This window comes from Miscanthus floridulus, chromosome 5, assembly GCF_019320115.1.
Source record: "Miscanthus floridulus cultivar M001 chromosome 5, ASM1932011v1, whole genome shotgun sequence".
NCBI classification, from domain to species: domain Eukaryota; kingdom Viridiplantae; phylum Streptophyta; class Magnoliopsida; order Poales; family Poaceae; genus Miscanthus; species Miscanthus floridulus.
The window spans coordinates 99,003,906-99,075,994 of record NC_089584.1 but is presented as its reverse complement, the minus strand read 5'-3'; the positions used below and the strand labels follow the sequence as shown (position 1 = coordinate 99,075,994).

At 44.5% G+C, this 72,089-nt stretch overlaps 2 protein-coding genes and 3 pseudogenes across 2 annotated transcripts in view; 2 read left to right on the top strand and 3 right to left on the bottom strand.

Annotated features, from left to right (window-relative positions):
* The window catches only part of LOC136450307 (zinc finger protein BRUTUS-like), a 12,540-nt gene extending 6,347 nt beyond the window's left edge, over nucleotides 1–6,193 (top strand). The window contains 8 exon segments of the mRNA XM_066450704.1: nucleotides 1–705; nucleotides 1,293–1,464; nucleotides 1,535–1,756; nucleotides 2,154–2,291; nucleotides 3,933–4,167; nucleotides 4,267–4,326; nucleotides 5,202–5,273; nucleotides 5,355–6,193. The exon segment at nucleotides 1–705 is cut by the window's left edge and continues 531 nt beyond it. Of these exon segments, the coding sequence (XP_066306801.1) occupies nucleotides 1–705; nucleotides 1,293–1,464; nucleotides 1,535–1,756; nucleotides 2,154–2,291; nucleotides 3,933–4,167; nucleotides 4,267–4,326; nucleotides 5,202–5,273; nucleotides 5,355–5,486 (1,736 nt within the window). The 3' untranslated portion in view covers nucleotides 5,487–6,193.
* Nucleotides 6,194–14,990: 8,797 nt separating this feature from the next.
* Nucleotides 14,991–16,424, bottom strand: LOC136452742 (uncharacterized). Its single transcript, XM_066453339.1, has 2 exons — nucleotides 15,413–16,424; nucleotides 14,991–15,197 (listed from the first exon to the last, which is right to left on the bottom strand). The coding sequence occupies exons 1-2, from the start codon at nucleotides 16,085–16,087 to the stop codon at nucleotides 15,132–15,134; spliced, it is 741 nt and encodes a 246-aa protein (XP_066309436.1). The 5' UTR covers nucleotides 16,088–16,424; the 3' UTR covers nucleotides 14,991–15,131.
* A 12,331-nt stretch (nucleotides 16,425–28,755) lies between these two features.
* On the bottom strand, nucleotides 28,756–32,926 carry LOC136454993 (protein ANTAGONIST OF LIKE HETEROCHROMATIN PROTEIN 1-like; annotated as a pseudogene).
* Nucleotides 32,927–36,269: 3,343 nt separating this feature from the next.
* Nucleotides 36,270–38,605, bottom strand: LOC136454992 (protein FAR1-RELATED SEQUENCE 5-like; annotated as a pseudogene).
* A 5,793-nt stretch (nucleotides 38,606–44,398) lies between these two features.
* On the top strand, nucleotides 44,399–45,958 carry LOC136454991 (uncharacterized; annotated as a pseudogene).
* The last annotated feature ends 26,131 nt before the right edge of the window (nucleotides 45,959–72,089 follow it).

Below are 72,089 nucleotides of genomic sequence, written 5' to 3'. Positions count from 1 at the left end.
GCAAGGATTTAGAGTACTTAGATGTTGAATCTGGAAAGCTCATTGATGGCGACGAGTCTTGCCTTCGCCAATTCATTGGAAGGTTCCGTTTGTTATGGGGTCTTTACAGGGCTCACAGCAATGCTGAGGATGAAATTGTGTTCCCAGCATTGGAATCCAGAGAAACATTGCACAATGTGAGCCATTCATATACTCTTGACCACAAGCAGGAAGAACAATTATTCGAAGATATCTCTAATGTTCTCTTTCAGCTTTCACAACTATATGATAGCCAGGGCCATGCCCAGACTGAAGTTAATGAAGTAGAGCAAAGCTGTTTCCATTCATCAAATGACGTTGATTTTGCTAGAAAGTATAATGAGCTTGCCACAAAACTTCAGGGCATGTGCAAGTCTATCCGGGTCGCCTTGACTAATCATGTCCATAGAGAAGAACTTGAATTGTGGCCGTTGTTTGACAAACATTTTTCTGTGGAGGAGCAAGATAAACTTGTAGGTCGTATAATTGGTTCAACAGGTGCTGAGGTTCTCCAATCTATGTTACCCTGGGTTACATCAGCTCTCACTCAAGAGGAGCAGAACAAAATGCTTGATACGTGGAAGCAAGCCACAAAAAACACAATGTTTGGGGAATGGCTAAACGAGTGGTGGAAGGGAGCTGGAACAACATCTGATTCTTCAGCAGAGGCATCCTCTGCTCCAGAAGGTCTGTGCAGCTCCTTTTCTTTTTTGCCTTGTCCTCAATGTCTTAAGAACTCTTCTATTTGCATTCCCTCTTCTATATAATGTTTGTTAGAACAACCAGGTGAATGTATAAATTTCATATACATATACTTCCTCCAATGATGAATATAAGTCTATCTAGGTTTGTCATAACTCATAAGTCAATCTTTCTAACTTCGATTAGCAATTTCAATAAAAAAATCTTAAATGAAAAAAATTATATATTATGTAAGTAATGTCCATCTATATCTAATTTTTAAATATTGATGGTCTCAGTTTTAAAACAAGTTTTGACTTAGGACAAACCTAGATGTACTTGTATTTACAATCGAAGGAAGTATTATACATTGTCTAGATGTTTAATTTATTGGATAAAATCTTTCGTCAATTGTTTAGCTCTGTACGTCTTATATGTCATAGGAACAATGTTTGGCTAGATCAGCTAAAGCAACAAATTCATAAAATGTGTTTTATGCTTATTTAGTTTAAAAGTAATTCTATGCTTGGTTCTTCTCTTCTCCACTGACAAACATCTTTCATTATGACTGAGCTTTCCTTTGCCCTTTGTAGATAGTCATTTACAAGATAAGCTTGATCAAAATGACCAGATGTTCAAGCCTGGCTGGAAGGACATATTTCGAATGAACCAGAGTGAACTTGAGGCTGAGGTGCGAAAGGTTTCACGAGATCCTACACTTGACCCAAGGCGGAAGGCCTATCTAATTCAAAATCTCATGACAAGGTTTGACATTTGAATGTTTCTATGAGTTGCTTGTTACAAATATGAATATTCATAATCTTGTGTTTTTCAGCCGCTGGATAGCTGCTCAGCAAAAGTTACCGGAACCAAATTCTGAAGAATGTAGTGATGATGCCAGTATACCTGGATGTGCTCCTTCATATCGAGACCAGGAGAAACAAATTTATGGTTGTGAACACTACAAACGGAACTGCAAACTTATTGCTGCATGCTGCAACAAGCTGTTCACATGCAGATTCTGCCATGACAAAGTTAGTGACCATACGATGGAAAGGTAAGTTCCATGGCCTAAGTCAATTGTTTTTAACTTGTTGATGCCAGATGTACTGTGCTTTGGGATTCTTTTCCTTTGAACCTCGATTCAGGCTCCAAATTAATAAAAAAAGAATGAAAGACCTGTAGGAAATAGAGAGCTTTGCTGTTAAAATGTTCTCCCTGGTTTGCCGCTCTTCATTATATATGGTTGCAACTTCCTGTTCATGCGTGGTTGTAGTGTGGGCTTGCAATTCAGTCCAACCTTGAATGTATTATCTTTAGTTCTCAAGTAAACCTCTTAAAACTGTTCAAAACAAAATTTGTTACTGTCCTTGAGTCAGTGTGCATTTTCTCTGCTATACCTTTGCAACACATTTCAGAAAGTATAATGTGCCAACTCTACTTGAAATCTCAAGGAAAACAACACAGGAGATGATGTGCATGGTATGTCTAAAGATTCAACCTGTTGGTCCGTTCTGCCAAACCCCATCTTGCAACAGACTATCGATGGCAGAGTACTACTGTAACATCTGCAAATTTTTCGATGATGAAAGGTAATATACCTTGACATGACTGAAACTTTAAACTTTGTCTGATAGTGTATTTTAGGCATGTTGAGGTATTGAACATTTGAACTACAATGTTCTACTTATTTATTAACAAAAAGTTGCAACAGTATTTTTTTCTTATTGTTTTACATGTAATAGTTATGTATTTGTTGAAGTGATTTATGGACAGAACAAGGTTTCCCTTACCATATATTTGCATTCAAATCTGGAATAACAACAACTCAACAAGATGCCAGAGCTCGAACCTACTCCCTCCATCCCAAATTCTAAGTCGTTCTAGCTTTTCTAGGTACATAGCTTTTACTATGTACCTAGACATAATTTATATCTAGGTGCGTAGCAAGAACTATGTACCTAGAAAAGCCAGAACGACTTACAATTTGGAAGGGAGAGAGTATCAAGTTTGTCATTGCCATTTTATTTTGGTGATTGGAGATCTGGAAATGTAGTATTTTAACCTAGTAACAATCTATGCTGCATGATATGTAGTATTTTAACCTAGTATAACAAGTGAAAACATCCATAGTATGGTAATTGGAGCGCTGGAAACTTATTTTATCATTATTTATCTATGCTGCATGGTAGCGTATAGTATTTCAACTTAGTAACAAGGGAACAGCAAATCCCTAGTGTGAATGGCATCTGACAAAGTCACTTTTAATATCAACATAAGTGGTAATATAGCATATATCATTATATATACATATGCATTCAAGAACAATCTAAAGGGCGTACCCAGTGCAGAGAGCTCCCGCTCTGTGCGGGATCTGGGGAAGGGTGTCAGTGGCAAGCCTTACCCTCGCCTGTGCAATGCGAGGAGACCGCGACTCGAACCCGGGACCTTCCGGTCACAGGCGGTAAGACTCTACCGCTTGCACCAGGCCCGCCCTTCATTCAAGAACAATCTAACCTGAATTAATCTTTAGTAAAGTTTTAGTGGTAGGGCCAAATTTAGTAAAAACCACTTCAGTTCATCTAAGGAAGTAACAAAAGAAAGATCCCTAGTGAGGTGATAGTCTGTGAAGTGTCCTATACTCTGCCTACATTTCAAAATTTTCAGGGTTAAATTGTTAGTTTATGAGAAAGGGGAGCGAGGAAGTGAGGCATGGATTTCTAGTTACTCTTATTGTTGCCATTTTCTTTCTGTTATAGGTCTTGAGAAAAAATCTCTGTTGGCCTAGTAGTCTCAAGCCTATCTTTGTGGTGTTCTTGAGAAATTTTTGTTTTGGTTTGTTTGGTACCCGAACCAAGGTGTGTTGCAGTCTTGCAGATTGCACGTAGCTACTGGCTTGCAGTATAGTTCTCTGGTTGAATAATTTTTGTTTAGATTTGTTAGGTTCATACAGTTAAGGCAAATGAAAATTCTCTTTGAATCATAGAAAACTACCCTGTTGGCTTTTAAAATATTTAGATGTTATTTTCTTTTTCTACTTTCTCCAATTTGGGTTTATAATTGATAGTCCAATGCTCCAATGCCATCAAGTGATCAAACGCGTTGAAACCTGTTAGCTTTCCTAGTAGTCTTATCTTCCATCTCATAGGTTTGTTATCAGTTCATGTTTTGAAATAAACATTTGGATTTGGAAATAAGCAATATGGCTCGTCTAACATTGGGATGTTCTCCAGGACTGTGTACCACTGTCCGTTTTGTAATTTGTGTCGTCTTGGAAAAGGTCTTGGTGTTGATTTCTTCCATTGCATGAAATGCAACTGTTGTCTTGGAATGAAATTAACTGAGCACAAATGTCGGGAAAAAGGACTAGAGACAAATTGTCCAATATGCTGCGACTTCCTGTTTACATCAAGTGCCGCAGTCAGAGCCCTCCATTGTGGCCACTTCATGCATTCAGCTTGCTTTCAGGTATGCTCCTTTTGTTGCACCATCACCAGATCCAAATTTGTGGTTTATTCTCTGGTTGTCAGTAATGATTTTTAACGAGTTAATTAATTGTCAATCCAGGCATACACTTGTAGCCACTACACTTGTCCTATCTGCTGCAAATCCTTGGGAGATATGGCGGTAAGCATAACTCTATGATGTTGTGGCTATCTTGTGTTTCCCCTTAGTTAAGTATATTGTTATTTGTGTTCCATGATTGACTTGTTCTGTTTTTTACTTTTTGTGCATTATTTGGTGGTTCATTTTGTTAAATGTTTAGTTCCTTTTAGTGGAAAGAAAGTATCTGGCAGAATTTCAGTGTTTCAATATTAGTAGCATATTAGCTCTACCTTTTATTTGTTGATAATACAATGCCCTCTTTCTCATTTATGTTGTGTGGTTATTTTAGTATTTTCTACAAATCCTCCTATTTCCATACTCTTGAGGTGATATTCCTTGTCCTCTCACTGTTGTGCTCATCACAAGGCTGCCAAGGAAGGTGTTTATTCGTGTGATAAACTGTTGAACTTTTTGCTCTTGAATGTCACTTTCACTGACTGAATATTCTCATTAGTTTAGCAGCACCCTGTTCCATATCCAGAAGATCCAGTGTTATAAATTAAAAATAAACACATAATTTGTTGACATTATATGGGAAACCAAGATGAAATCGCCGGTTCCTTTTTGACTTGTGTGCAGCAAACCTGCCAATCGTCTTGCTTCAGTGCCTGAGTAGCATCAGTTATCGGAAGTGAAATGTAGATGCGTTTCTTAGTCTTTTCTGAACTTAGGAATTTGCTGCGAGTTTGTGACTATATGCTGTACTATATGCTGCGGTAGGAATAAATAATGGACGTCTTGTTGCACGACTTCTAAAATCTTCTCAAGCAATCTCTTCATATACCTTAAAATATCCAGACAATAATGATTGCTAACCGAGCTGATTGTCAAAATTTTATGACATTTTGATGATCATACTGAATTATGGTTCATAATTCAAATTTTCCTATTTGCAGGTGTATTTTGGCATGCTTGATGCCTTGTTGGCTGCTGAAGAGCTTCCAGAGGAATACCGTGATCGGTGTCAGGTAGCCCAGTTCTTTTGTTCTCGATTTTCATTGTTTCCACCGCTCGAGTATTTACTAATTTTTATTGCATCGCTCGTCCAGGTTATACTTTGCAATGACTGTGAGAGGAAAGGCAGATGTCGATTTCATTGGCTATACCACAAATGCGGCTCCTGTGGGTCCTACAATACCCGAGTCATCAAGACTGACACAGTAGATTGCTCTACAAGCTAGTTAGGGGGCGTTTGATTCGAGCCACTAAATTTTAGTAGTTATTAAACGGTTTAGTCACTTTTAGTAACTTTAGAGTTACTAGAGCTGACTAAAGCTCTTTTAGTAGCTTTTAGTCATAGTGTTTGGTTAAAAAGTTACTAAAATGACTAAAAACTACTAAATTTAGTAGCTACTAGACGAACCAAATAGACCCTTAGACGTCTCTGACCCATATGGGCATCTAAACCCAAAATAGGTGGCAGGAGATCTAAAATCAATCTCCAACAGAGTATATACGGGAGACCTATTTTAGGTTGTTTGAGAGGCACAATTCAAATATGAGTATCATCTTTCCTGAAAATCCATTTGCAGAAAGGATTTTCTTTTGGGTCCTGTTGTTGGAGAGGATGTCGAATGGGTATTGAACCTTTTAACTGTAGTGCTACCCAAACGTTGAATGGGTTTTGTATTTTGGGTGGTGTTGTTGGAGATAGTCTTAGAGGGAACGTTCGTGCTTATTAGTACTTTTTTTTTTTATCTCTTTTGTAAATATCGTCTAGCCAGAAGGAAAAAAGAGATGTCGTGTAGCATAGTTACCATAATTTCATTCGTAGACATTTCAGTTTTGTAAGTGTAGCAGTTTACAATTTACTAGGTCTAGTACTTTATACTGTAAAAATGTACGGTTCTGCTTTTTTTTTAAAAAAAACATATTCAGAGAAAATTGGCTCGTTAGAAAAATTACTCCTCGCGAACATGTTGTACAACTTTCGTGGCCACTTATAACTTTTATATAGCAAGGGGGAATCGCTAATACTAAATTACTAATTTATAAAATTTAATTCCAATTTAAACTGACAACGAAAAGGTGGCATGGAGACAAAATTCGATGTGAAAAAAGAACACTATCGAAGAAAAAACAATCCCGACCGACCTGGCGCCGACGTCAGCGCTTATTATGTCCCCCTTGTTATGATTCGCACTTCGCAGCGCCAGCGCTCACCTGCTCGGCTGTTCCGCTTCACGCTTGAAACGCCACCGGCCCGCTCACCGCTCTACCCGTTCACCGATTCCCTCCGGTGCCCGTTGGTCACGCCGCCCTTCCAGGCTTCCACTCGTGCCGCGCCGCGCCGCCCTGCCCTCTGCGCTCGCTCACGGGGAGCCGGAGCAGCTCCCCTCCTCACCAGCGCCTTGTCGCCCTCTGCCCCACACCTTGTCTACCTCTCTGCACATCCTCAGCAGCCTCCACGCTGCCCCTCTGCGCCGTCGAGCTGGAGCCAAAGCTAACAAAGAAGGCTTGTCAAACGGTGTGTGTGTGTGTGTTTTCCGTGTGGGGAGCGAGAAGAGCTGGAGCTCAAGGAAGTGGGGGCTGGAGCCGTTAGGAGCGACTGGGGTGCGTTTGTTTGCCTGGACCAGTCGGGCCACTGCGTCTGTGGGCTGTAACCCTGGATATTTGTTTGCCTCGACCCCCTTCCCAGCCCGGCCCGCACGGCCATCAAAGCATGCCCTGGGCCTGGCCTCGGGGAAACGAAATTTTTTTCGTTCCTCTGGAGCCAGGCTCGTCTGGGCGCGTTGCTGGCCGCGGTGGGGGTTCGCCTCACCTTCCTTGTCTTCACCAGACCGCACGCCCACGCCATCCTCCTCACCTCCGCCCACCTCTACTCCCGGTGCGGCAGCGAGCCCGCCCTAGCACGGCCCCGGCGCGGCGAGCCCGCCCCGCTCCGGCCCTGCCCCGGCACCCGCCGCCGCGAGCAGTCCCGAGCAGGTGCAGGTCGTCGATGGGATCCACCTGGTGGCGTTCGTGGCGGCGAGGGGCTTCCTGCAGGTGTTCCAGGTGTCGGCGCCGCTGCTGTGGACTTCGCGTAACCTTACATGTTGAGTCAGGCAAACAAACACTATCTCACCCTTAGCCAGCCCCTGTCGAGTCCAGGCAAACAAACAACCCCAATCACACCATCTGAGGCTGTCTCCACCTGGCTAGGCTGGGCTGGTACCCACGGGCCAAATAAACACGCCAGCCCTTCCAAACTGGCTTTTAGCAGATCATGTGGAAGTTACCGCTGGTCTCTGTTACGGCGTTATCCTTATCACGTCGGCTGTGCCAACTGCCAACGAGGCTTAGTGTCTTATGTGAGATGTCACGACCTCTCAGGGCAGAGGCAGTACCTGATCAGCTGAATATTCTGATTACCTGGCTACTGCTCGAGAGTGGAGACTCGCCAGCACAACTAGGAGTAGTGTTCTCTGGCACCAAAGATTTTACACAGCAAAGCGTCACCGACAATTAGTACAGTATTAAACCTGGGCTCAGTTGAGAGGAATTCTGTCTCCGTTTCCTTCCCATCTGTGATCTGTTGATCGATCGGGAGAAGCCTCACAGTTTTTCGATGACAGGTTAAGTTGACTCAGCAATAAACTGGAGTACGCACAAGCTTGTAGGAACACGTAACTAAACTTTGACCCGACTGTGACCAGAATATCTACAGGCCTCGGCTAGCTTCGTTCCATAGCTAGCCTGTTCGGTTGGCTGGTCCGTTTCGTTGCTGGTTCGTGAAGAAGTACTGCTGGCTGATTTGTATGAGAGAAAAATATTGTTCTGGCTGGAAATTTACGATCGTTTACGACAAGCCACAGCCAAACGAACAGGCTGCTGACTTGACAAGTTGGCGGCGAGCGCCGCTTGCCCTGTCAGGCCGGCCTCGACGATGTCGGGTACTGATTAGTGGAACAACACATAAGTTAATTATAAAACTAATTACAAAAGCAGTAGCTAATACGGGAGAAAAATCTATTAAACCTAACTAATTCATCATTAGCACAAGTTTATTGTAGCATCATATTGTCAAATCATGTACTAATTAAGTTTAATAGATTCGTCTCGTAAATTAATCGTAATCTGTGTAATTAGTTTTGTAACTAGTGTATATTTAATACTCTAAATTAGTTTTGTACACGGGAAGGGTGGGCCTGGTGCAAGCGGTAGAGTCTTACCGCCTGTGACCGGAAGGTCCCGGGTTCGAGTCGCGGTCTCCTCGCATTGCACAGGCGAGGATAAGGCTTGCAACTAACACCCTTCCCCAAACCCCGCACAGAGCGGGAGCTCTCTGCACTGGGTATGCCTAGTTTTGTACACGGCTGCCGCTAGAAAGTAGTACTAGTACGCTATTCGGTCGTGCCATGCTGCTAGAAAAAGGCAAAGAGCGTCGGATTTTAGCTTGGCTGTGACTCGATCAGGGTTTCGTTCACCCAATCTCTGACACATCCGATAAACGTTCTCTTTGCTTGAGCTATACAATGTTTTTCTTTCACAACATTTCAGCATAAGCATCAGCATAGACTAAATTTCAATATAAGTGAACAGGGTGAAAAATGGAACGATACAAAGAAAATGCCAAAACATAAATGGCATTTTGATCCCTCGCTAAGTAGGCTTCGAGCGGCTAGCCGGAGAAACTCGTTACCGCAATATCAGCGTCAGGCTCGCCGTTGTCACCGGCCGGCCGCCGCCGTCAAGAAACACCACCAGTTGTTGTTTTTTTCAGGCCAATTTGCACGGTGCCGGCGGTGCTGTGGGCCTGTGGTCCCTGCTCGCGCGCACAGTATCGCTGAAGATCGGTAGGGGTAGTTTCGTACACTCGCAGTATCGTTGTTTGGCACTGGCTGGCTCTGGCTGTTTTGTTTTCGTCAGTCATCGGCGTACGGGAGAGGCCGCGTCGGAACATGCATATGACGCGGTGCAGACTGCAGACCGCGACCGGGAAAGCGTCAAGCAGACTGCAGACATCAGGCACTGCCGTCGCCTCGCCAGTAGTATGTCCAAGAAAATGATTGTAGCCAGCCTTTGGTACTGCCCGGCTGCTCCCAAGTGTGCTCTCCATCTAGGCATCGACCATCAGCCGGTTCCGGTTTGTTTCTTTTTCATTTTTGAAATATATAAGCTTGGAACTCGGGAAAAAAAAGAAATAAAAGTATAATACATGCTACCGGAGCAACGAATACTTCATTCACACTCACACTAGCAGAAAGGTCCTGATTGAAGCCGTGGCTTCATTCAGTCGGCTAATGATCTAATAATAACATCTGATCGCGTACTCGCGTGCTCAGGTGGTCCTGCACGCAGCACTCACGCCGCTTGTGCGTGATCCACAAGAGAAAAGCGCGAGCAGTCGGCCACCTCTGCAGGCCGCATGGCAACAACGGCGGGTAAGCCACGCCGAAAAGTATGATTCACTTATTTATTACAAGAAAAAAAATATTGTTTATTCGCTGAAAAAATACAACTTATAAGACAAGCGAACATGGCCAACATATCTATAGGATAGTTTCTAGGGTCACTCTGGCACTGCTCACAGGTCAGTACTCGGTACTACTAATAGCGTTTTCTAGCAATCGCATTCGCACATCCGGAGATAGTTGCGGTGGCTTAAACTTACACAACAAATCAGCGGACATTACTTTGCAGCCTGTCTTTTCAACGAAGCGAAAAGGGCAGCTACGCGACTCCACAGTCCACATGGGTCGCCCTGTCCCGCGCCAAATGGAGAGCGTCACACAGTCAGATGCGATCCTACACGTACCATGTCACTACACTTGCCTTCTTGTGTCCACCAAAAGGCACCGCGTGATTGAGCCCACCCGAATCGTATCGCACGTTCCAATTCCAAGCAGAATAGCTGATACGTGTTGGATAATCGAAGAGAGAAGAACAGCCGGGCTCTCAATGCACCGTTTGTTTGAGCTTTTGACCTTAGCTTTGAGACCATTCAAGAGTCAAAAGGCTCCCACGAACTAAAAGACCAAAAGCTCACTTCGAAGACCTTCTAACTTTTGACTTTTGTGAGTTTTTTTTTACTTTTGGAATGTCCGAAAGATCCTAGGAAGCCCAAACAAACGGGCTCTAAATTCGTTGCTCAACTCAATCTAAAGTTGGGGTTCATAAACATTTGGTATTTGTTGTGGTAAGCTACAATAGTGTACAAAAGCTGTAGCTGAATCAATAAAAAATAAAATAATGCCAACTCTATGTGTCAATTGTGAAGGACAATAGAGCAAAAGAGAGAGAAATTATTTCTTTACGAGCTATGGCCAAGCCATAAGCTTATGCTGCACCTTAGGGTATCTTTTCTTAAGGGCGTTCTCAACGGGGAATGAGAAATCGTCAGCGACGACAACTCCAGAAAGAATAAAAAAAAAGAGCGTCAAGCTGCAGAGGTGTGGGTACCTGGTACCGTGAGAAAGAGCTTCGTTGGAACACGTGCGAGACTGGCTACTAGTCCCTCGCTAGCGCACTGCCCTCTCCTCCTCCCGTCCAATAAGATTGCATCTAGACTATCGATTTTACTACGGTTGGGACAGTGGCGGAACCAGGGGCAGGCAGGGGCCGTGCCCCCCCCCCCCCCCCCCCCCCCCAAGCACACTAGATTCCATATAACACCTATATGAATATTTAAATTTATAGCACAAAAAATATCAATTTTCACTCATTTTGTATTAAAATATTATGACTTTGGTTATAAACAGTGTAAAAGCTTTTAAAAAGTTGTTAAAACATATAATTATGTATATTTTACCACACTAAAAAAATGTGATCATATTTGTCTAGCGCTCCTTAACCAAAATCGTTAGTTCCACCTCTGGTTGGGGACGCCCTAAGGTGCATCTCCACAATACTTGTAGCCTAGAAAAATATTGCATTTATTGCTTAAGGCTATCTTTTTTAGCACATTGTAGGTGCCCTAATCTCTTAGAGCTAGAACTTGGGCTATCTTATTTTAAGAAGATTGCGTGTAAACATGGTGTGGTATACAAATTCTTATTTCAGCCATGGTACAGTGTTTTCTCTCACAACAAATCAGCGAACAGTACTTTTTAGCCTGGTTTTTCAGCGAAACGAACCGGGCCATAAGCATGACTTGCATCTTGAGCTGTACTTGACCTTCACCACACGAAAATAGCGCATCTATCTATTAATGCTTGCCTTCTATATGGTCTAATATAGCAGTAGTCATTATGAAAACACGACATTGTCTTCTATGAGTGGATATGTAGTCATTTTTCAGTTCTGAAAGGACAAATACTAGTAAACTGCCAATTCTTATCCTTGGCATTCAATCAGATATTGCCAATGATATTGCTTGGGCTGACACGACAGTGATGTTGCAGCCGGTTTTACAAAGTAAAACCAAGTACTAATACCTGTACGTCCAGGAAGTCCATACACACAAGTATTCCAAAGTGTAGATTATCAGAATAAACACACTTTATTAGGGCAATTATTCATTACATTAAGCACACATGCTCTCCCTGTCATGGAATATAGCTCATACAAGCATTCAAAATTTGTACTTAAATATAAGGGATTCTCGAGGATAGAAAACAACTTGCACTAAATAGTAGCATAAATTTGGTAGGTATTGTTACTTTCCATTTATCAACTCATCACCATTAATCATGTTGATTGTAGTGACTAATTAGGAAATAAAGCGAGGATGTATGTGTCTTTTTTTGTTCTATCTTAATCTGTCCTAAAATATCTAGAATGCACTATATCATAGAGAGGGAGTAGTTTTGTGGAAAAAGCATAACATAAACAAAAGGGACTAGGCCTTCTCTAGCCACATGGACTCCAGTTGGGTTGGGGAAACCACCTGCCTAGAAAGTCCTGGAACTATTCATTGAACTCACTGAAGCTAGCATTTGATACCCATCTGGAATTTTGTTGAATTTAAACCTATAAGCGAACCATACTTAAGTACAACAAAGGTGTTTATAAAGGCTCAAAGGTTTAACTTGGTGTACTGTGATTAACAATTTTAGTTGGTCATATTTTATTTTCATCTAAGTCACTACTTTAGTGATATATTAATCAAGATTAAGATCATGCCCAAAACCATCCAAGAACCACTAATCTAAAATGATCTATGTCGCTTGTGTGCACGATTGATAAATTAGATTAAAGAACTTTGCAGGGTATGTAGAATTGTCATGATTCCTATGTGCGATAGGTTTCACTACGTAAACTTTCGTTGGACGCTCTTACAAGTCGTTGCCACTAAGATTTCACTATGTGTGTTTTAAAAATCTTATAATAATTAACATGATTCCCTTAATTATAAGAGATGAAACTGAATTTCTTCCTTTTATCTAATGGCCTATTTGGAAAGTAACATTCTGAGCAATTTTTGAAGTTGAAATGGAAACCCATGTAAGATTTTTGGATAAAAATACGAAAAGGGATTCCTCTGCTCTTACTCCCGACTCTCGAGCCCTAATTGGTTTGTCTTCCTCCTCAACTTCTATTCCTCACTTCTCTAGCAACCATGGTCGATTGGTTCCTATGTTGTCCCGTTCTTCACCCCCATAGATTCACACGTACGTCCTAGGCCTGGTAAGTTTTGGGGCCTGACCGACTAGGTGTTGCAAAAGCTAGTGAGCCGGGCCAAGCTGATGTCGATGGTGGATAGACGGATCGGGGCGGGGTAGTTAGGACGCCGTGCTCCAGCCAGAGACACCATCGACGCTTTTGTCCATATGCTACGAGAGTGTTGTTTTTAGAGATTCCATATTTTAATCCTCCAAAGAACATTCGAAAGTCACTAGAAGAAAATTCTTGTACACTCAAACAAGAAATTGAATCGAATCAAATCTTGAGTAATTCAATTTTTATTTAAGGACCCAACGGCCCCGTTCGGCTGGTAGAATTTTGACTGAAACTAACTGGAAAATACTGTTCTGACTGAATTGTTGTCAGAGAAAAACACTGTTCCGGCTGAAAAAGAAGCCGAATAAGCCGAATATAGGGTAAGCCGAACGGAGCCAACAAATGGGACCTAAGACCGTCTCCAACAACCGTTACCTAAAATACAATACACATTCCACGTTTAGATAGCGCTACAGGCAAAATATATTAAATACTTATTTTTTGTCTTCTCCAACAACAAGACCTAAAAGAGAACACTTTCTGCAAATAGGTCTTCAGAAGAGAGGATACTCAGATTTAGGTTATACATCTCCTGACACTCAAAATATATCTTCTATATAGGTATTTTATTATAAAGTATAGATATTCTGTTGAAGACTAAAGAGTCTCCGTCGAAGATAGCCTAAAAGAAAACGTTTGAGCCTGCTCCTCTGCTCCACCACCCTGGCCCAGCTACCGCAAAACGCACGAGAGGCTCTCCCATATACAGGTGGGCCTCGGGCTCTAAATCTGGCCCCACGAGTGTTGGCGGCGGAGCTGGTGGCTTGCCTGTCGTTCTAGCAGTAAAGTACAGGCTCCTAGTATGGCTGACGGGCGGGACCGGGCGTCCGGCCCCGCCCCGCCCCGACAACGCCGTGCCGTCGGTTTACGCGCGCCGTAACTTGGGTCGCCTTTTAGTCGCGTCGCGTATAAGCTCGGGTTACAGAAGATCCGGCGGCGAGCGCACGGAACGGTAAAACCAAACCCGACTCCAGTAGGATCTGCTGCCTGCCCCGGGTTGGCAGTTGGCACATCTCGTTTCGTTCAACTGCAGCCGAGGTGAGGAACGTCACGTGGAGATCATGCGGGCTCGTGCTTCCACGGCGGCTGTACCCGTGCGTGCGTGGTAGTACTCTATCCGTTCGGGGAAGAATGAAATTCTAGCGTGTAGTGTCAGTTCTACTGTAGATTTGATCAATTATAGATAAAAAATATCAATATTTATAATATCAAATAAATATTATTAGATTAATTATAAAATATGTTTTTATAATAAATTATTTTGTAGTTATAAATGTGAATATTATTCAATAAAAATTTAATCAAACACAAAATATTTCTGACGGCACGCAACACGTAATTATATTGTTTTGTGGACAGGACACAGGAGTACCATACATAGCAGTTCCTACGCCATCAACGTATGCCGCGTTGCATGAATTTGAGTCCCAGGCGGTACCTGGTACTAGTACTTGATCTTGGAATCTTAAACAGACTAGTCTAGTAGTATATGAGACTGTCAAGGAAGGGGATTTCAGAGGTAGGAGTACGCTGATCTGTGCTTTCTAGTATCCATGGGCCATGGCCGAGCCGAGGGGATCTACAGTTGAGACGCGGAGTGATCACCGCCCAACCGCCTAGCTCCCCCTATGAAAAACACGCCAAAACCACACCGAGCCACGCCGATAAACCACGGGGTTCGGGCACTCCTGCAGTAGCCTGAAACACCGCTGCACATACGTATGTCAAGCAAGGTCCCGCGAAAAGCTTAGCACAATTCATTCTGCGCTGCCCTGTCCTGCGTCCTGCCCTGCGGCGATCGTGAGACCGTGCAACTTGAGACAGAGTTGCGGGAGGCTGCGAGTGATAAGGATCTCGGAGTGGGTTACAAACATGCAACCGCACTGGCTACTACTACTGTCCACCAGAAGTCCAGAGAGCGAGAGATGGATCGATGGACGAGGACGACACACTGCTTAGATCTTTTAAGGAAAAAAAAAAGTGTTACAAGCGATGGGACACGGCGAGCGGATGCGCCTGCGGACGCAAGCACCAATAATCAAATCGACTAGACCTACTTACAGACAGATTATGCTTAATGTTTTTGGCGACTCTTCTCATGACAAGGGTGGAAGAATGGTGACTAGCTGGCCGTCCGGCCGGCCGGACGCGGGAGCAGGTGGCGGCCGGGCTGCAGCTGCTGCTTGCTACTCGTCGGGGACCTTGTAGGCGTCGGCGGTGATCTCGGTCAGCCACAGCCCGGGGAACAGCGACTGCACGGGACAATAAGCCAGAGTGAGATTAGCTGGATCGATCGGTGGCAGTGTTGTGTTCTTCCGAACAAGAATTGGTTGTTTATTCGATAACGAGAGTATATAGAATAATGATATCTGTGCTCGCTAAGCAGAGGCTAAGCGTATCGAGCGGACAATAATATGAAGTGATTATAGGGAGGAGCACGAGGGGCAGTATGGGGAATTGGCCTTACATCGAGCTGCCGCTGCACGACGCGAGGACGCTTCCGGGGACGCCGCCGCGGCCGGGCGCCGGTCAGCGCGTACACGTCCTCCTCCACCTCCTCCGCCGTCAGCGCCACCGCGAACGGCGCGCGCTCTCGGCGGGGCACGGAGCGCCGCGCCTTCTCCGCCCCGCCGACCTCCCCCCACGCGGGCGACGACGCGTCGAGTGCGGCTGCCGCTGCCGCCCCGCGTGCCGTTGGTCGGCGGCACTTGCGGTCACGCAGGTTCCACGGCCTGGCGGCCGTGGCCTCCTCCTCCTGCTGAGACGGCGCTGCCGGCTCGGGTCCTGGTTCCGGCGGCCGGGGCTGCTGCGGCTTAGGCGGCGACAGAGACGGGGGCGGGGGCGGCAGATGGAGGCGGTCGGCGGCGTCGCGGAGGTGGCCCATGAGCTTGGCGCGGAGACCTTTTATCCGGCCGTCACACGGCAGCTCCTCCTTCACGGTGCCGGCGTCGGCGCCGACACGTCGGTGCGACGACGAAGAGGAGCGGCGCCGATCGCGCGCGGCGTCTCCCCCGGTTACTGCCGGGCCCGGTAGGGAAGAAGGCACGCGGTGGGCGCGAGGCGGCGGCGGGGGCGCCCACGGCTTGAGGTGGTGCGACGCCGCGGGCGGCGGCTTCGCCCTCGGATCCGCGGTCGCCGCCATGGTCCTCGCGCGCGGCCGTCCGCGCACTGCGGCGAGGCGACGCCACGCAACGGGAGAAGCAGAGGCAGCGGGCGCCAGGCGCCTGGCGCAGGAGGGCTGGCTGCAGCGGGCGGCTCGCCGGCGGGGAACGTCGAGGCGGCGCGGCGGTGGAGGAAAGCGAGGAGGGAGGGCCGAGGCAGAAAGAGACGGTGGTGTGGTCGTCTGCGTCGCAGCGTTTTAGTTACGGGGGCAAGCCAGGCAAACGGAGACGGCAGCCAGGCATCGCGAGGGCGTGACGGGTGGGGCGTGCGGAGGCCGGAGGGGGCAGTTCGGGTAATTCCGCGGGGCAGGAGCAGGACACGCGCGTTGGCGGCCGGTGGGTGACTCGACTTGTGTAAAAGGGCATGAGACCCGAGCTCCCCTTGTCTGCCCCCGTTACGTTTCCACCGGCCGGCCGGAGCTGCCCGGTAGGACGCGAGCCGATCACGCGGGGCCCGCCGGCAGCGAGCGAGTGCGTGCGTCCGCGTGCCGGAGCAACAATAACAACAAACCGGCCGGTGGTGGGTTCGTTTGGAATTCTCAGGTGGCGGCGGGCCCGGGATGTCAGCCTTGGAGCACGTGGGCTGGGGGGGTTCCCTGGACCAGGTCCTTCCGTTCCGGCGGAGCGGTGCGGGTGCGGCTGGTGCGCTAGCCGCGCGCCGTGCGGCACACTGCCGGCTCTCACGGGGCCCCGCACCGCACGGTGCGACAGGCGACGCGAGAACCGAGAGGAGTTGCCTTGCCTGTGGCTGGCCTACACCAGGCTACTGGCTACGGCTGCAAGGCTTGTGCGGTGCGCGAAAAACGTAGCCACCTCGTGCAGGTTCAGCTCTCTCCGCGACTCAACTTGAGCTGACGGCTGACACGAATGTTTGTATGGGCGCATGTGGCGATTACTGCCAGAGCACCAGTTGCTACAGCCCCGAGCTAGTAGCAACTAGCAAGGGTAATTGGGTAAACACAAACCTGTAACGATGGCATGGCGGCTCAACTTTATTCCCGTGAGGCCTCGTTCGTTAACTGTGAATTCAATACCGGAGCAGATTTCTTCCGGTCCAGTAACTATTACCTGCCTGTTACTCATTCCCTGCCCTGTAACTATTACCTGCCTGTAAGTATTCTCTGCTTCGATCATCTGCTATTCGGTTTGTCAGGGATCCAAAACAGGTATTGCTTGGGGCACTAGCAAATACCTGTTTTGGATACGTGCCTGTTTTGGAGTGCTACAAATACATCTTATGAAATACATTGCAAACACATTGCAGCAAAAACAAGCTCTCGTAGATTGCAGCAAAATAAAATAAATAAATCTCTCATGTTTTGGAGTTCTTTATTCGCAAGTCTCTCATCATGCTCTCGTACATGTAGAGATAATAGGCAGCAAAGAGTGCCATAGATAATGTGCAATCACAGATAAAGGACATGCTAGCTACTGCCAAAATTGACAAAAGGTGCACCAAAAGGCTGGCATGATCCACTCATGAAATTACAATCTTTTCTCACACAAACCATCACAAGTGCACAAATCCAAAGCATAATTTAAACCAGTAAATAACTCGTCTAAGCCTACTCAAGTGTCCAGGCACTTTGTCCAATCGAATGTTTCTTGATCATCATCGCCTCCTCCCTGAAAATGACAGCAAGTTTTTTTACAAATTACTGAATAATTGAACGAAAATGACTCGCAATGTAGTCAATCAAAGCATAATTAAATCATTGTGTCAGTTTAAAAGCTTTGATTAGTTATGAAACTAACCAGTGCCTTCACAGGCTCTATCCCTGTCTTATCAAACTGAAAGGACAAATGGTTTCTCTGCCTTTCTTATCAAACTGATCCACAAGAATGATGCAACCAAATTTTGCCACAAGTTCAGTCCAGCGCCGGCAACCATGTTTACTTCTGTGGAGTTCATTAACCATGCCGGTGATGATTCTTTTCTATGATCTAAAACTGGCTGCAATTATCTTAACTACTAACATGGCAAAAACTTTGCTAACTTCCTAACATATAGAAATGGAAGTGACTGCATCCTCTATGAATCAGCAGCCGCTATTAGATTGAAATTGTAAGACTAAAAGGGAGAGAGAAAAAACAAGCCCTAATATGCACAAATAAGAAACATCACTTGTTCCGGTTTGTGATATATAAATATTTTTGGCCATTACTGTGGTTATAAAAAAATCCAACTTAACCATGTGGTTCAAATGTCCCTTGATACAAACAACAACACAGTAACATATACATTCATAGCAAGGGATAGCCATTATTATTAACTTATGATGCACATTATGTATAATAATAATAACATTACTAAAGTCATGAGACACATTTCAATTACCTAACTAGGAATAGTGGAAACATAATCAGAATGGTGAAAATAGACAAATAGTGACAAACTGACAATTCAAATAAAACTATTTCATTTGCTAAATGACATGAGTAGATCTCAGCTTTCAACCTTACTGTAAAAGGACAACAATTTTCAAGCTAAATGAAAGGAGCATATCTCAGCTTTCAACCTGACTAGAAATGCATCTCTACAGTCCAAATCCTCTTACTAGCAACTCAACTATCAAAATGTTCTCATCTCTAAGGGTTGCACAGAACTAGAAAATATTTCTTCTTTCAGTTTTGCAGTGACTAAAGGACTATTGTAGTTAAATAGAAGGAAAACATCAAGTTTTCAACAATTAAGTAGTCTGACCTGTTAGACCATCGCACTTTTGAGCCAAACCAAAGTTGCTTCTCGATCAGTTCACACCCACTTAGGAAGGCCTCTCTATTTTCTTTGCTCATGATGAAAACTGCAAATGCTTTTGCCTTCTCTTCCTTTGTCACTTCCATTGTGCTCAGAACGGATATACACCTTTTGATAGAGAAGTCATTACCTTCAGCAACCTCCTTTTCTTTGGCTAGATCTGCAGACTCATCTTGTACTTGCTTAGTCCTGATGTCTAGGTATCTCTCCATCATTTCTTCAATCCTTTCACCCTTCTTAGGCCTCTTTTCTTCCTTTTCATGTTTTTTGCTTGATGTAGTAGTATTAGTTCTTCGCTGCCCGCTTCTTTCAACTGTTACGACCTCATTTTCTTTATCTCGTGATAGAGAATCCCGCTGTCCACTTCTTTCAACAGCTACATGCTCACTGGTTTGCATCTCAGTGATTGAATCATCTTCATCTAGTACCTCATGAACCTCAATGCTGTCCAAGTCTTCTACTTCATGAATTTGTTGAAGTGGTTCTTCTTCTTGTGGTGGCCCAAGGGAAGTGAGATTATAAGTATCTTTAGCCAAATGACCTACATGATAACTTTTAGGTTAGTTCATCAAGCTATATTTTTGAATTCGGGCAATCTTATCATGTACTGCAAGATGTCTCATGGCAGAACTAAGTGTGCAGCAATGCATAACTTTTAGGTTAGTTCATCAATGTTAAAGACTAAACATATGCCTCATGGCAGAACAAAGCAATACTCATCTTGAGAAAATAGCTGGCGATGTCCGAGTACCGAGGAGTCTTCGGCGCCGCTGGCGACGTCCGAGCACCGAGGAGTCCCCAGCGTAGCTGGCGATGTCCGCAAGGTGAAGTGGGGTGAAGTGTGCCCACTTAGTCCTCGAGCACGAAGAATTCGAGGGCCGAGGAGTAACTAACGTAGCTGGCGATGAACAGTCTGGTCAACTGGTTGGCGGTGAAGTGAACATTGAGTAGAAGCAACCGACGAACAGTCCGATCAACTGGTCGGCGACGAAGTCTATGGACCTAGTGGTTCGACCAGTTGATTGGTGGAGAAGCCGAGCACCAGGTGGTCCGATGATCCTGCAATACAAATATATAGAATGGGTAGTACATGATGTACAAATATATGAACTCCGGAGAAAAATCAGCAATGACGATGAAATAGCGTAAGTAGCTTGGCGATTAGTTGGTGTGAAGATGTATTTAATATAAACCACCCAAACAGTTAGTGTGTAGCTGAGTCTCTAGCCCTAGCTAGCCTGTTAACCATAACGCGGAGCGCGGAGCCCATGCACGTGTAGGAGGAACAGGCGTCGCTAAGGAGCCGCTGCCGACCACCCATAACGTAGAGGGCAGATGCTCGTGCACGTGTAGGGAGGAGCCGGAGATAGGGCCGTCTCTAGAGGCGTCCGAGCATCAACATGACTGTTCGGGGGTTCGAAAAATCGTTTGGAGAGCAAACATGGAGAAAATAGCTCGGAGAAACATTATGGCGATTAACGAAGATTGGAGAATATTTAGAAAAATATTAAAACGTGACTTAGCTTTAGATAGAACGTCTGGTTGCGTGGCGTATGGCACTATCTGATCGGCGAGAGGATGGATGTCTTTAACCTGGTCGGCGAATCTGCCCCTCAGGGCATGTTGGTAAGCGGCGACGGCGTTGGTGAACCCGAAGGGTAGGGCCATAACCCCTGGAGTTTCCTGAGCAGCCTCCGATAGATCTGGATTAGAGGGTGGTCGGTGCTGAACCAGAGTGTCCAGAGCTGATTCGGCGATGGAGAGGCAATCAACGAGCTTCAGACCAACCTGATCAATGGATGCGAACAGATCATCGTTGTTGATCCGCCTCCTCTGGTAGCGTGGAAGCGGGCGGCGAGTTGTTGATGAAGGCAACCTCAGAGGTGGTTCCAAGATCAGATCTGTAGTCGTAGGTGTTGGGGTGATCGGCGCAGAATCGATCTGCACCGGCTCGAGGAGCTCTCCGACTCCATCAGCGTTGATGATCCACGAGATCGATCCGACCGTGAAGATCTAGCCAGGCTACGGGAGGGATGAAGAGCCTGTGGAAAAAGCCATCTTGTTCGACAAGGAAACAACACGCAAGCCCCAACCTGGCACGCCAACTATCAACAAAAGATGTTCGGCAGTCCACCGAGGGGTATCACATGATGGTAGATTTGTCATAGAGGTGAGTGAGATTAGGAGCGAGATGGTAATACAAGCACCAAGACACAAGATTTAGACATGTTTGACCGTCAGTATGACGTAATACCTACATCCTGTGTTCTGATGTATTGCTTTGAGATGTCGAGTAGGGGACCCCTGCCTCTCCTTATATACTCTGGAGGGGTAGGGTTACAGGAAATGTATCATATTTGGTACTATACAATAGCTTGCGATGGACGCCGTGCACGCTTTGATCTTGTGGGCTGGGCCACCTCTAATGGTGCGGCCCATGTCTTGTCTTATGGATACCAGGGGCCATACCCCCACATGTTCCATCATTAGAAAATATAAACTGTAACTAGCATATTGTTGCTTAGTCATCGGCACTATAAAAATACTTGATCAAAGACTACTAGACAAGTCAAGTGAATCACAGGATAATATAGAGCAGCAAGATAGAAACAAACAAATACAAAAGTGAGAAGCAGAAAGAATATATTGATTGGCAATGTTTGCAACTATAGAAATTGAACCTACCATCATAAAGCTCTTCCAAAAGCTACCCTTCTTTGTCTTGAATCTGACTCTTTGTGTAGTTGACATACTTGTTCCTCAGATGGAACTCCTTCACCATCTTATTCCACCCTTCAGAGTTCCAACCGTTGTCACCTCTGTAGCCACTATCTTTATACTCATGGAGAATGTCTACCAGGGACTTTTCAAGGGCCGGATTCTAGTCCGCTATTTGCTTTACTACTACATAAACAATGTTCAGACATCAGGTTACCAGTTTATTATTGACATGCTTATAGGCTACCAACAATCAGCAAATAGAATGATAGTTTACAAGTTACATGTTTACTAAAACTTCTATAATAGCAGATGTTGGAATAAACTATGCAGCAGAGAATTACTTCAAGAAACTTCTTTTTAGTAGCAAACAACAGCAGAGAAATAACAGCAATAATAGCAGAGAATTAAACACCATACCTTTCGGAGAACCTCCAGTCTTCTTTGCCTTCCTGCACTTAGGAGAAGCCTTCTTTTTAATAGCACTTGTTGTAGCCAGGAACTTATACATCTTTGGCGACCCCATTGCAATCATGTTCAACTTTGGGGAGCCTTTTCCAACCATCGCTGTCAAATATGATACAAGCCTATTCACTTATCACAAGCTTATTCAATTATTACAAGCCAAGCTTATTACAAGCTTATTCATGACAAAAGCTCATTATATCCAAGCTTAAAGACTAAAAAGAAGTCTCTTCTTAATTACAATCCAAGCTTATTACAAGCTTATTAACTTATTAGAACCTATTCAAAGACTAATTTAAATGTTTGAAGGGGACCGTGATGCCTAAGAGGGGGGGTGAATTAGGCAACTTAAAATTCTAACTCCTAAACTATGGCATCTTTTTCTAACCTTAGCAAAACCTATGTAAAAGATAAACTATCTAAATGTGTAACTACGGTTTTGCTAGTGTGTTGCTATCTCTACCGCAAAAGGAGTAAAGCAATCAATGTAAATGCGGAAGGTAAAGAGCAAGGTAGAGATATGCAAACTCCCATCGACTACTCTAGTATTTTTACCGAGGTATCAAGAAGCGCGCAAGCTTCCCCCTAGTCCTCGTTGGAGCCCCTCACAAGGAATCCCTCGCAAGGGCCAAGCTCCCGATCGGGTAACTCCATGGATAGCCTCGGGCCTTCCCCACGCGCAAGTGGGTCTCCGACGTGCCTTCCGGCAAGCCTCTCCCGGATGCTCCCCGCCATCTTCACTATCAAGCTTCCGGCCGAAACGTCGCGGGCCTTGTTCCCTCCGGTACACGATGGCGGCCACACCACAAACACGGTTGGTGTGATCTTGTAAGACTACAAGCCCCTCCGATGTGCAACAATAGTGCGCACAAGCACCAAGTGGTAAGAGGTATGCAAACCTCACTAAACACTAGGCCTAAACCTAGAGCAAGCGCATAAGCGGTGGTCTAATCAACCTAAGCACTTCGCAAAGCACCTACGCTAATCACCTAAAAAAACACTAAGCACTATGCAAGTGGAGATCACTAAAATGGTGTACCAACACCCTTGGTATGTTTCCTCAGCTCCACTCTCATCATTTGCCCGGTTGGGGGTTGTATTTATAAGCCCCACTGAGAAAGTAGCCGTTGGGGACGAAGTCCCGCTTTTCTGCTACTGACCGGATGCTGGAGTCGTCCCGATCGGACGCGTCCAGTCGTCTCGACCGTTGGAGCCGCGAACAACTAATCGGACGCTGCTAGCGTCTGGTCACTTGCCACCAGACGCGTCCGGTCGCAATTTCATAGCTCAGGAACCTCTCTGTACTTGATCGGACGCTGCTGTCCTATGTCCGGTCGGTTTGCCGCCAGCGTTCGGTCACTTGCTGAGTGTGTTGTCGGACTGATGAATAGTGCCATCGGTGCGTCTGGTCAATTCACTTGTTCAGTGTCCGGTCGCTGCTGCTGATGCCGAGCCACTGATCGGAGCGTCCGGTCACTTTTCTCCAGCGTCCGGTCACTTCTGTGAGCTCGTTTCTTCATGATCTTACGTATGGCTTGGTTCCTATCTTTGTGCTTGGACTTTGCTTGATATCTTGGGTCTTCTCTTGTGCTTCTAAGGTCTTGCTTGTAGTGTTGATCCTCGGATCATCACATCGCCTTCGTCCAAGTCACGTCTTGCATCCTATTGAACTACAAAACAATCACTTGCAAATTCATTAGTCCAATTTAGTTGTGTTGGTCATCAAACACCAAAATCTAAAGTAAATGGGCCAAGGGTCCATTTTCCTTACAATCTCTCCCTTTTTGGTGATTGATGACAACACGACCAAAGCAAGCAAATAATAAAAATTTGAAATTTAAAAACTACCTACTTGCTAGGATGCATTGCAAGGGGCAAGATTATGTGATGCTAAAAGATACTACTTGTAAGTCTACATAAAAACTCATCTTGCCCTTGCAAATATCCTCATGTGGTATTATGGATTTAAGTCTTGCTTCCTACAAATTTTCCACATTACATAGGCTAATCCATAATCCACTATCCTCCATTTCTCGGACCATTACTACAAATTAATGCTTGCTTTTGGTCCTCTAAATTCTCCCCCTTTGGAATCAAACACCAAAAAGTAAGACATTAGTAGCACAAGGGAGGGTCAAACTTTGTGATCCTTTGTGTATAGAGTGAAATAGATCATGAAATTTGACTCTCACATTATATAGACTAAGCTCCCCCTAAATGTATGCATACATATGATAGAAGGCAAAGCATATGCATAATTAGCAAAGTATTGCACAAGGGAATTTAATCTATATAATGCACGGAGAAAGCATATAAATATCAAAATGAAATCAACATGATGATATTGGTTTTAGAAATACCACATGTAGAGACCAAATTGATTTCTACCACTTGCAATCGGTGGTGGATATTTGAAGTATGATGCTTAACTCCGGGGACTCCATTTTCCTTGCAATGAGACTACTACACACATGATAAGCTTGAAAATATATTAGTCTCTAGGCATCCAACTTGGAGAGTAACCTCCCCCTAAATTTGTGCACACAAGTATGGAATACTTGTAGGACACATGCACATTGATTTTAGAATAAAAAATACCACTTGAAAGATGACATCTCATGAGTGTGAGAACCATTTTCGAAGATGATATTCGGGAGAAGTTATCTATAATTTGGGCTTTGGCACATATTAGATAAACAAATGTAAGACAAGCTATGTGTCGTGCTTCTAAGCAATTTTAAACTATGTAGGTTTGCTTCAAGGATTAAGAATAAAACCGAGCAAGCCTACCATATGATGTACCTAGTGTATGCATGACAAAATATATAAGAATGCAATTGCAAACCTAGGCATGAAGAGTAACTAGATGCTAAAAGATACCAATTGTAGGAAAATTTAAATATAATACCAATTGAAGTAAATTGAATCTAGTTACCTAACATGTGAAGGGGAATTTGGGTCCATAGTATTCACTAACCCACTTGGCAATAATTTTGTCCATCATGATGCACCCCATGAAATGCACCCATACGTTTGCCAAGTCTCCAAATTCCCCGATGTCCATTGGACTTCTCACTTCCCTTTCAAGATACAAACCTTCTTGGTGCTCTTCATGTTGGAGATGATTTCCTTTGGCAGCCAAAAGCGTTTGACCCCATTGTTGGCTTGCTTGTTCACCTTGATAGCCACCACCTTGTCATTTTTCTTCTTCTTTAGCAAGTATGGTGTGGAGGCCTTCTTGTCCACCTTGTTGGTGTAGGTGTTGGAGAGCTTGCTTGTTTGCTTCTTCTCTTTCTTCTTTGCTCCCCTCCCATTCTTCACCTTGCACTCATAGGACTTGTGACCTTCCTTGTGTCACATGTAGCAAACCATGGTTTGTCCTTCATCAAGCTTCACTCCCTTGATGGTGTTATCTTGATGAAGTTGGGTTTGCTTCGCCTTGCCTTTCACTTGAGTCAAGTCCATGGTGAGGCGAGCTACTTCTTGCTTGACTTGCTCATTCTCCTTTGCAACCTCTTGTGTGCATGTATCTACAACAACTTTCTCAACACAAACTTGGTTGCATAAAGGTGAGTCTAAACATAAATCATTACAAGAAGTAGAGGCATCCTTTTTAGACATGTTAATGATAGAACTTTTCCTTTTAGATGCCTTGGTGGAGGTTGTGCTAACGGCTTCAAGATTAGCAACTTTATTAGTTAGCTCATCACAATGTTTGCACATGGTTTCTATTTTAGCAAGCAAACTTTTATAAGCATCTTGTGAGCTAGCTAACTTTTCTTTTAATTTTTCATTTTTTTTACAAGTTGCTCATCGTTGATTGTGCATGCATTTGTTGTTGCACTAGCCTCAAGTCACTCAATTTTAGTAGATAGTTCAACATTGAGATTTGCAACATTCTCATATTGTTCAAGCAATGTTTTGTAGGCTACCTGTGAACTGTCTAGCTTTTCTTTTATTTTTACGAGCTTCTTTTGTTGACTAGTGCAAACTTTAGCATAATTAAGATTTTGTTGCATAATTTCTTCATAAGAAGGCATTTCATTATCACTATCACTCTCAGTAGAGGATGAGCTTTCGTTACCTCGTGCCATAAGGCACACACGTGAAGAGCTTGATGATGAGTGCTTGCGCCCTCGCCTCTTGTGATGGTGTTTTTCTTCACTTGAAGAATCATCCCATGACCTTATTGATGTGAGGGCTTGGTTCTTGCACGTTTTCTTCTTTGTCTTGGGTGTGGGCTTGTTTGGGCAAACTTCCACAAAGTGCCCCAACTCGCCGCATCCATAGCATTCTCTTTTTTTTTGCTTATTTCTTTGATTGGTGAAGATGATATCTTGAATTTGGATAGGCACACCCTTGACATTAAGCCTTTGGATCATCTTCTCTACCTTGTTGATAAGTTTGATTGATTCTTCATCAAGGTCGAAGGTGGAGGAGGAAGATTGATCATCATCACTTGAATCTTCATCATCATCATCATCCTCATCTTCTTCTTCTTCTTCACTTGAGGAGCTTGAGCTTGAGCTTGTCTCAACTTGCTTACCCTTCATCTTCTTTTTCTTGCCATATGCAAGAGCTTTGCCTTTGCTTGATGAAGAGGCTTCTTCTTGACCCATCTTGCGTGACATTTCAAATGCCACTATTTTGCCAATGACTATGGCCGGGGTCATGGTGCTCAAGTCCTCCATGTTGTGAAGGATGGTGATGATGCTTGCATATTTCTTTTGTGATAGCATGGAGATGATCTTCCTCATGATGTCTGCATCATCTAGCTTTGTTAATCCTATAGAATGGAGCTCATTGATAATTAGATTCAAACAAGAATACATATCATGAACAAGCCCATCATCATTCATTTCGAAGGAATCATAGTTTTGTTTAGCTAGACAATATTTTTGCTCACAGACATTACTTGTGCCATCATGGAGCTCTTGAAGTTTTAACCAAACTTCATTTGCCGTATTTAAGGTGAATACTTGGTTAAACACATCCATGCTAAAAGATTCAAACAAACAATTTTTCGCTCTAGCATTAAAATGAATTTCTTTTTCATCACTCTTCGTGGGTTTATCGGGATTCTTAATGGGTTTCATCCCGTCACGAGTGACTCTCCAAACTCCCGAGTCAACCGCCTCAAGGTAGTAAGCCATTCGAGCTCTATAATAGGGGAAGTTAGTGCCATCAAAGTACGGAGGCCTAGAGGTATCCATCCCAACCACTCTAGATAGCGTCGGCTCAACGGCGGTTAGGCCAAATGTCCAAATTGAGCCAACCGGCTCTGATACCAATTGAAGGGAGGGACCATGACGCCTAAGAGGGGGGGGGGGGTGAATTAGGGAACTTAAAATTCTAACTCCTAAACTATGGCCTCTTTTTCTAACCTTAGCAAAACCTATGTAAAAGATAAACTATCCAAATGTGCAACTACGGTTTTGCTAGTGTGTTGCTATCTCTACCGCAGAAGGAGTAAAGCAATCAATGTAAATGCGGAAGCTAAAGAGCAAGGTAGAGATATGCAAACTCCCGTCGATGACTTCGGTTTTTTTACCGAGGTATTGAGAAGCGCGCAAGCTTCCCCCTAGTCCTCGTTGGAGCCTCTCACAAGGAATCCCTCGCAAGGGCCAAGCTCCTGGTCGGGTAACTCCATGGATAGCCTCGAGCCTTCCCCATGCGTAAGTGGGTCTCCGACGTGCCTTCCGGCAAGCCTCTCCCGGATGCTCCCCGATGTCTTCACTATCAAGCTTCCGGCCGAAATGCCACGGGCCTTGTTCCCTCCAGTACACGGTGGCGGCCACACCACAAATGCGGTTGGTGTGATCTCGCAAGACTACAAGCCCCTCCGATGTACAACAATGGTGCACGTAAGCACCAAGTGGTAAGAGGTATGCAAACCTCACTAAACACTAGGCCTAAACCTAGAGTAAGCGCATAAGCGGTGGTCTAATCAACCTAAACACTTCGCAAAGCACCTACGCTAATCACCTAATAAAACACTAAGCACTATGCAAGTGGAGATCACTAAAATGGTGTACCAACACCCTTGGTATGTTTTCTCAGCTCCACTCTCATCATTTGGCTGGTTGGGGGTTGTATTTATAAGCCCCACTGAGAAAGTAGCCGTTGGGGATGAAGTCCCGCTTTTCTGCTACTGACCGGATGCTGGAGTCGTCCCAATCGGACGCGTCTGGTCGTCCCGATCGTTGGAGCCGCGAACAACTAATCGGACGCTGCCAGCGTCCGGTCATAATTTTGCCGCTCTAGAACCTCTCTGTACTTGATCGGATGCTGTTGTCCTACGTCTGGTCGGTTTACCGCCAGCGTCCGGTCACTTGCTGAGTGTGTTGTCGAACTAATGAACAGTGCCATCAGTGCGTCCGGCCGATTCACTTGTTCAGCGTCCGGTCGCTGCTGCTGATGCCAAGCCACTGATCGGAGCGTCCGGTCACTTTTCTCCAGCGTCCGGTCACTTCTGTGAGCTCGTTTCTTCGTGATCTTGCGTACGGCTTGGTTTCTATCTTCGTGCTTGGACTTTGCTTGATATCTTGGGTCTTCTCTTGTGCTCCTAAGGTCTTGCTTGTAGTGTTGATCCTTGGATCATCACATCGCCTTCGTCCAAGTCACGTCTTGCACCCTATTGAACTACAAAATAATCACTTGCAAATTTATTAGTCCAATTTGGTTGTGTTGGTCATCAAACACCAAAATCTAAAGTAAATGTACCAAGGGTTCATTTTCCTTACAATGTTGCTGAACCCGCATTTCTTGGGTGATGGTGTCTCTTAAAGCGTTGCCTTGTACTGAACCACATTTAGGTCATTCATTTGATCACCACTTGGCACAACAATAAAGGTACTTGGAGGGATATTATCTGGCTGATGATCTAACCATTCCTCATCTCCATGAAGTAATTGGATTAGATTATGGAAGATGGTAGCAGCTATAGGTATTTTTACTTGATTTTCCAACATGTGGAACATGTCAACTTTCAGAATGGGGAAGCGCTTCTTAAGCACCCCAAAGCCCTTTCCACATGGTTCCTCAGTAGTGCATGGCGGTGGTTGAAGAGCTCCTTTGGGTTCTGTGGCCTTCGATGTCCAGCCCCAAATTCTTTCAAATGGTATCGAACTCCTCGATATGGAGCAAGGAAAGATGGAGTATTCGCATACCCTCCATCAACCAGATAGAATTTGCCTGGAGGTACTTGGAAGCCCTTGCTCATAGTTGATCGTAGCACTCTGGAATCTGTAGCTGATCCCTCCCATCCACTAGAAATGAAAGTGATGTTGAGATCGAAATCACATGCCACCATCACATTAATGCTTAGTGTGCCCTTCCTATTTCTAAAAGGAGAAGCTTTCTCAGATGCTATGGAAATAGGAATATGAGTTCCATCAATGGCACCTAGACAATTCTTGAAAAATGGATAGAATCTAGGATTGTCTTAGATTTTTGGATGCACTTGATTAGGATTGGGAGCTTGAAGGTAACGGCGAGAGAGTGCAAGAATGACCACCTTGAAGAAGTGGTTGATGTGATGATGGAAGGTGTCATTGCTATGCCCAAAGAACACTTGGAGATCCTCATACGAGGCATTGTGACTTAACATGTATAGGAAGAAACCCAACTTCTCCTCCACCGTGATCCTAGTATCAACAACAAGCCTTTTCCTTCTAAGATAAGTTGCCAATTCTCTAAAGATGTGTGGTTCCATCCTAAATGCAACTTGACAGTTCTTGACATGTCCCTCGAGGAGTCTACAAACTTTAACCTCGCCTGTTTCTTCCGAAGTATGACGTTTCTTCCTTTCTCCCCCTCTAGTAGAACTCATAAGATATAAGGCGGGGAAAATAAATAGCATCATATCATCGTCTTCTTCCTCCCTCCTCTTTCTAATATGATCTTGCAGTGAGAGACACATTGTAGAACTGAAGCATATAATTTTATAGTCATATAGAAGCTAAATATTATTAACCATGTCATATAGAAGCTCTAATAAAGATTAGTCATATAGAAGCATATGCCATATAGAAGCTTCTGAAGTACCTTTTGGAGTTGGTACCAGATCCCAAGAAGGCGGAGGTTCACCTTCTCCAACTCTAAATGGTGCTGGAGAGATCTACAAGTAACAAGAAACCGCAAGTCACGTAGTGCTGGAGGGTTATATAATACATCTAAATAGTGCTGGAGGATACACAATACATCTAGCATTGCATGCTACATTTCTAGAAACTAAAAATAGCTGAAAACAACATGCTAGAATTAAAATTGTTTTATTTTATTTATACTGTCAACAAATAATATCATGTATACTGCCAAGTATAGAAAAATAGACACATGAAGCTACTGCCTACTAAACTAAAGAATCAGTCATATATCAACATTATACAAAACTCTGTATTGACATGAAAGTATCAATTTTAGGAACAAACTAAAGAATGGACAAACTAATTGTGTGCAGTCCATCTATTTCAGTTATGGTATTGTGGTCATTAAACAAAATTAATGTTACAAGCCTCTTCTCAGAAAGCACATATGTTACAGTAACGCTCTCACTACAAGAAAAAATAGTGGTAAAAAGAAACAGGGAAGGCAGTCAGCACAAAAGACTAGTTAATCGTCACATCACAAGAAAGGGAAAACAGGTTGCTACACTAGTTAATCGTCGACGTGTTTAACAACAGGCCCACTATCACAACAAATTACCAACACTAAGAAAAGGTTACGGAGGAAAGGAAAGCCACTGTAAACATGAACTGTCCCGGGCTTAGATATTACATCCTAATCTAAGCTCTGGACAGTTCATGTTTATGTCTTTTCTCCAGCGAAAGCGTAAGCAAAGTGCGCACAAAGAATCTCAACTGAAGCCACTGTTCTTCAAATCAGGGATCAGTGCAGGTCAATTTCACCCTTTTCTCCACGATTCTAGGCCAGAAGATTAATAAAAATAAATAAATTTGGGGACTCAACCTGGCAACCTGCTGACAACTATAGTAGAATACATCAAACGTTCCTAGTTGGAAAAATATAGGCGCTCACAAAAGCAAAATATGCCATCTGAATGCCAATGCCACCATAAAATGCATGTAGTGGATAGCCGGACTTGAGGAAATACTAGTGACACAAACTAAACTACAAGTATCAATTGTTTAATCACAGTGATATAGTTCCTTCACATATGTCAGAGTTCTTCTCTAGATCGAAAAACTAAAGAACACGCATGTGACCTAGGTCAACCTGGAGTAGGATAGATCGGCGTCCACTTCTAGCCCCGACCACTGATCACATCATCATCCATCGAACTACCAGGAGACCATTGTGCTCAAGATCAAAGAACCCTAGAGGAGGGAGAGAGGACGAGGACGAAGGGGAGAGCGAGGGGATCACCGGCGAGAAGGAGGAGGAAGGGGAAGGACATAGGGTCGCCGTCTCCTCGCGCCACGCCGCCCCTCCGTCGCCTCGTGTCGCCCCGCCATCGCCTCTGCTGCTTGAGTCAGTCGCGTGCTCACGTCGCTTCCAAGAGCCGGCACCGATCCGGAGGTAACGAGGTCCATTTCTGTTCCGGGCCATGGAGACAGGGAGAAGCGAGGCCAGTTTTGGTTCCGGGCCAGTTTTAGTTCCAGACCGGGCCGAAACGAATGCACATCTCATTCACATCCGGATTGGAAACGGGCCGCAGCAATCCACCCGGAACGGGCCAATCCGGTAGAAACGAACGAGGCATAAAGGTGGAATCAACAAGGTGGTGATTAGGCCCGGGTTTATTAGTGGAATATAACTAGCTAGTGCTGTAGTGCATGCATGCGGTAGGGCGCTGTCACGTTAGTGTAAAGTCTCAACAAACCTAGCGCTAGCGGTACGATCGATACTGTACGTAGGGCACAAGTTTGCTTGCCCCTGCCCCCGGCCCGCGATCAACAGTGAATGACGAGTGGAAGGTAACGCCGCAGAAAGAAAGCACATGGTGATCGACCTTGCCTAGTCGCCTGCCTGTTTGATACGTACGGTGTAGATGTGGTAGGGCTAGAACGCCCCTTGGAATTTTGCTTACTTTCGGATGATGATATCGATGCCAGGAGATTGCAATTTGCAAAAAGGAGATGAGAACAAAACACAGCTTCTATGAGATCAGACGAATCCCCCTATGCTGACTGCTGGAGAGTGAAGAAGGGACAGGAGAAGGGACGTACGATGGCCCTGTACGTACGGGCGAAGATGCAAAACCGTCCATGGAAAACTTGCTCGTGAGCATCGAACTCGGTGGCGCAAGAGGTGTGTTCGTGAGCATCGAACTCGATGGCGCAGGCCCACGGCAGGAAGGCGGACACGTGTCACGCTTCGGGCTCCGGCCGTAGAACATTTGTAACGGATAGCCAGGTTGAAGAATCATTGCAGGCAGGATACTCCGATATAGGCCTATAATCCGCACTATTCATCTCGTTTTTTCAGTTGAAATAGTGTTTTCTCTCACAACAATTCATCCAGAACAGTGTTTTTAGCCAATTCAGTCAAGTTTCAGCGAGCTGAACGGGGCCTGCCGTCGCCATCAACCTATCATCAGCAAGCAACTCCTCTAGTTCTCGCCACCCCCGGCCCGGCCCTCTTCCTTCAGCCGCGCACAAGCACAACACGGAGCTATCGATCGACCCCTTTCTCGCAAAGAATCCAATCAACGTCGTCGTCGCGTCTGTGTAACCACGATTATTGAACGCCAAGAAAACACAAAGCCTAACCTTACGTGCAGCCGCGGAATCGATCCGCAAGGCTCACCTCACACCATGGCACGGTTCAAAGAGCTAAACGCACTTTTAAAAGAGAGAGAGAGGTGCCTAGGTAGAACGCCGGTTTCGCGGACGATCCAGCGGGCCGCAACGTCCATGGAGGCTAGGTGCGGTGGGAGTGTGTGGGACGGGCCGCGGCAAGGCACACTGTCGGTTCTCACGGGGCACGTGAAGAGGCGACCGGGCAAGGCGAGGATGGGAGGGCCCTGTCTGTGGCCACTGGCCAGTGGCTTACAGGCTACAGCGACATGCTCCTGCTGTTAGTGTTAGCCCACGTAACGCGTAGCCACCTCGTGCAGCCACTGCTGGCTCCTGACTGCTCTGCGCTCAGAATGCATGCTTGGATGGAAGCTTCAGTAAAAAAATAGAAAAAAAATGCTTGATCGATGTCTGTGTTTTTTTTCCCCCTGAAGAGGAAGAGATTCTGTTAAATCGAGAGAATAATTATTATTTAAACTCACTGAACAATAAGAAAAGTACGTTGTGGTGTATCCAGCTCTCTAACAAAAAAAATTCACCTCCAATTCTTGTTCTTAACGATTGCCTAGTTCTTATATGCCGAAACTCAATGATGCCAATGACCAGCGTTAAAGCATTACCCTCCAATCATACATAATATTAATGATAGGCTTCAAACCATGAAAACACGATCCAGTGCCATGGGAAATTCCCTTGGTGCATATGACATATTGAAAGAGTACCGATTGCCCCGACGTAAAAAATGATCACATACTATCCATCAGTGGCGAAGCTAGAGCGAATCCGAGGGAGGTGTAGCTGTCTTATAGATACGTAGATTTGAGTCGTAACCATGGTGAAAATTTAACTGTATCCACTGATATTCAAAAAATTTGTGGGTGCATTCGCACCCACAACAATACATGTAGCTTCGCCACTAGGTTGGTACCATGAATACTAGTCATTCTAAATTGAAAGTCTGGGTAACTTCCCAACCATCGCAAGATCAGAATTCAGTGAGCAGATGACGTAAAGATGGAAATGACGAATAGGGCAACATATCATGTGCAAACCAGGGAACCCGTGGAAACTTGGAAACTAACGATCAGGGACGTAGGATGCCAATCTAATGGATGGGGCGAGAAGTGGGGCGATTTTGCGCTTAAGCCCCCCACCTCCTAGATTTTTTTCGAAAAACTCCCTGCCGATTCAGGGACCGCAGAGGATGCCGCCCCTGGCAATTTTGCGCGCCGCCAGATCCAGCCCTGGCGATTCGCATCCTCCGTCGCCCCACGCTGCCCCTTGCCCTCCGCCGCCAGAGACCTCTGCTGCCGGCCTGCTGAGGACGCCGCCGCCCCTTGTCCTCCTCCGGCCCTTGCCCTCCGCCGCCAGAGACCTCCGCTGCCGGCCTGCTGAGGACGCCGGCGCCCCTTGTCCTCCTCCGGCCTGCTGAGGGCGGCGTAGCCCCTGGCCCTCCGCCGCCTGGTGAGGGCTCCTCCGTCCCTGGGCCTCCGCCGGCCTGAGGGCGGCGCAGCCCCTTGCCTTCCTCAGTGCAAATCGACGTTATGCAGTTAAACAGAGCCATGAAGGAAGGCGCACTAGATTGTAAGTCCTATTGGTACCTGAATTTGGTACTGCAGAAGTTTCTCTTTGCTTATGAGTTTTTGCACTATAATTATGTTAGAGCTAGGGTCTCAGCATCAGATGCTGACATCCGGATAAAAGAAGCCATGAGCCGACTTGAGTCTGCCATCAAAGAAAAGGAGGATCTCCTAGCCCTTGTGGATGCTCTACAATCTCAAATACAAAGGTTTGGCGTCCATAATTATTTGATTTTCTTTTGTTTTCATCCAGTTGGAAGTTTTTGAAAACTAGATTCTTTTAGAGCCAGCTTAATGGTAGATTATATGTTTTTTCAGCAGGCAAGAGACTAGCACAATACAGGTTTGCGAAGAGAGCTCGGAGCTCTGCTATACTGCTTCAAAGCACATGGAAGATGATAATGTTGATAAAGCTTGCGTAAGTGATACAGATCCAATACCGGTTACAGAGAACATTGTTGAGTTGGATGACGAGGGAGTCAATATCCCTACAGTGGGGGACACTGAGTGGGATAATCCCCATACTTCTGAAGTATCTGATGTAAGGGAAGTAACCAAAGAACCCGAAGAAAACAGCTTGGACATTCCTGTCGATACTCGATGTCCAACCTTTTTGTGAGAATTGCTTAGAAGGCTTAGGTCGTCTGTGGCCATTCCTATTCACCGTGATGAGTTGTATTAATAGATTCTCATTTTAGTTCATTATTACATTCTTGTTCAAGTTTCAGCATGAGCTTCTAAACTTGAATCCCTTTAAAAGTGTGCTCTGTCTCTGCTGAAATAAAATAGCACAACTGTGTTGAGCGTGTGAGTGTATACCTGAACTTTCATGTTTAGAAGTTCAATCTTTGGCTTTTTTTCCATTCAAGAAATTCTTGTTGTATCCTGCAAACTGAGCGTATGAGCCAGTAAGTTTGCACTGATTCTTTCTATTTATGAACAATATAAAGAAGTAAATTTGACATTTCTTTAATGCAGAGCCACTGTTTGGGCACTGGCTGATCATTGCCTCTTTGTGCAGGAGATTGTTAGAGCTGTCAGATCTCTCAACAGTAAGATTGATGCAATCCAAATGCCAACAGTATGTATTCATTACTATAGTAAGAAAGTCAAAGTTCCATCTGTATCTCCTTTCTTAGTTTCTATGTTTTTCATCTTGACTGAAGGACCAGAGATGCACAACCAATGGAAGGCCCCTGATGAACCAACTACCATTGAACCTAAGCAACCCGTGGAAACTCCCTGCCGATTGAGGGACCGCGGAGGCTGCCGCCCTTGGCGATTTTGCGCGCCGCTAGATCATTTCCGCCGGCCATGGCGATTCGCATCCTCCGTCGCTGTGTGTTGTCATGAGATGCATTGAAGCATGTGTGCTGTAAATCGTGCTTTGCCTGGTGTTCTGTAAACCTCACAGGTGGTAGCAATTTGGGCAAGTTGTGATTGTATAGGACACATCAAAGAGTATAGAAATTGTATAGATGGCAAATTGTATTGTAATTTGTGCTATCTCTGGAATGAACAGAAATTTGCAGAAATTGTATTCTAATTTGTGATTGTATACGACACATCAGAAGCTTGTTGTACTGGTTACTGGGAGCTCAAAATTTTATTCTGAGTCCTGATACTATTTTATTTTGTTTAAGATGTGTTCCTGAGTGAGCCAACATTGCTCTAGTTCAGTATGTAATAAGAGACTTAAGACAGGGCTACAAGGAAGAGCCATACTACATGCATGCAATCAGTTGCAGAGGTTTATTGGCAGCTGAATGATGTCACTAATACATTGTAGAATCACAAGCTTGTACATAGGAAAATGTAACATTTAAAATTGGCACCTGAATGATGTCACTGGTAAACAAAGTGATTACACGAACTTGAAATATCAGCCAACAACATTGTTTGGGCAAGTGCGTGCATCATGATCCCCTACTTGCTTACATTTTCCACACTTCCGTTTACTTTTACCCTTGCTTGCAGTCTTCATCTCCTTGCTCTTCTTAATTCGTTTGCATCTCCCTTTCGACTTGATATCATTTGGTGGATGTATATCGACTTGATTTGGAATTTTACTACCAAGGAAAGATTCATACTCATCCTGTTTATTAACTCTCATAGCAGGCGTGATCTTTTGAAGAGGTTCTACTAGGTTGGATAAACTAGAAAATAAAAAGTCCATCCCTTGTTCAGAGTTCTTGGCCATCTGCATGAGATCTTCAAACTGGTTCCGTGAATCTGAAATCTTTTTCCGCATTGCCACCTCCATAGGATCTTCAGGCTTTTCATCTAGCAGGTTACCTTCTTCATCAAAGAATAGTTCCTTAAAATTGAATATCTGATCAAGACTATTGTACAAAACAGCCATAGAAAAAAAATCATACAATACAAACCTTTTACATATTTTCTCCCATCTCTTCATAATATAAAGCGATGGTACCTCATTTTGCTTCTCGGCTCTAAGCACTTGTATTATATGACGGCATGGGATGCCATAGGACTCATATAATTTACAGGACCACCTACCAAACATGTCGGACTTGTTCAACTGAACCACTCGCTCTTTTCCAGATAGACTGCTGATGGTGACAATTTTTATATCTTCACACTCTGTAATGCCCTGAATAATGCAATGGTCTCTTGCAGCTATATTTGTTCCTGAAATTTACTGAAAACTTCATGTGTATATATCACACTACATTGCTTCTCCATGGACCATGGTGTCATCAATTTAGGAGTCCTATGAAGACTTGCATTGTCGGCCTTTAACTCCTCTTGGCGCTGGCACTCCAAAGCTGTGTCAAACCTCAGCCAAAACTCAACAAAGGTCAATTTTCGATGAATGAAACGATTAAAAAAAGAATTTGCACTCTCCGATCGTGACATAGTCCTAAGGATTCCTGCTAGAGGTATGTCCATAAAGTATGCTGGAATCCATGATTGACGCATATCAAACTTTGTGGAAAACCAATCATTTCCCATGAGTGCAAAATCTGTTATGATAGAATTCCACTGTGACTCAAAATCATCTGAAGTCTCGGAGCCCCAAACACACGTGTGTAGTCTATCCCAGAACTGTTCATCCTCTCTTATAGAGGGCCCAACCTTCTCAGGTACTTTTTCCATAATATGCCACATGCAAAGTCTGTGAGTTGTATCTGGTAGAATCTGAGCAATAGTAGCCTTCATGCTCGCATCTTCATCTGTTATGATTAGATGAGGTGCTACTCCACGCATAGCCTTTACAAAGGTGTTAAACAACCATTCATATGACTCGATCTTTTCATTTGCCAAGAATGTTGCCCCTAGGAAAACACTTTGCATGTGATGATTGACTCCAGTAAATGGCACAAAAATCATGTTATACTGGTTAGTGGTGTATGTTGAATCTACAGAAACCACATCACCAAAAACACTATAGTTTTTCCTGCATAAGGCATCTGCCCAAAACACACGTAAAAGTCGTCCTTGTTCGTCCACCATAAAGTCATAAAAGAAGGCAGGATTTACTTCCTTCTTTCGCTCAAGTTGTGCCACAAACATTTGTGCATCTGCATCCTTGATTTTGCTCCTGAGGTCACGGTAATAGTTTTGCAAATCCCTCAGCGTGCACCCAACATTCTGAAACCCACCCTCACTAACATGGAGAAGTCTATATGCAATGTTAGCCTTGTGACAACTGAACAAGGTACTCTTTGCCCTCTCACTAACATTACGGTTGGATCTTAGCAAATGCCTCTTATCTGGTGACACAAAACCATGGTTGTGCTCCTCAACCATTGAAGCTATCTGATACTTCTTGTCAGTGCCAAGCTTGACAACAATATGTGCCTCACATCCACATCTGGTTTCCATCACATCATGCGTCTTTCTCTTTTTTCCGGAGTCGTCAATAACATTTTTTTCATTCTCCTTTCTGTACCCTTCCCTTGAACAATAATACCGCTTGAATAATATTTCATCATTTTGCTTCTTGTGTTGACCAACACGAACAGAGAAACCAACTTCATGTGCATACGATTTGTAAAATTTCTTCACATCTATAAGTGTATCAAACATCATTCCAACCACAGGCTTGAACTGATCCATGGCAGCGGCCTCAAAACTTGTTCCTGTAAGTCCCGCGACGGCGGGATCAACAGCGACGGCTTCAGAGAGGACGTGGTTCCCTGTCCATGGCTGCTGTATCTCTTGCTGCTGTTGGCTGTCGCCGTCGTTCCGCATCGTCGCGCCATCCGAGTACATTCTCTGGCAATCAGATTGACAGAAATTGCAATCAAACAAAAAGAAAACCGGACCACGAAACGAAAACGAAAACAAAGATCACTAAAAAGAACTTACACATGCAAATGGAAGTACGCACGCAAATGGCAGTACGCACGCTGATGGCCGCGCTGGACCTCGCAGATACGCACGCAAAAACGAACTGGCCGAGCACACCCAGGCACTGCTGCTGGTGGTCGCTGGACCAGGCTGGGCGCACGTCCACAAGCCCAGGCACTGCTGCTGGTCGATTCACAGCAGGCTGAACTGCTGCACGTCGAAGCCCAGGCGCTGCTGCACGTCGCTGCCAGTAAACGGATCAGGCCGGGCGCACTGCCGGCGCATACACGCGAGGAACGATCAGTTCGCATCCACGGGCGGCGCTGCATGCGAGGAACGGATCAGCAGCGCCTACACGCGAGGAAAATTCTGGCGGCGCATCTCTCTTCCGCGGCGGGATCGCTGCACGCGAGGAACCGACTGGCGCACGGGGCTGCGGATGGCTAGGTGGTTTTCCGAAAAAAGGCCAGCAGGTGGGAGGGTTTAGGCGCAAAATCGTCCCACCTCTCACCCCATCCATTGGATCGACATCGAGTGGATCTGATTAGAAGTTTTCAAGTTTCAATACGTTCCCTAGTTTCCACCTGGTATGTTGCCGACGAATAGGACCGTTCCACCAATCGCATCTATCCTAAAAAAACAACAGCATTTGCACTAGCATTCTTTATAAGAGTCAAGATCCGACAAAGAATTGACGAAGATGATGCCATTGGATAGCTCATGAGGCACATTTTATTCGGTATAAATTCTAAGGAGGGTCCTGTTCTCCTCACCACCAGCGAGGTTGCTGCATCATGAAGAGAAAAAACGAGTACCGGTGATGATGGTATCGCATAATAAGACCACAGGAGCCTAGGGCTTCAGAAACGCACAGATGGATTTTTGTGTTTCTAGTCTCTAGGTCCTCCCAGGCCCAAGGGTTACGCTGTGCTCTAGTATTTTCTTGGGATAAGTAGTGTCCATGTCGTGCTCATGAACACCGGCAACCTTGCCCTCCTACAGTCCTACCACAAACAGAGACCCTATCTTCTGCTTCAGGACCCAACAGCTACCTGTGGCAAAGCTTCGACTACCCAACCGACGTCGAGCTCCCCGGCGCCAAGATCGGCCGGTCCAAGCTCGCCGACGGCAAGGATTTCAGCCGCCAGTTCATCTCGAAGAAGAGCCTGGTCCATCCGAGCCCCGGCCCGTACTCCATCAACATCGACCCCTTTCGTGAGGCATTGGTCATGGCCTTCCGGGAAGGTTAGGGGGCCTCGTGTCTACGCGGACTGCTCTGATCGACATATGGACCTGAGGACCAAGGGACTGCTGAAACCGGCCTACGTGGACACCGCGGACGAGGTGTACTTCACGTACAGCATCACCAACGAGTCGTCCCCCGTGTGTTCTTCCTCATCGACATCGCCGGCCAGCTCAAGCTGATTCTCTGGTCGGACTTCTTTTATATAACAGACCAGGTAACGAAGAATAGCCAAATAGGTGCATCCGTCATCCGTGCATGATGGAGGGCGTCGTCACAAATCCCGACGGTGTGAACTCTCGCGCCCTGGTTTGCTTGTCCGGTGATCAACGGTGGCTTGAGTATGACAGCGCCACAGGGGAAAACAAAGGACTTTTAAACATAGAGCGTAAAGTTTTGGGATGTCACATGGAGATATCATATGAGGTGTTCGGATACTAATAAAAAAAATAAATTACAGAATCCGCGAAACGAATTTATTAAACCTAATTAATCCATCATTAGCACACGTGTCACTGTAGCACACGTGTCACTGTAGCACGCGTTGTCAAATCATGGCCTAATTAGGCTTAAAAGATTCGTCTCATAAATTAGTCGTAAAATATGCAATTAATTATTTTTTTTAGTCTATATTTAATACTCCGTGTATGTATCCTAATATTCGATGAAATAGAGAGTAAACTTTGAGGGAGGAACTAAACAAAGGGCCTGTTTAGTTCCCAAAATTTTTACCCCAAAGTATCACATCGAATCTTGCGGCACATACATGGAGTACTAAATGTAGACGAAAAAAAAACTAATTGCACAGTTGGGTGAGAAATCGCGAGACGAAACTTTCGAACCTAATTAGTCCATAATTAGATACTAATTACCAAATACCAACGAAAGTGCTACAATAGCCAAATCCAAAAAAAAAATTTAGTAACTAAACGTGCCCAAAGCCAAAAAAAAAAAAAAAAAAAAAACCCACTCGCACCTGTCTGTCAGTTCCATATCGGGTACTAACTATCAGGCAGCCGCAGTGCGGTATCACTTCCTCACAAGTCGCAAATTTGTTTAGGTATTGTTTACTCCCACTTCATTTTGCAAAATTTTTCAAGATTCTCCGTCACATCGAATCTTTAGACGCATGCATGAAGCATTAAATATAAATAAAAAATAAAACTAATTACACAGTTTAGATGAAATTCACGAGACGAATCTTTTAAACATAATTAGACTATAATTAGACACTAATTGCTAAATAACAGCGAAAGTGTTACAGTACCGTTTCGCCAAAAATTTCGCCACTAAACGAGCCCTTACTCTTCAGATGATATTATTCATCGTCTAGCGATTCTAAACTGAACATGAAAACAAAAGAACAGAGGGTGTTAACCAGATGGACTGCAGCTCCTTTTTTTTTAGCTCAGGTTCAGGATAAGTGCGTCACCTCACTGCATTCCACTAGAAATATTTTCATGGCCAGCGAAGCGAGCACGTCTTGCTTGCTCTGTTCGGCCGCACGCCTCCGGCTGCGCCGCGCTCTCTCCCCGGCACGCACGGCGGCGCGGTCCGGTGCGCTGCGCATGTCGTCCTGGTTTTCGTGGACGCGGCGGATCCCGTTGAAAGGTCGGCAATTTGGCAGGGTCACGATCCCCATCACGGTGACTTTCCGCTGCCGCCGTGCTACCGCCACAGGACGAACGGACTCACGAGTCACGGAGTCAGGATTAGTAACCGCGGATGTTCGGCTTCACCGGTCATGACCTGCAGCGGATGCATCGTCAAAGTCGTCAAGAGAGCACACGCGCATGCCACAGCGCGATTGCCACGCAGCGGGGGCAGGTGATGGTTGGTCGTCCAAGGTTCGGGGCTGTTGCGGACACGTCAGCAAGGTCCAGTACTTGATTACTTGGGCACCAGACAAACTAGTAGGCCGTGCACCGTGCTATAAGCTAACCCGACTGTGATCGCCCTTGAGTCTTCTTCATCCATGTGCACAAGAACTTCACTGAGAGCTTGCATAACCGTTGCAACCTTGAGTAATAATGAGTTAAGTACATCCATACGCCATGATCTATAACCGCTCGGACTCTGGAGGACAGACAAACAGTTTTAAGCATTCCTTGTTGATCTGGACAACGAATTCACGTATCCTAGGTTCAAGAAAAAAAAAAGAATTCGCAAATCTTTTCATATTTGACACGACTCAGTATGTTTTGACTCAGTATTCCTACGCACGCGATTTTTTTTTCGATTTAGATATTTCTATTATCATAAAAATGGGGGGGGGGGGGGGGGGGGGGGGGGGGGAGGGGGGGGGCATATGAACTGAGACAAATCGTATGTAACTATACCTAGTAATAAAGAGGCAAAGTTTCTCTCCATCTATTTTTTTTTTGTCCGGCCATTCCTTAACTAACTTTGTGAATATGAAAAACTAGCTATAGCCCTTCTCTTTATATAACTAGGAATCCTAATCCAATTAGATATCTCCGATTTCGGGTGAATATGAATCTTAATCAAATAGAAAAAATATAATAATATGGACAACTAGGAATCTTAATCTAATTAGATCTCTCCAACTCCGAGTAACCGGAATAAGAATCTTAATCTAAATGCAAAAATATAATAATAGAAATCTAATAATGAGGAAAGAAGGGTACAATTTCTTCGTTTAGTTTCTTTTATGTTCTTTTTTCTGGTTTGTCCGTTTTTACTTGTTTCGAGGTTTGTCCGTTTTTACTTGTTCCGAGTACGTGTTGCTTTACGTTCATTTAGACGCTTTTAACTTGGCTCTGAATACATTCTGATTTTTCCATGGCTATTTTCTAGAGTAAATTCCATTTTTTGTCATGACTGTTTTCTACTTGGCTTCAAGTATGCTTAGATTTTTTTTTTCTCATGGATGTTTTTGACACCAGCTCGACTTTTCTGATTTTGTTTTCATTGTTTTCTCCCTCTGGATTTTTCGTGTTCTAATAAATATAATAAGAGTAAAAACAAATAAAAAAATAAGAGATCACGTCCATTTTAATTTTCAACTCCTTAAGAAATAAAGATTTTTACCACTAAGTTAATTTAATTTTTGAGTTGAACTCATGACCCGTGCTATAACTCACTACGTATTGGATGTCTTTGCAACGCATGTATATGTTTGCTAGTAATATTAAATATTGAAAGACAGCTAGGTTAGATGCATGTTAGATCAATATAAGATGTTAGACGTACGTATTATGTGTCAAACAGCGAAATTTCTCGCCACCCATTGGTAAGCGGGCAGAAATCGTCAGTCTCTATCTTGTGCTAGAGGCTACAGCTCTTCTTTCCGTCAAAGGATTCGACTACCCCTAGTACACGCTGACTTGACATTTTATATTTGTTGCACGTGCCATTACTTTGTTTTAGCCCGTCTTGCTACTTACTACGTTCCAAATGTAAATATCCAAATACCCATGTAGGGCTTGTTTGATTGGAAGAAATCTAAAGGAAAATAGTAGAAAAGGAAGTTGAAGCACGTGTTTGGAACAGATGAATCGAGATTTCCTTTTCTTTGGATTTCAATAGCTAGATGCCAATTTTACAAGCAGAAAAGAATTCACTCAAATCCTATGTTTTCTTTTCCTTTGCGTTTGCTGCCGACGATAAGTGCTTATGAGCTGGTGGCGGGTGTCAAGAACACATACAACACTGACTAAACAAATGAGTTTGCAACTGTTGGGGGTAGAGGCGGCGCCTACCTCCCTCCATGTAAAAAGGCATAGCACCTAATAGATCCATGGACCTCCATGTAAATTCACGAACCGTAAAAGGTAGGGAGGAAGATGTCTTCTTCCACCTCCCTTATAAATAGAACCCAAGGGCTGGGGAAGAACCTCCCTGGATTGGGCAAGCCTTCATCTCTAATGTCTTCCCTCCCTTTCTATGTCCCGTGTGGAACTTGCCACCTCAGCCACGCTCTCGTCCCGATGAGGGCAGTAGCGAAGGACAAGATTTCAACAACTAACTCTAAAATTCCTATACTAGTCATATTCATGCGTTCTAAACACCTATTCATGTTAAATTCCTGTGTTTTCCAATCCTCTGTTTTGCATCCCAATTCCTTTCCTATTCCTCCATTTTCTCCTATTCCTGTGTTCTCCTATTCCTCCATTTTATCATGCGTTCCAAGCGAAGGACATGAATATTATGTCTTCAATATATCGCATAATAAAAGCTCTTTGTTCATGTCCTTCGCTTGCATCTCCGATTCTTCCATTGTCTTGCAAACTGCAGTGCTGCAGCCTGTAGCTATATATAGAGTTCCCCTTCCTTCCTTCTTTCCCACTCCGGAAGAGAGTCGGTTCATATCAGATCTCGAATCGGATTGCTTCCGAGTCGAATTCAATCTAGTCAATGGTCTATATTTGTTCTATTGTTTTGTTGTGTTTGAGGAAGAGAGGCTGATGAATGATTTCTGGTGGGCGGTGATGGAAGAAGAGCAAGGCATGGATTGGGAGCTGGAGGCGACGAAAGGAGACCAAGGCCAACAACCAATGGATTTGGAGATGACGATAACAGGCAAGGAATCTAGGGGCATGGATTGCGTCTTGGATTTTATCGAGGAGAACCCCATCGGAGAACCCCATTGGAGTGACCATCTTCCCAGCCTCTCTCTCCACCACCCCTTGCCGGTGGTGCTCCGAGCAACGGCGACGGCTGGGTTCTACTCGACCTCAAGGCATGTATTGCCGCCGGCACAAACGCGACCACCGCCAAGGACTTCACGAGGACCAGCCACGAGATCCAGGCCACCCTCCGAGATCCAGGCCACCCTCCGTGTCACCCGCGCGCCGCGTGTCTCACACCTCTACGTCCACTACCGCCCTCAAACCGGCTGGTTTTGGATCGGAGCCCGTCATCCTCACCGCCTGTGATAGCTTCGTCTTCTTCAGAGTGGCTATCTGCAACTTCTACCACTGCGATGAGCTGACCTTGCAGGACTACTTCGTCTATCGGGTGCTGCTCTCTAGGATGCACGGCCGGCCGTCGCTCACACGCCTCCCACAAACTGACCCCTCCTCTGACTTTACCCGTTGTAATGTTGGCCTCCTGCGCTACGATGATGGCAGCGGGGACGACGATGGCGGCGGACTCACCCTACGCCCCCACTACATCCCCCAGCAACACTACGTCATCACCAACATCTGAGTTTCCCAAGGCAGTAGGGGTGACTACACATAGTACGATCTCTACCACTTCGACTCAAGAGAGGGGAAGTGGACCACCAAGGTGCTGCAACTCGATCCCATGGTGCCATCGCCCGGCCTCACCTTCTTCTACCACATGACGCACAAGGTGGTCGCGCTGGGCGGCGGTGTCATAGGCTGGGTTGACCTCTATTGAGGCATCGTGCTCTGCAATGTGCTCACCGACCGCCCGCAGCTCCACTACATCCCTCCGCCCGAGCCTAGCAAGCATGAGCTGCCGTCAAAGGCCTGCGCGGATGTGTTCCGTGACATTGCCGTCGACCAAAGTGGTCACATCCGGCGCGTCGAGCACCAAATAACTCAGGTCAGGCCATGGTCGCATAGCAATGGCACATACATCTCCGATGACTGGACGGTCACCACATGGAGCTGGAAGGTCACCAACCCCAACTCTGCCTTTGCTTGGGAGGGGTGCTGGGAGAGGGACTGCAAGATCGTTGCTTCACACATTTTAGGGTCACTGCCTAAGCTGCTGGGGCAAGCTGCTTCTCTACCACCATTACAGCAGCTACACAAAGGCCATCCTGCACTGAGCTTGGACGACGATGATGTGGTTTACGTTGTGGCCAAGGTCGACCACCGTGACGACAAAGCGTTTGTGCTTGCTGTTAACATGCGGGATGGTACGCAGCAGACTACTTTGGAGCTGAGAGAATGGTGGGCATAAGTTTCACCTACACACAATACAGACCATCGGACTACCCGCTCTCTAGGAAGGACGGCCGTCCCAGGTCCAATAAACCGATGGGCCCCCAGGTAGTATGCACTAGTAGGAAATAGGAATATACAATAAGCGTATGTGCAGTCACGGTCAATGCGTGGCAGGCTCAACAGAGAGCGCAGGACATGGTGAGCGGCAGCAGGGGTGGATCTAGGGGGAGCCCCCCATACAGCTGGTGCATCAATGAAAATATGAGGAGGATGAGAGAGAAAGAAATGTGGAGGAAAGAAAAGAGAGAGAAAGAAGAAGAGATCAACCCTCCCTTTAATCATGTTCTGCATCCGCCACTGAATGGCATCGTGTGGGTGGCATGGTATCGTGAAGCAGCAGTGCGTGTGTGGCATGTACCCTGGCACATGGTGCTCTTGCCCAGAAACACCAAGCACGAGAACGAGAGCATTTGGCCTTCTTGATAATTCTCGTTATTTCCGTGCAACGCACGAGCCTATTACATGTTAATTGATTAAAAAAATAATAATTCTCATTATTTTTTGGCAACGCACGGGTCATGTAACAGGTGACTCCGTTGCATGGTGATTCATCTGATGCCCGCACGTAACAACTTGGCACATTAGTCTACCACGTCCACATAGAAGAAGGAAAAACAGGATGGATTTAGAAATAATTTAGGGTTCCAATGCAAAAATGTTTATTAGATTTAATAAAATTTTGAAAACATATAATAATAAAACATAGAAATGATAATTAAAAAATGAAACTAATTTTGTTAGGTTTCTATAAACCAAATCTACACTATATATGTCATAAAGATCATGAAATATGCTTTATGTAAGCAAATTTGTATATTTCTTAATATGTTCGTCTAAACCACAAGCCATGTGCATCGCGCGTAGATATAGATTAAAAATTGTTAATATATTTGTCAAAACCATAAAACACGTGCATCGTTGTACAAATGGATACAAATTCATTGCCCCATGCAACGCACGAGCATATATCTAGTAGGAATATATGATACGTGTATGCCAGGTCGAGTCCGACTCCCCGTTTCCTTGATCACGGCATCACGCACACAACCTTTGTAGGGTCAAGATGGCGGACTAGAGGAGGGGTGAATAGTCATTTTTTAAACTTAATCACGCCGGCTAACCGAAATAAATACGGAATTAAAACTATTGGTCTAGGCAAGACTGTACCCCTCTATCTAAGTTCACAAGCACCTTATAAAGATCATAATTAGGCAACAAAGGTGCCGGGCTAGCTAGAACTCACCTAATCAATTCTATAGCAAGGTCACACAAACCAATGCACTAGTACTTTAGCAATCGGGAGAGCTCCTACACAATCTAGTAAGCAAAAGCACAAAGCTCCTAAGTTTACTAGCAAAGCTCAATAACAAGGCTACACAAGCTAAATTATAGAGCGCAAAATACTTAGCTACACAAACTAAGCAACGTGACTAACAAGATTTCTAAAATCAAATTAGCTAGGCAAGGGAGCTACTTCTATGCTACACAAGCAAGAAGGCAACTAGCAAGATACTAAAGCTAAACTAGTCATAAGAGCAACTACACAAGCACAATGTAAATGAAAGTAATACAAACTTGTGTTTCGAGGAAAGCAAACCACTGAGAAGATGACAAAGACAATGTTGACACGGTGATTTTCTCTTGAGGTTCACTTGGTTGCCATCAAGCTACGTCCCCGTTGTGTCAACCACTCACTTTGTGGTTCGGCGGCTAATTGACATCACCCGCCAAGCCCGCACGTCGGTCACCGCAAGAACCTAACCTGAAAGTGAGGGTAGCTCAATGATAGGCTCAATTAGAGTTGCTCTTCGCGATCCCCACGGTGGTGACCAACCCCTGCTCCCTCGCTTTCCGTCGGAAAGCGGCGGTGGCACCGAACAACACTTGGCGGTGCACCGCTCTCACCATGGCGGTGTACATGGTCACTTATGGTGACCACTCTGGCTCCTACTACCTTTGACCAAGTCCTAATAGGCACCGCCCTAGGGGTGGCGGTGCCACCGGACAACTAGTGGCGGTGACCTTAGGGCAACACGCTGCTCTTGGCCTCCCAGCCAGTCACCATCACTAGGGTGGCGGTGCACCGAACAGCTAGGGGTGGTGCCCCTAGGGCAGCAGCCTAAGCCTAGTTTCACCTCCTTTCTTCACCTTTTGACTTCTCCTTTGCAAATGTGCTAGCACCACCAAGTGAACAACACCTTGTGCATGTATGTTAGCTTTTCACAAACATTTTTCTAAAGGATTAGCACTCTTTTCACTACGCCACTCGATCCTAACATGTATGCAAAGTTAGATCACTCGAGTGGCACTAGATGACTGATATGCAAACAAGTTTGCCCCTCTTAATAGCACGACCATCTATGCTAAACCTGGTCATCAACTTCTCTACACACCTATGATCGGTGAAATAAAATGCCCTTAGTTATACCTTTGCCTTGCGCATTCCATTCCATCTCCTCCTATGTTGATGTAACACATGCACCAATATGATCAATAATGATATGATCCACTCCATATCATCATGTGCCCATATTGGTTCATCGATCTTGACTTCACTGGCTCTTCACCGTTGCTTCGGTCCATCGGTGCTAAGTCATCGCTCAACTTGCCCTTCACACTTGCAACTGGTCCATCGAGCCAAGTCATGTCTTGATCTTCTCCACCTTGATCACATGACTCAATGTCATGTATTATGTGCAATGAGCTCCTTCATCATCACATGTGTGAGCTTTGCAACATCTTTGAGCCATCTTCACCGTCATGGCATATGTTGCTCACACACATGTATCTGTGGACTAATCACTTGTGTATCTCACTCAAACACATATTAGTCCACCTAAGGTTGTCACTCAATTACCAAAACCAAACAAAGACCTTTCAATCTTTCTCTTTTTGGTAATTGATGACAACTCTACAAAGATATGGAAATTAAGCTCATTTCAAGCTAGCACTTCAGACAAATATAAATTGCTAACTTGATTTGGATTTTATGCTACTTATCCAACATTTAAGCTCTATGTTAAGATTTGGATAAGCATCATAAAACCTAACTTGGTAGTGATAACTCCCCCTACATGTGTGCTCAAATGGTTTGGTTTCAAGTTTGCGTACATGCATAAATATGAAATTTGTGGGAGTGTTACCACTACTAAGTGACGCTAAGGTGTAGAGAATAAACTTTGAAGCGTGATACCAATCGGAGTTACACTTTTAATCTCATCCTTAGCACCATGAGTAGCTAGACAACAAAAATACTGGAAGCCCCATGAGATCAACATTATAAGCAAGGTTCTAGTACCACATGTAGAAATACAAGTCTAGCTACCATCCTATGCATGCTAGTTATCAAATCATCGTTCAACTTTTATCACTAGCATACACCACACAAGCATGTATTTCAAGTTTAAAGACTTATGCAAATGCAAGCAAGCACATGAATATGCACATATCAAATGCAACCAAATAAGTTCATGAGCTTGCTCCCTCTACTTGTGTGATTCTCTTGTCCAATGAAAGCATCTAGGCCCCTAGTTGGGTTTCGGTGATTAATGACAACACGTGATTACTGTGACTAACGTGTGTTTTGTAGAGGCAATTAAGTTAGGTCACGGTAATGGAGATCGATTGGGCTATCATGGTGGTCATGCCCCTACGATGGAAATCATTTTGGTTTTCAAAGGATGGACGACAAGGTTAAAGATGGACTAATTCTAAGTGTCGTTTGATGTTGAGGAGACACTTAGAGTAGTTTAGGACTTTGTTTTTCCTTTGGCCATACTATTAAGGGGGGTATGGATGGGTAGCTTGACCTAGGTGAGTCTAGTGGGTTAGGTGTGGTGCACACTTGCTAAATCTAGCACTAGGTAGCTCCTAAAAAGCCCTTAGATCCATTGGAGCAAACTTCATTCACGTATGATCAAGAGTTGGAAGTGAATGGGGGTCAAATGCTGCCCGAACGCTGGTTTCGGAGTGACCGGACGTTGGCGCAGAGTCCAGTCAGTTCATTTGATCAAGGTGATTTCGTCTGGTGCGACCGGACGCTGAGAGGTGAGTGACCGGACGCTGAGTCCCAGCGTCTGGTCGACTCCAGTAAGGTTCCAGAGAGGGAAAATCATGACCAAACGTGTTCGGTCAGTGCTGACCGGACGCTGCCCAGCGCCTGGTCACAACTTAAACACTGGAGTTCGGGGAGAACTGACCGGAGCATCCGGTCACCCTATAGAGACACATAACGGTTCGTTTTGAACACGGGTGTATAAATACTTCCTCCATTCGTGTGTGGGGGTACTTTTGATCATTCCAACAGCTGAGAAACACCCTTGAGAGTGCCAAGAAGAGCAAGGTCCTAGTGAGGTGATTGAGATTTGAGAATCCCAAAGAGAGCCCTCATTAGTGAAAGCAAGAGTAGCAAAGTGTGCATCCACCCTTCTCATTAGGCTTGCCGTGGTCAAGTGAGAGTTCATGCTTGTTACTCTTGGTGATCGCCATCACCTAGACGGCTTGGTGGTGATTGGGAGTTTGGTGATCATCCGGCGGAGCTTGTGGTCGACCAACTTGAGTTGTGAGCGATTGTGGGTGATTCACTGTGATGGAGTATCAAAGAATCAACCCATAGAGAGCACTTGATCCTTGCTCGGATCAACAGGGAGCTACACCCTTGAGCGGGTGCTCCAACGAGGACCAGTGGGGAGTGGCGACTCTTCGATACCTTGGCAAAACATCACCGCGTTCCTCCTTCTCTCTTTATTTTGAGCAATTCAATTCTTGTCATTTACATTCATCGAATTGTCATGCTAGAGTAGGGTTGCTAAACTTTTGTACGGTAGATCAATAGAAACACTTTCTAGGCATAAGGGGTTAATTGGGCTGACCGTAGAGTTTAATTATTGTAAAGAATTTTAGAATTAGCCCAATTCACCCCCCTCTTGGACATCTTGATCCTTTTAATTGGTATCAGAGCCTCGTGCTCATGTACATTTTTAGGCTTAACCGCCTAGAGAAAGATGTCTCACAAGGATGGACCTCCTCTTATCTTTGAGGGGGATGATTTTCTATATTGGAAAATCCACATGGAGGCGTATCTAGAAGCTCTAGATGTTGAAATACTTAGAGCCGCCTCACAAGATTTCCCAAAATCTTAGGATGCCACACACCTACAAGGTGATGAGGTGAATTACGAGAAATGGAATGCAAAGGCTCGAAACACCATCTTTAGAGGCCTTTGCAAAGATGTGTTCAACCAGGTGAGGAACCACAAAGATGCCCATGCACTATGGTCGGATATTTGTGCGCTCCATGAGGAAACAAAGAGCGAGCGTGAGGAACGCTATCATCTTATCATGAAAAAGCTAAATTCATTTGAAATGCTTCCTAAAGAGAGTGCTAATGAAATGTACTCACACTTGAATGTTCTTGTAGAGGAAGTCAATGAGCTTGGACTCACTCAAATGCAACCATCTAATGTTGTAAGAAAGATCTTGAGTGTCCTCCCCATTGATAAATATGGGCATATTGTGACCATGCTTCATCAAGGTGATCTTTCCACCGCTACACCGACATAAATCTTGGGAAAGATCAATGCTCATGAGATGTACATGCACATCACACCATAAGATGGCTCATCCTCTACTAAGAAGAAAGATAAGGACTTAGCATTCAAAGCTAGCCAAGAGAAGGGCAAAGCAAGGCTTGAGTACGAGAGCTCAAGTGATGATGAAATTAATGATGCAAGTCTTGCTCTCATGGTGAGAAGAACCGCCAAGATGCTAAAGAAGCTTAACAAGAGTGGCACCAAGTTTAATGGTAAGAAAAAGAAGTTCTTCACTAGCTCTAGAAGGAAGCCAATCTTGGAGATGGATTGCTACAATTGTGGAGAACTTGGTCATCTAGCACACCAATGCACCAAGCCCAAGAAAGACAAGTTCAAGAACAAGTACAAGGGCAAGAAAGATGATTCTAGCAATGAAGATGAAGATGAGAAGAAGAAGAATAAGCCATACAAGAAAAAAGATGGCAAGAAGAAGGACTTCCACAAGAAGAAGAAGAATGGGAAGGCATACATCATCGGTGATTGGCTCACAGACATTGATTCATCTAGTTGCTCATCCGATGATGATAGTGATAATGAGAAAGTGGCCGCCATTGTGATTGACTCTTCATCATCTTCACCAACACCACCTCCATCATCCTCTACACACCTATGCCTTATGGCTAAAGGTGAATGCAAGGTACCAAATGATGATGATAGTAGTGGTGATGAAAATGCTAGCAATGATGATAGTGATAGTGATGAATATGAATCACCTTCTTATGATGATCTTATCAAATTGCTAAATCAATATACTAAGATCATTAGAAAGACCAGAGCTTAGAATGACAAGCTAGAAGCTAAGAATGATTCTCTTTTAGCTAAATGTGATGTAGCAGAAAAGGCTAGTGTTGAGCTTAGAGAAGCAAATGATGCTATAACATCCAAACTCAAGGAGCTCAAATCTTTAAAGAAAGAGCTTAAAGATAAACATGATAAACTTGAGAGGATCCACAATGAGCTCATCACTAGTCACAACATGCTAAAAGAAGAATATACTACTCTTAAGATTAATCATGATAATCTTGTCATTGCTCAAGAATATTTATCCAATGACCCACATGATGCTACTAACGATGTTGTTAAGATTGTTATAGCTACATCATGTGATGATTTGATCATTGAGAGCATTGAGCAAAGTTCTAGTAGCAAGGGCAAGCAAGTGGTTAGACCGAAGATATGATGAGTTTGTCAAGCTCAAGAATGACAATGAAAAGCTCAAGAAAGATCTTAAAGAGATCAAAAGTCACAACACTATTGTGCTAGAAACTCTTGATCATGATAGTGATTTGATTCTTGAGAATGAGAAGCTCAAAGAAGAGAACAAGAAGCTCAAGGAAGAGAAAAATAATGATGCACTCAAGGAAGAGAACAAGAAGCTCAAATTAGAGAAAGAGCATCTCAAGATTGGATTGAGCAAGTTCACAAGAGGGAAGCATCTTCAAAGTAAGCTACTAATGAACACCGTCATGAAGATAGATAGAAGTGGCATTGGGTACTTGTCAAACCAAGAGAAGAAGGCTCAAGCTCAACAACAACACAAGTCAAAGCCAAAGCCAAAGAGATGTTTTGAGTGTGGACAAGAAGGCCACTTTGCCCATGAGTTCCAAACTCCACCACCACAACCCTTGCCCAAGCATGCTAGACTTTTTGCTTTCAATGCTCATTACATGCTTAGAAAGGATTCTAGTGGGAAGATGAAAGTCATGTTCTTAGGACCTCCCAACAAGAATAGGCCTAAGAAAATTTGGGTAGCAAAGTCACTTGTTGGGAAGGTGAAGGGCCCTCAACAAGTTTGGGTTCCTAAAGCTTGATCTCTTGTGTGTAGGTGAATTACAAGACCGGTGGAAGTTATTGAGTTATTGATAGTGGTTGCACACAACATATGATCGGTGATCCTCATATGTTCACCTCACTAGATGAAGAAGTAGATGGACAAGAAAGAATCACATTTGGAGATAATTCAAAGAGCAAGGTTAAAGGATTGGGCAAAGTGACAATTTCAAATGATCATTCTATCTCAAATGTGCTATATGTTGTTTTATTGAGCTTCAACTTGCTATCCATTGGACAATTGTGTGATCTTGGCTTCCAATGCTTGTTTACCAAAAAGGAAGTTGTTGTATCTAAGAAGGATGATGATCAAGTGATATTCAAAGGATTTAGATACAATAACCTATATCTAGTGGACTTTATCTCCGAAGATGCTAATTTGAAGACTTGCCTATTCACCAAAACAACACTTGGGTGGCTATGGCATAGAAGACTTGCTCATGTTGGGATGAGCTCACTCAAGAAGCTAATGAAGAATGATTTGGTGAGAGGGTTAAAGGATGTGAAGTTTGAGAAGGACAAGCTTTGTAGTGCATGTCAAGCCGGCAAACAAGTTGCAAATACTCATCCAATAAAAGCTTTCATGTCAACCACAAGAGTGCTAGAACTCCTTCACATGGACTTATTTGGACCAACAACATAAAGAGTTTGGGAGGAAATCTTTATTGTCTTGTGATTGTTGATGACTATTTAAGATATACATGGGTATTCTTCCTTCATGACAAATCCGAAGTTGCATCATGCTTCAAGAAGTTTGTAAAGAGAGCATAAAATGAGTTTGATGTGAAGCTCAAAAAGATTAGAAGTGATAATGGTAAAGAATTTAACAACACAAACTTAGAAGCCTATTGTGTTGAAGTTGGGATCAAGCATGAGGTCACCGCAATATATACTCCTCAACAAAATGGTGTAGTTGAGAGAAAGAACCGGATATTGATCACTCTTGCAAGAACAATGCTTGATGAGTACAACACTCCCAAAGCTCTATGGATGGAAGCTATCAACACCGCTTGCTATGCATCCAACCGCCAATTCCTTCAAAAGTTTCTTGGCAAGACACCTTATGAGTTGCTCAATGGGAAGAAGCCGGACGTCTCCTTCTTTAGGGTGTTTGGTTGCAAATGTTCCCTCAAAAAAAGCGGCAACACCTAGGGAAGTTTCAAAGATGTTGTGATATTGGTTTTCTTGTTGGTTACTCATTAAAGTATAAAGCATATAGAGTATTTAATCATGCCACCGGCTTGGTTGAAGAAACATATGATGTAGAATTTGATGAATCTAATGGCTCCCAAGGAGCACATGAGAATCTTGATGATGTAGGTGATGAACCATTGAGGGAGGCCATGAAGAATATTCTGGTTGAAGACATCAAGCCTAATGATGATGAAGATGATGTACAAGTGATCAATCCACCTTCTTCATCAAGTGTACCACAAGATGGTGAAAAAGCTGGTAGAGTAGAAAATGAAGACACTCATGTCTCCTATGAGCAAATGGTGGTACAAACACAAGATGTTGATGCTCCACAACCTCCCCCTCAAGTGGTTGATAGAAGAAATTCACCTCTACTTCAAGCTCATCCACAAGATCTCATCATAGGGAGTCCATCAAAGGGAGTAATGACACACTCACAAAATCTTGCTTTATTTATTGAACATCACTCTTTTGTCTCTTGCTTTGAGCCTACTAAGGTAGAAGAAGCTCTTCAAGATCCGGATTAGATAAACGCCATGCATGAAGAGTTGAACAACTTCACCTGCAATGAAGTGTGGACTCTTGAAGAGCGACCACAAGGTGCAAGAGTCATTGGAACAAAGTGGGTGTTCCACAACAAGTAAGATGATCAAATCATTGTTGTGAGGAACAAGGCAAGACTAGTTGCAAAGGGGTTCTCTCAAGTTGAAGGTTTGGATTTTGGAGAGACCTTTGCACCGATTGCAAGACTAGAAGCCATCCATATCCTCCTTGCATATGCATCACATCATGAAATGAAACTATATCAAATGGATGTGAAAAGTGCATTTTTAAATGGCTTTATTAATGAACTAGTCTATGTTGATCAACCTCCCAGGTTTGAAGACTCTAGATATCCTAATTATGTTTATAGGTTGTCCAAGGCGTTATATGGGCTTAAGCAAGCCCTAAGAGCTTGGTATGAGCGCCTTCGGGACTTCCTCATTGAAAAGGGCTTCACCATTGGGAAGGTCAACACCACACTATTTACCAAGAAGCTTGATGGACATATCTTCATTTATCAAGTGTATGTTGATGATATCATCTTTGGATCATCAAATGAAGATTCTTGCAAAGAGTTTGGTGAATTGATGTCGAAGGAGTTTGAGATGTCAATGATTGGAGAGCTTACATTCTTTCTTGGTTTTCAAGTCAAGCAAATGAGAGAAGAGATTTTCATCTCTCAAGAGAAATATACAAATGATCTTCTCAAGAGATTCAAGATGGATGAATGTAAGCCAATCAAGACACCAATGCCAACTAATGGATATCTCGACCTAGATGAGGGAGGTAACACGGTTGATCAAACTCTCTATTGCTCTATGATTGATAGCTTGTTATATTTAACCACATCTAGGCCTGACATCATGTTTAGTGTGTGTATGTGTGCTAGATTTCAAGCTAATCCTAAGGAAACTCATTTGATTGCCGTTAAAAGAATCCTTAGGTATTTTAAGCACACACCAAGCATTGTCCTTTGGTATCCCAAAGGAGCTATATTTGAATTAGTTGGCTATTCTGATTCTGATTATGCCAGTTGCAAAGTGGATAGAAAAAGCACATCTGGAGGGTGCCATTTGCTTGGTAGATCACTTGTGTCTTGCTCCTCCAAGAAACAAAATAGTGTGGCTTTGTCCACCGCCGAAGCGGAATACATTGCCGTGGGTGCTTGTTGTGCACAAATACTTTATATGAAACCAACTTTGCTAGACTATGGTGTAGTTCTAGAAAAAGTACCTCTTTTGTGCGACAATGAAATTGCGGTAAAACTTGCAAATAATCCAGTTCAACACTGTCGCACCAAGCACATAGATATCCGCCATCACTTTTTTAGAGATCATGTTGCAAAGAATGATATTTCATTAGAAGGTGTAAGGACCGAGGATCAATTGGCGGATATCTTCACTAAACCGCTAGATGAGGTGACTTTTTGTCGATTGCGAAATAAGCTCAATGTGCTTGATTTTAGTAACTTCACTGAAAAATGAGCTTGTGTTGTCCCTTACATTGCATTGTAATATAAAATATGTTTAATTTTTGGTAATGCATATAGGGCTTGTCTAACATGGTTAAGATAACCGCCGTAAAGCGAGTGAAGAAGCTTAACCTTGGATTAAACTGGACAAGCAACTAGATTTACTTTCAAGTATTGCATTGCATATGCATGAATGTTGCTTTGTCGTTTATCTTCAATTGCCCACTTATTGCCTATTTTCTTAAAAAATTATAGCCTAAGGCAAAATATTTTGAAAATTTTGAGGGTTTGAGAGAGGTCACTCACATCAGTCCCAATCGGTGTTTATTTATATCTTATTGAAGTTGGGACTTGAATGGGAACAAGTAGCACGAAGGACTTTGAAGATTTGCTGGAAAAAGAGTGACCAGACGCTGCCCCAAACTCTGAAGTCCAGCATTCGATTAGTTCATAGGAGGTGAACCTACTGCGATGGAGTGACCGGACTCTGCTGTTTAGCGTCCAGTCAGATGGTGGCTCAGCGTCTGATCAGGCGAAGGCAATCAAGGCAGTATGGACCGGACTCTAGCTATGTCCGGTCGGGGTTCACCGGACACGTCCGGTCGCGACTCCGAAGGTTTTGGACCTTTCTAGAATCGACCAGACTCTGGGTGGCAGCGTCCGGTCGTTGCCACCAGAGCATCTGATCAGTAGAAATCATGTGGGATTCCATCTCTTATCTCGTTTCCTTTTCTATTCTGTGGGAGCCACCATATAATCGCCCGAGCCGCCAAATCGCCATTACTCACCCAAGCTATAGTGCTCTTGTGCCCGATCCACCACCATTTGTCTTGCCGCATTGCCTCGCTGCCGTGCCTGCGCACAGCCGCTCCAGCGTGCCACCTCTAGTCTGTGCCTCAACCGTAGCGTCGCCATAGTGCCCGTGCCTCTACCCTAGCGCTGCCGAGCCCCTGCCCTAATGCCATCGAGCTCATGCCCTAGCGCCGCCCTCACCACAGCTAAGCACCAGTGCCACATTGCTCCACGTCGTGACCTAATCCACTACCCTACATCTTCTCGGCTGTCGCAGCTCTTTGTCGGAAGCCTAGCTTCACAGTGCCGATCCGGTGGTTCCCGGATCCATTCCTTGTTCTTCGGTTCGCCGGTTCATCAGGTAGGAAGCCCTCGTTTCCAATTTCATATCTATTGCTTGCTTCTTAGGGTTTCATATCTCTAGATATATTATAATTATTTATATATCTAATCTACTCCATCATGTAGCGAGTCGGTGTTTCTGAGGTCTCAGTGGCAGTTGACAGTCAACTCGGGGCTAAGCTCACGAGTACGGAACGAGGCCAAGCCTCAGAAGTGACAATTGGCAGTTGTTCTTTTTAGCTCCATCAGATGGCTCATGCCAAGAATGTCGATGGAGGTCCCGGTGATGAGGATCCGAGGCCCCCACCTCGCCAGCCTACAGATGCAAAAGGCAAGGCGACTAAGAAGCTAGCAATAAGGAAGCACAAATACCCTGATGCAGATACAGTGAGAGCAGCCACCGTTGTAGAGGCCGTAGAGCGCGCAAAGAGAGGAGGTACTCAGAGTGGTGTTGTTATTATAGATCAACTTTCTCTAACTACGAGGGCTGCACTTGAGCAGGTTGAGCGCCGTCATGGTGGTCCAGCTGGGACTATCATGGTTGGACGATGATGTATGGCTATTGATGAGAGTCAGCCTCAGGAGGAGTTACAGTAGCTGCCATAGCTAGCAGATCAGACTCAGGAGGGAGAGCAGGCCGAGGAGACAGAGCAAGCACCTCAACCATAGTTACGCTGCTCTAGTCATACCCGTGCTCCAGTCACACCGAGGCTAGAGACATAGTGGAGGGGTTCTCGTCCACCTCCTAGACCACAGGGTCTGCCTCTAGTGACTCATCTAGATTTGAGGGCCGCCATGACCAAGCAGGTACAATAGCTTAGATTTGTGGACTTTGAGAGTGGTTCCCACCGAGGAGGGATGATTGAGCTTTAGAGGGCTTCTATACACCACTGCATAAAGATTTTTATAATGCATATCTTATCAGTGAGGTAGTATTCAGATCTCAGAGGGTGTGCAACATTGAGTCCAATGTAGCAGTAGTTGGAGAGCATATTCACCCTTACCTATCTTATTTCCCTGGGCTAATAGATTTACTTGGACAGACATGCTTATATGTTCCATCTTGGGTCCATGAGTTCTATGCTACACTTTGGATTGACCTGCTACACAGATTCATTCACTTTGCTTTTAGAGGCAGAGATTACAGGCTGATGAGCTCTAGGGTCAGAGAGATACTCAAATTTTAGGAGCAGCCCATCTAGCTATATGAGGTTTTCTATGGACAGATAGCGCCTCCCAGACATCCTCACAGTGGTCTTGTACCCCCTATAGATCTAGTCCGCCATTGCTTCACAGAGCCTTTCAGCGAGAGGTCGAGCAGGACACCCAGTGATCTCACTTCTATTGCTAGAGTGCTTGATGCTATTATGAGGAGGACACTGCTTCTGAGGATGGGGTATCGCAAGGGCTTGACTCGCATATAGCTATGGCTACTGAACTCTCTGATGCAGCAGACTGTGTTTGATATTTGGGATCTCCTTCTATCAGAGATGGAGGATACTATTGCAGAAGGGTTCAGGGGTTACAGGTAGCTGCCATGTGCTCACTGGATTACATTCTTGATCCACATGGCAGTTACTCTGAGGCCACCTGAGATGCTGATAGAGTATAGTGGTGCTACTATAGAGTTCCCTACATACAACGTGACTCAGATGATCCGCCATAGTGTAGTGAGGACTCCTAGCCAGCCGCGTCGTTGTCCAGAGGTGCCAGAGACTACAGCCCAATAGGATGAGACCATCAGGGGCATAGCAGCTACTGAGGAGGAGTAGTTAGATGCTCAGTAGGAGGGGATGGTCGTGAGCGACCCTAGTGATAACTCAGATGATGACTACTAGCCTATCCCTTAGATGCCTCTACGACGACATGATCATGAGACCGGTAGCTCTAGTTTAGCTCCACCTACACCATAGATAGATCCCGCTCTACTTGCTATACTTGAGCGGATGAGGCAGGATTAGGTTCGTTAGGCTCAGGAGACTGCTGCTACATTTGCACAATTTCAGACTCGGTAGGATGAGTTCCAGTGACAGCAGCAGGCGATCCAGCAGTAGCAGGCTATATAGCAGCAGCAGCATGCCATGCATCAGTAGTAGCTTCTCATGCAGCAGCAGCTACTTGGGTTTATGCAGCATGTAGTGACAGCTATTGGGGCTCCACCACCACAGCCTTCACCCTAGCTTGGTCAGCCTGCCACCACTTCTACGACTCCAGCCTTCTAGCCCAGTGGGCTTCAGAGTTAGGGATAGCCAGCACCACAGTTTCCTTCACCTATAGAGTAGGTGTCCTAGTGGTTTGCTTCACTAGTGCTAGCCCCGCAGTTCACTTCTCCTCATACGAGCTTTACTCCACCTCAGAGTTCGTCAGTGCTCACCCTAGTTTCTAGGAGCCTTGGTGCTTCATTGAGTGAGTTGACAGGGCAGCCTACACTACTAGAGCTACATGTCCTAGGTTCTTCCATAGTTGCACCTATTACCAGGACTACAGAGATGCTCCCTTCGTTAGTTGCATCATCAGAGCAGGCAGCGCTAGTTATTGATCCGACCTAGACCGCTTTAGCATCGCTTCTAGCTACAGAGGGTCAAATTGCTCAGAGCTTAGGATCAGATGATGATGGCACATAGTTCTAGCTCGCTCCTGGTACCTCAGCGCCCGCCTCATCCATTGTAGCCCCACCGATCGACCCTTAGGTTTTGGTGTTTGACGCCAAAGGAGGAGAGAGATCGAGTATGTTAGACTTAGGGGGAGTGATTCATTTAGGGGGAGTTTATCTATCATATTTGGTTTTTTATGTGTGATACACTATTATGTATTCATGTGTTTACTTTTATGCATCGAACTATATTTATGTGATAGTGATATCTACGTGATCGTGATAAGTGACATGTGTGCTCTCTACTTTGAATTTTTTATATGTCATATCAGTTGTGTTATGCTCATTTGCTTTGCTTCCGCGTTTTACTCCGATGCAAATGAGCTTTATTACTTGTACTCATGCTTATTTCATATCTTTTGAGTACATCATGTTGGCTTGGGTCATATAAGCTTTCCTAACACTTTTGTTCTTATTGTCAAAAGCTTATATAAACCAAGCATGTTAAAAACCTCATCTCTTTTACATACTCGAGGTGGTATTGTCATCAATCACCAAAAAGGGGGAGACTGAAAGCATCTAGGCCCCTAGTTGGGTTTTGGGGATTAATGACAATATGTGATTACTGTGACTAACGTGTGTTTTGCAGAGGCAATTAAGTTAGGTCATGGTAATGGAGATCGATTGAGCTATCATGGTGGTCATGCCCCTATGATGGAAATCATTTTGGTTTTCAAAGGATGGATGACAAGGTTAAGGATGGACTAATTCTAAGTGTCGTTTGGTGTTGAGGAGACACTTAGAGTAGTTTAGGACTTTGTTTTTCCTTTGGCCATACTATTAAGGGGGGTATGGACGGGTAGCTTGACCTAGGTGAGTCTAGTGGGTTAGGTGTGGTGCACACTTGCTAAATCTAGCACTAGGTAGCTCCTAAAAAGCCCTTAGATCCATTGGAGCAAACTTCATTCACGTATGATCGAGAGTTGGAAGTGAATGGGGGGTCAAATGCTGACCAGACGCTGGTTCCAGAGTGACTGGACACTGGCACAGAGTCTGGTCGGTTCATTTGATCAAGGTGATTTCGTCTGGTGCGACCGGACGCTGAGTGGTGAGTGACTGGATGCTAAGTCCCAGTGTTCGGTCGACTCTAGTAAGGTTCCAGAGAGGGAAAATCATGACCGGACGCGTCCGGTCACAACTTAAACACTAGAATTTGGGGAGAACTGACCAGAGCGTCCGGTCAACATGACCGGAGCGTTCGGTCACCCCGTAGAGGCACATAACGTTTCGTTTTGAACACTGGTGTATAAATACTTCCTCCATTCGTGTGTGGGGGTACTTTTGCTCATTCCAACAGCTGAGAAACACCTTTGAGAGTGCCAAGAAGAGCAAGGTCCTAGTGAGGTGATTGAGATTTGAGAATCCCAAAGAGAGCCCTCATTAGTGAAAGCAAGAGTAGCAAAGTGTACATCCACCCTTCTCATTAGGCTTGTCGTGGTCAAGTGAGAGTTCGTGCTTGTTACTCTTGGTGATCGCCATCACCTAGATAGCTTGGTGGTGATTGGGAGTTTGGTGATCATCCGACGGAGCTTGTGGTTGACCCAACTCGAGTTATGAGCGGTTGTGGGTGATTCACTGCGACGGAGTGTCAAAGAATCAACCCGTAGAGAGAACTTGATCCTTGCGTGGATCAAGGGGGAGCTACACCCTTGCACGGGTGCTCCAACAAGGACTAGTGGAGAGTGGCGACTCTCCGATACCTCAGCAAAACATCGCCGCGGTCATCCTTCTCTCTTTACTCTGAGCATTTACTTTGAGCAATTCAATTCTTGTCATTTACATTCATAGAATTACTATGCTAGAGTGGGATGGAACATAGGTTGCTAAACTTTTGTGCGGTAGATCAATAAAAACACTATTTAGGCACAAGGGGTTAATTGGGCTGACCGTAGGGTTTAATTATTGCAAAGAATTTTAGAATTAGCCCAATCCACCCCCCCTCTTGGGCATCTTGATCCTTTCATCCAAGAATTTTGATACTTCTCAATTTCTTAATGTTGCTCCCTCTTTGTCCATGTCCATGTCCATGTCCAACCTCTACTTCTTTATCTTAATTTCTCCCAAAGCTCTCTCAAAGCTTTCATATCTGTGTAAAATCTCTCTCCTTTTGTCATCAATTTCCATAAAATGTGTGCTTCCCATTGATATAAAGGCTTGCATTGGGGTAGATGGTTGAGGCTTGAATCTTGCATTTTTTATGGACACTTCCAAATATTGGAATGACACCACTTGTATAGCTCTTGAGATACCACATATAAGATCTTTGACCTTGATACCAATTGGTGGGACACCTCTCCCTATGTCATAGCATGGGTCATCCATTTGCTAAACTTGAGCTCTCGTAGTGAGGGATGCATTCTTCATTTGATGATTTGAGGATCACTTGTGGAACCACCATCTTGCATGATTGATACCATGTGTAGATGTGATACCACGTGTATGATTAATTTGTCAATAAAAATCATTTCTTAAACAATTGCTATCTTCATGAGTACCATTTGTAGGATATCACTTATGAGTTGATCTAGACACCACTTGTGATTCCACTTGAAGAGATCAATTGAGTCATCTTGAAAAACTAGGTATCCATTTGCATTGTTATCTTGTGCTTGTACTGCTGCCATTATCATGAGCTTCTAATGTTGACTTGAACTAAATTGATTTGCCTAAGCTTCCAAGTCCGGTTTGATCCAATGACAACCTTCTTCACACGTCTTGCAAGGGTTATCTTGCCAATATTGTACTTGTCACTTGTTAGCAATCCAAAATAGATCAATTACTTGGGTTCACTAGCTCATGAATAAACTCATACTCATACCACTAGATCAACTAAACATTCAAGTAATAGTGATAGGCTATGAATTTTAAACTTTCATTTGTCATGCATGATCCGATAGAGCATATACTATATGCACTAACCGCATACTAGTAAGGAATGACAATGATCATGCACATTACAATGATACCTTTGCTATGTTGGAGTAGAGGATAGTCATATAGATTCCAATTCATTACTCCAATAGCAATGTGAAGTCTAATTTATAGCTTGGTGAAGACCAATCATCATAGATAGAGTCCATTCTTCACCCATATGAATTAAGAACCACTTATGATCAAGTGTACTTTCTTGAGTCATGGTTGGCTTGCTTCTTCTTTTGATCAATGCTTGCATGAGAGAACTATGACTGTGAATACCACTTGAATTTTCATGAATTGCTTCTTCTTTTGGGTGTTGCTTGCTTTTCTTTATCAACCCTTTTGATTTGCTTCAACTAAGCATCTCAAATGTTCCTCAAATCAGCACTTCCATATTAGCCTTCTAAATAGCACACTTAGTTTACCTACACATAGGTGGCACGCCCCTACACTAGGGTGAAGTGGCCTCTCTTCAAAGAACCATTTTTATGCTCACTTAAAATAGTTTGATTGGTTGATCCAAATGATGGATTTAACTAGATGTGTAACCTTGAATACTTCTTTAAGTCCTTTTCTTTCTACTTGTTTAAGTCCTTTTTATTTGTGCCAAATGACTTCCAATAATCTCTAGAACTTAAACTTCATCTTTATCTTGAGCTTAGTCTTGATCTTCAATTTGAGAACTAAATATGTGCCAAGTACACTCCATAATCAAATAGCCTTGTACTCTTTGCTTGTCATGCTTCTAGATCAATCCAAAACCAAACTTAGGTACCTCAAACACTTATAAACATGTTTCCAACTTGAGGAATTTCCTCAAAGTGACTTTAGATGAATCTAATAATGGTCATTTTTTGGGCAGATTCTGTGCCCTTCAAAGAATAATACATAACTGTCATTGAACAGATCTAAATGCTATGAAATTTGGTGGAGATGTGCTTCACTAAGTCATCTAGCAGCTGTAAAAATTTGAGCTTAATTTGACTTCATATGAACTATAGTTGACAAGATCCGCTCCAAAACCAAAGCAATTCTTATCCAATTCTCATGAAATTTGTATAAAAACTTGTACCATAAGTCTAGAGCATGCATACCAAATTTCAAACCAATCCAAATTGATTTGATCACTCAAACTCAGACATGATCTCAGCTAGCTCAATTTTTCAATTTAGGACAGATTTCTACCAATTGAGCTACACTTCTTCAAATTGAATCAAACTTGAAACTAACTTGTTTGAATACTTTCACAAGACATAAATCCATTCAATCCACTTACTAATGGTCATCTTATGAATTTATCCAACACAAATCAATCCAAACTTGATTACTAAGCATTTATCCATTCAATCATCTTATAGCAAGCAACATATGCATATATTTCTAATTCAACCAACTCATATGCACCCAAATGAAATGATCAACAAGTGATATACCTTGGTTAGCTCATGATCATCCAATTAGCAAGCTTCAACTCATATCTTTGCAAGCCATCAAATATATCAATAAATCATCCACAATATGAATGTTGCACTTGTATGTTGTAGCACTTGGACTTCACTCAATTTTCACTTGGCATTGGGTTTGGATGTGCACTAAGCTTCATAACTTGACTCAACATATGATGAATAATATGAGATCAATTGAATCAAGCCTCCAATGTCATGGTACCCACATACATTCATCCACTTTTTGATGGTAACCAAACAAGTTTGGGTCTTCTCAAGTTAGGAGCAACATACTTAGGCATTGCCTTAGTATGGAGTAGCGGGATGTTTCGCAATTACATCCAATGAGGTACCATTGTCATCCTTTCTAAGCATATTATTATCAACAATTGAAATAGACTTAGAAGAGTTACCTAGGGGATATGAATGTGCCATGTGTCCCATTTCCTGGCATGAGTATCACTTTCTCTTTGATTGAGCCTTTTCTTCATTGCTCATATGGTGCTTCTCATTGCCTTGCCTCTCATGAGTTGCTTGAGCCTTCTTCTTAAGCTTGGTAGGACACCTTGAGGCAAAGTGTCTCATATCTCCACACTTAAAGCACTTGATGTGAGCATACATCTTCTTCTCTTCTTCATTCTTGCTCATCATCTTGGCATCTTGAATTTGCATTGGATGCCTTGCTTTTCCACCCCTTCTTGTTTTCTTCTTCTTCATCATCATCAAGTCACCACCATTTTCATGGTTGATTTTGATTTGCTCTTGGGGTGTCTTCTCTTGCTCATCTTGTGGCTTTGGTTGAGGCTCTTCTTGTTGCTTCACCAAATACTTGGTTGGGCACATTAAGGTAAGGTGACCCTAAGTGCGGCACTTGAAGCACTTGACATGGTTTAGCCTCTCTTCTTCCTTCATCTTCTTGAGCTTCTCAATGTTTGGGCAACCATTTGCAAGGTGTCCCGCTTCATGACATCAGTAGCACATGGAGTGAGACAACTTTAATTGTAGTTGCTTCTTCATCTTCTTTGTCCTTTTTCTTTTGCCCTTAGTCATCTTCCTTTTGAAGCCAAGGCCACTTTTGTCACTAAAGTTTCTTTGAGTCTTCAACATATGCTCAAAGGTGACTTTTGAGTTGTAGCACCTCTCTAACTTGTTGCTCAATTTCTTCACTTTATTCTTGAGCTCATTGTTCTCCTTCAAAAGGTTAGCCTCACAAGACAAGGAAGTAGACCAAGCATCTATATGTGAAGAGCATAGCATTTCTAATAAATCATCACAAGAGGTCGATACATGCTTCTTCCCTACATCACAAGGGTTAGCAATAATATGTGATTGATCATGTGACCCATGTGATGAGCTCTCACTATTTTTAAGTTTCTTTGTAAATGCCTTAATGAGAGAAGCATGTTAATTTAATAATTCTTCATGAGATGCAAGTAGTGTCTCATGAGTCAATTTTAGCTCACAATGTGAAGATTTAAGAACATCAAGTAATTTCTTATGTTCTTCACATGAGTTCTGTCGGTGCAGAAAGTGACCAACACGTAAATATTTGTAGTTTTGCTGTACGTTATGATCAGAGGTGGCCTAGCACTCAATGACATAGGGTTTATACTGGTTCATGCAACATGCCCTATGTCTAGTTAGAGTCGGTCGGTGACTTTATTCTTGAGCCCAGGTGCTCGAAGTTTGTTGTGGGGTTATAAACGGAAGGGAGAAAGATGGGGGTACAAGAAGTCTGGTCAGACTCTGGTCTGAAGGGCCAATAGCGACAGGAGCTCCACTATGCGCTAAGTGTTTGAGCGTGTGCTCGAGGTTTGAACCTAGTGGTTCTACTGTGTGCTAGTGAACTTGATCGATCCCTCTGTTGGGAGAGAGTGCATCCCCTTTTATAGATGAAGTGGATGGCCTTACAAGTGAAAGAGAGAGAGAGAGAGTACGTACGCTACTAAGTTTTGTTGCCCATGCCAGTGGGTACCAGATAATGGTAGGCGCCCATAATACTGTTTAATGTTAGATGCACGTGGGAGATTGCGTCATCTTCTTCTGGTATGGCAGACGTCAGTGCCTGCCATACTATTGATGCCCAGAGGCATGCAGGGGGTTTTACCATGTTTGCCTAATACTGTTGATGCCCAGAGGCATGTGGGGGAGCCTTACCGTGTTTATCTGGTATGGGAGTTGATGGCGCCCACAACACTGTAGGGAAAATGTCGGTGCCTACAATACTGCTTGGGTTCTGTCATGCTAGGAAGGTCGCATGGTATTGTCATGTTGGTGTACAGGGTATGGTCCTTGGTATTATGGTTGACTTGAGTGCCCTGCCTTACTTTTCCACCCGTTTCCTAGTCCTTACCGAGCGGGCATCCCCGGTCGGTTAGTCCCAGTCGGCTCTGTTTGCGCTAGTCGGAGAGGAGCTATAAGCAGGGGTTCGGCGCCTTCCTGGTCAGAGAAGTGGGTCAGAGTCAGAAGTGGTGTTTTGGCCAGGCTTTTCGGTCAGAGAGGCCATCCGAAGGCAGGCTAGAGTCGAAAGTGAGCGTTGTTCTTCTTCCGATAGGAGAGGTGGGCCGGAGTTAGAAACGGGCGTCGTTCCTCCTTGGCCAGGCCTTTCGGTTGGAGATTTGGATCGCCCTTCCGGCCTATCGTTTTGGTTTTTTAGGCTGGCCTAGGAGTTGTGTGTCGTTCGCAATGTCACCTGCTGGGCTGAGCCTTTGCTGGGAAGCTGGTCCATGAGGGACCCTAGGTTTATGAACTCAACAAGTTCTTTAGAAATGAGTTTTCATTTTCCAATTTCATTATTTTAGCTTTCTCATTTTCTAAAGACATGGTCATGCTAGCAAGTCTACTCCGAAGCTCATCATATGAATCAACATGATCAACCACATTAGTATTTGATATCTTGGTGTCACCTTGTGACATGAAGCAATGTGGTGTAGTGGATGGGCTTGTAGTAGCATCATAATCATGGCTTGAGCATGAACCAACATCATCAAGATCACCACCAAGTGTGTTTGAGGTAGAATCTTCATGTGCAACACTTGTGGCATCATCATCAATCTTGTCAAGTGATCCTGTGATAATATCATCATCATCATCACTTGACCATGAGGTGGAGCAATCTTCCACAATCACCAAATTGTGGTCATGATTGATACACTCATGCACCTCCTCCTTGGGCTCCTTCTTCTTGAACTTGCCATCATTCCATGTGGAGGAATCACCAAAGGTGTGCTTGATTGATTCCCATATCTCATGAGTGGTTCCCATATAGTTTATCTTTTTCATCAAATCAAAGCTCAAAGCATCCATTAGATAACAATAAGCATGTGCATCAAGTTCATAGAGAACTCTTTCAACTTTGGTGAGATTTCAATGGTCCAAGACGTAAGTGAGACCACTAGTGATAATCCACCAAAACTTAGGTCCCTTTGCACGAAAATGATCAAGCATGTGATTTTTCTAATGTGCAAAGTTTGTGCCATAAAAAATGTGTCTCACAATCATCTAGCCCACTAGGCGTCATCCTCTCTGGTCGGTAAAGACCACAAATGAGAGACCTAGCTCTAATACCACATGTAGGGTCGAGATGACAGACTAGAGGGGGGTGAATAGTCCTTTCTAAAACTTAATCACACCGGCAAACCAAAACAAATGCGGAATTAAAACTATCGGTCTAGCCAAGACTACACCCCTCTATCTAAGTTCACAAGCACCTTATAAAGATCCTAATTAGGCAACAAAGGTGTCGGGCTAGCTAGAACTCACCTAATCAATTCTAGAGCAATGTCACATAAACTTATGCACTAGTACTTTGGCAACCGGGAGAGCTCCTACACAATCTAGTAAGCAAAAGCACAAAGCTGCTAAGCTCACTAGCAAAGCTCAATAACAAGGCTACACAAGCCAAATTATAGAGCACAAAATAGTTAGCCACACAAACTAAGCAATGTGACTAACAAGGTTACTAAAACTAAATTAGCCATGCAAGGGAGCTACTTCTATGCTACACAAGCAAGAAGGCAACTAGCAAGCTACTAAAGCTAAACTAGTCACAAGAGCAACTACACAAGCACAATGTAAACGAAAGTAATACAAACTTTGTTTCGAGGAAAGCAAACCACCGAGAAGATGATGAAGACAATGTTGACACAGTGATTTTTTCCCAAGGTTCACTTGGTTGCCACGAAGCCACATCCCCGTTGTGTCAACCACTCACTTGGAGGTTCGGTGGCTAATTGGCATCACCCGCTAAGCCCGCCAAATTTTTTATTTTTAGCCCTTTTTTGAAAAAAATTCACAAATATGCCCTTAGAGGTAAAATTTCAAAATCTAGACCCTTAGCTCAGTGCCATTGTTGCTGGCGTCGAGGTCTTGGGCTCGACACAGACGTGGTGATGACTTGGCAGGCAACTCGGCCCATAGATCCTAGCCCCGAGCATGGCGCCATAGATCTTGGCACCGAGCTTGGTACCATTATCTATGGTGCCGAGGTGGTGTTTTAACCCCAGCCCCAACCTTCCTTCTCGAGCCTTCTTCCTCTTCTTCGTCCTCCCTCTCGGGTTTTTTCTCTCCCTACTTCGCCCTACCTCATGAATCGGCATATTAGACCTTGAAAACTTTGATTTGATCCGTAGATCTTCGAGAACAAGGTATCCTCGCTCCCTCCTAGTTTTTTTCGCATTGATTCGGTATATATTAGTTGGATTTTTCAACCTAAGAATCATCATTACTTAGGGTTTCATGCAATTTTTAATATTTGTATTATACAACCCTAGGTTTAGGGTTTAAGGCTAATTGCTTTCGTTTCTTAGAACGAAATTGGTTGTATTGTAGTTATGGTTCTCATTGACATTAAATTTTGATGTTTTCATTTTTGTTTGTTAAATTACAACCGTTTTGTTGGATGCAAGAAATGTATCAGGAGGAGTTTTGGCGAAAATGGGGTCGTCCTCGAGAATTATACCCCGACGCGTCTAGCAAAGATGCCCCTATCCCTTCTGACCTCCCTATCCCTAACTGTGACTGTGGTTTCCCAGTCAACGTGTTTTAATCGAGACATCCAGACACAGCGACGCGTTGCTTCTACACATGCAGTCGTTTTAATATAAGTAATTGTTTCCACTATCTTTTTTCTTCATTTGTGTAAGTAGGATACTAATATTTTGTTGGAATCTTGTTGTATAGGACCATGAGCGGGCCACAGACGGGTGGGGCAGGGCGAGCCAAGGCACTGAGTGGCGTGGCAGGGCAGGGCACAGCGGGTCACGTCCGGGCTAGGCGGGACGGCACGCGACGTGGCGGGCATGGTGGGCACAGTGGCTAACGAGGGCAAGCGGGAATGGTGGCTGGCAAGGGCGCATGGGCCATGGACGGGTGGGGCAGGGTAGGGCCATGGCGCCGTGTGGCATGGCGGGCGTGGACGCCTGCGCGGGAGCGGCCGAAGCGACGCGGGCATGTGGGAGCGGCCATGGCAACACGGGCACGGGCGGGGCGGCTACGGTCGGGGCAACGTGGGAGGGGATGGCACAGATAGTGCGGGCGGGGATGCTAGAGAGAAAGAGAGGAAGAGAGAAAGGAAACTCGGGCTCATACGTAAGAGAGCTTGACGCTAGGATTGTTGGCGCCGAGCTCGGTGCCAAGATCCATGGCACCGAATTGGCTGCCATGTCAGCGTCCATGGCGCCAACGTGGCTTGGAGCTCGACGCTAGCAATGATGGCGCCAAGCAGTGTAAGCTTGGAGCTAGCAACACTGGCACCGAGCTAAGGGTCCAGATTTTAAAATCTTACCTCCAGGGGCATATTTGTGAAAAAAATTCAAAAAAAGGGCTAAAAAATAAAAAATTCGACCAAACCCGCACGGCAGGCACCACAAGAACCTACCCTGAAAGTGAGGGTAGCTCAATGACACGCTCAACTAAAGTTTCTCTTTGCGATCCCCGCGAGGTGTGCACAACCCCCCTCACAAATCCTCCTCCGGTGCACTGCACAATCTTCTCGCATGCTTCAACGAAGTCGCAAGCCACCAAGCTATCTAGGAGGTGGCAACCTCCAAGAGTAACAAGCATCACCAGCTTGCAACATGATCACCTATTGCCACTCGATGCAACCTTACGATGCAATGCACTAGAATCACACTCACTCACAATTATATCGCACTCTTGCAAGCTTAAGTGAGTTAGAGGCCATCTAGGCACACCTACACAAGCCACCAAGGCTTAAGGGTGCTTAGCTGCTAGCCCAAGGTTAGCCAAGGGGGTATTTATAAGCCCCCACACGAAATAGAGCCGTTGCTCTAAAGATTCCCTCCTCTACGAGGGCACCGGACAGGGCGGTGCCCCGCTCCAACGGTCACTTCAACGCCTAGTTGGATCAATCTTGGGCACCGGACAGCGGTGGCGAGGGCACCACCCTAGGGGTGGTAGTGACCACCTAGGCTAATCCCACAAAACCCTTACCCTCGGGAAAAATAGGGCGGTGCACCGGCCTAGTCATGGCGGTGCCCCGGCGGTGACCAAGGCCTGCTCCCTCGCTTTCTGCCAAAAAGCGACGGTGGCACCAGACAACACTTGGCGTTGCACCGCCCTCACCATGGCGATGTACGCTGTCACTTTCGGTGACCACTCTGGCTCCTGCTGTGCTCGGCCAAGTCTAGATGGGCACCGCCCTAGGGGTGGTGGTGCCTTCAGGGCAACACGCTGCTCTCGGCCTCCTAGCCGGTCACCATCACTAGGGTGGTGGTGCACCAGATAGCTAGGGGTGGTGCCCCCAGGGAAGCACCCTAAGCCCAGTTTTGCCTCCTTTCTTCACCTTTTGACTTCTCCTTTGCAAATGTGCCAACACCACCAAGTGAACAACACCTTGTGCATGTGTATTAGCTTTTCACAAACATTTTTCCAAAGGATTAGCACTCTTTTCATCACGCCACTCAATCCTAACACGTATGCAAAGTTAGATCACTCGAGTGACACTAGATGACCGATATGCAAACAAGTTTGCCCCTCTTAATAGTACAACCATCTATCCTAAACCTGGTCATCAACTTCTCTACACACATATGACTGGTGAAATGAAATACCCGAGGTTATACCTTTGCCTTGCGCATTCTATTCTATCTCCTCCAATGTCGATACAACACATGCACCGACATGATCAACAATGATATGATCCACTCCATATCACCACATGACCATATTGGTTCATCGATCTTGACTTCACTTGCTCTTCACCGTTGCTTCGGTCCATCGGCGCCAAGTCATCACTCAACTTGCCCTTCACACTTGCAACTGGTATGTCGAGCCAAGTCATGTCTTAATCTTCTCCACCTTGATCACATGACTCAATGTCATGTCTCATGTGCAATGAGCTTCTTCATCATCACATGTGTGAGCTTTGCAACATCTTTGAGCCATCTTCATCGTCATCGCAT

Coding starts and splice junctions, on each gene's coding strand:
- LOC136452742 (XM_066453339.1), bottom strand. CDS start 16,087: ATGGCGGCGACCGCGGATCCGAGGGCGAAGCCGCCGCCCGCGGCGTCG. Junction 15,198..15,412: donor TCGTGCAGCGGCAGCTCGAT/GTAAGGCCAATT, acceptor TGTCCCGTGCAG/TCGCTGTTCCCCGGGCTGTG.